Source organism: Triticum urartu, chromosome 5 (assembly GCF_003073215.2).
Source record: "Triticum urartu cultivar G1812 chromosome 5, Tu2.1, whole genome shotgun sequence".
Taxonomy (NCBI): Eukaryota; Viridiplantae; Streptophyta; class Magnoliopsida; order Poales; family Poaceae; genus Triticum; species Triticum urartu.
In genome coordinates, this window is record NC_053026.1 from 349412374 (window position 1) to 349484462 (window position 72089).

At 46.1% G+C, this 72089-nt stretch overlaps 1 protein-coding gene and 1 long non-coding RNA gene across 2 annotated transcripts; one reads left to right on the forward strand and one right to left on the reverse strand.

Annotated features, from left to right (window-relative positions):
* The first annotated feature begins 32174 nt into the window (after nucleotides 1–32174).
* LOC125508960 lies at nucleotides 32175–39652 on the forward strand. Its single transcript, XR_007283875.1, has 2 exons — nucleotides 32175–32408; nucleotides 39100–39652. It is a non-coding gene; the product is annotated as an uncharacterized LOC125508960 (long non-coding RNA).
* Nucleotides 35109–39086, reverse strand: LOC125508959 (HSP-interacting protein-like). The gene has a single exon (XM_048673782.1). It carries the CDS (start codon nucleotides 38962–38964, stop codon nucleotides 36304–36306), a length of 2661 nt encoding a protein of 886 aa, XP_048529739.1. The 5' UTR covers nucleotides 38965–39086; the 3' UTR covers nucleotides 35109–36303.
* Nucleotides 39653–72089: the final 32437 nt, after the last annotated feature.

The following is a 72089-nucleotide window of genomic DNA, read 5'->3' on the forward strand; positions in this document are numbered from 1 at the left end:
TGGGGATGGAGGGCTTTGTCAACTTAGTCAATATGAACGATTGTAGCTCCAGTGACCGTATGATGTCCATCTAACGGCCGTAGTGCTTCTTCAACCTCTGGTCTTCTTGCTCCAGCCGCCCAAACCAGCGTCGGTCGTGCCACGAGCTCCTACCTCCCATGGCCGGCTGTGATGCCGCGGAGGCCTCACTACCCCATACTACTCCCACCACTGGCCAGGCCATCCTTCTACTCACCCACACCCCCTGTAAGTTGAACCAGTGAACCCTCGTACTCCTCTCCGCGTGGGCATCCACTACCGTGTCTTCCCCGTCTCCGCGTCGTCCCCTTCCTAGGCCTCGCTGTCGTCCACCACCTTGGTGCTCTCGGCGCGGCGTGGTCAATGTGGTCAACAAACGACTTCCATCGGAAGAGTACTGTACGTGGAGAGGCTGACAACTGGGTCCACGGCCGCAGCAAGGAAGTGCCTCCTTATTACGCGGAAAATAATGATTCCTCCACCTGACAGCAGGGACCCACTGGATGGGCCACCGTATTTCGCGAAAAAATGTTTCCCCTGACTACCGGGACCCACCAGCTACATCTTCGCACGCAAGGAAGTTCCTAAAAGTCAGGACCCACCTGGTCGAAGCATACGTAGCGTTGTTATTCTGGTCGCGAACGTGAACATACATACGATCGGTCTGTCTGCAGGATGCAGTGATGAGCCGTGACCGTGTAAGGAAGGACACGTGTCGTAGTATAGGCACAGACGTGTCGTAGTAGAGGCGCGCACGTAGAATGTACACGTACGTACAGCCAGGGTGCAAGAAAGTAAATACGGCCACGTACGTACATACGGGTGGGGTCTCGAACACCTACTCACGCATACATACGGCCAGGGCTCGTGTACATGGCTAGGTCGGAATGGAGAAACTGTGTCGTCGTGTTCATAGGGAGCCAACCGGCTCGGACGGAACAGCCGATCAAAACAAGGCCTGGCGTATCGCAGAACGGAGGAAACGGCCTTGTGTTCGACCGGCCACGGTCGAAACGAGATCCTGTTCATCGAGAGAGGTCTGGCGTACCGCAAAACGGAGGAAACGGACTTCTCTTGGACCTCCTACGGTCGAAACGGGGTCATGTTGATCGGGAGGGGTGTGGCGTACTGCAAAATGGAGGAAACAGACTTGTGTTGGAGTCCTATGGTCGAAACGGGGGTCCTATTCATCGGGAGGGGTGTGGCGTACCGCAAAATGGGACTCCACGGGATAATGTTCATCTCCACCGTCAACATCCTCCAGCCTCCACGGGCTACTGTTCATCCACCAACGACCTCCTCTAGCCTCCACCTGCGACTGTTCATCCACAGGCTTCCTGTTCATCTAGCCTCCACCGCTCCTCCACCGGCTACTATTAAACCAGCCCTCTCCACGGGATCTTGTTCAACCAGCCCTCCACCGGCTACTGTTCAACCAGCCCTCCATGGGGTCCTGTTCATCCAGCCCTCCACGGGGTCCTATTCATCCACCCCCAACCGGCTTGATGGGGGTCCTATTCATCAGCGGCAACGGCCTCTACTACCACGAGGTCCTGTTCATCCAACCCCCCCCCCCAACAATGCTCACTGTTCATCAAGAGGCAACATCGATCGGCTTCAGTTAGCAACAGTAGTGAAGGAATCACTCGGGTTCAGTTAATAGCAAGGGATCGATCGGGGTTCAGTAATGTAGCTAGTGCAATCGCTCGGGTTCAGTTAGAGCCCAACGCCTCTCTTGGGTTCAGTTAGAGCGCAACACCTTACACACACGCGTGCGTGTATGAGAGAAACACGCAAACCTCCATGCATCGCTCGGCCCCGACCACCCACCGTAACCGGGAACTCCTCGATATTTTCCTTGCCCTCGCTTCTACCATGGTTTTTTCCATCATGCACGGCCCAAAGAATGTCATGCAGCTGCATCTCCGGCCTTCCCAGGACGAAAATCACATTTTCTGTCATGATTTTTTGTCATAGAAGTAGGAGCCCACCACATCTATGATGATACTGGGTTTTGTCACAATTATCGTCATAGAAGTGTCATAAGCATGACAGGAAAAAAATTGTTCGGCCCAAAATGTCAAGGATGTTTCTTTTTTTTGTAGTGTTATGACGATCGGTTTTTGGCTTTCTCCACTGAGCTACTTAACCATGCAAGCTAGAAGTACAATCGCAGTGGTTCTCCCTTTACCATCCTAGCCGAACAATGCAGAATGTAAGACTGCAAGCATAGGAGCCGGGCAACCCAACTATTGACCCAAGACATAATTCGTAATTGATTCATATAATTCGGAATGATTCTTGGGGTAAGACTTATAGTCTAGCCCCCAGTCTATTAGCTGATCACATCTAAAAAAGAACGTAGCAAACTAGTTCACTTTGGCGTAAAAAGCGGAAAGGAATATGAGACACAAACGACTACAGTATGACCGTAAAATGGTCTTTATTTCCTTTGAATTCGTGACGTCCAACCGTACAATCCAAACTGTTGAAGCAACTATTATAGATACTCTGAGAATAAATTTATCAGAGGAAATGTTTACACATGGCCTCCATAAGTAGTTTGACGTCCATATTGCACCCTTCTGCACATCTACGCCTTTGCTCTTTCTGAAGTTCCCATAGGCGGAGGAGGTAGTCATTGGCGGGCAGGCCCTTAGAACAGGGTCTTGAGAAGTCACCGTAGGATATCAGCTTGACGCTGGCCAGGCCGTGAATGGGGCTTGTTAGTGATGTTTCATCCGAGGACATATTTGGCCTTGGCTTGGTCGAACCGAGCATTTTACCCGTGTAGCTTTTGCCAACACATCTGCCAATGGAATTTTGAGCGTGAAATTGTGAACCCGAGGTACATATTTTGCGACTGGGGGTCGTGTTGTGGGGCGCGTATCCCTATTTGGGATGGGCTCAAGAAGAATCCAAGACTATGGATGTGGCTTGGATGCGTTTATGTGCGTACAGCCGCTTGATAGTAGTCCGACCCTCTGGCACCTCTTTGGAGGCCTGGATTTTGGTTGCTAGAGCCGTTGTGTGTTCCTCAGTTCAGAGTGAGCGTTCTGTGCTACCGTTACAGGTAATGACACCCTTCGGCCCTGGCATCTAAAGCATCAGGTATGCGTAGTGAGGGATAGTGTTAAAGCGAGCGAACGATGTTTGGCCAAGGAGTGTGTGATAACCGTTGCGGAAAGGGGCAATGTCGAAGATCAAATCTTCGCTTCAGAAGTTGTCAGGCGAGTCGAAGACTACTTTCAAGGTGAAAGTTCCCGAGCAGCGTGCCTCACGCCTGGGATTACTCCTTTAAAGGTGGTCTTGCTGGTTTTGATCCTTGACGGGTCGATTCCCATCTTCCTCACTACATCGGAGTAAATCAGATTGAGGCTGCTTCCTTCGTCCATAGGAATTATAGGGCTCTATTCCTGTCCCCGATAAAGCTAAGGGGCATGTAAGAAGCGCATTTAATGCATTTGTCCTAAGACTCCGATGATAAACATAGACATTATAGCTAATTTACACCTCATGTATGCCACTGTGGCCACCCCTTGGACATATAAAAGGAAGCCCATGGCGTACTGGAGGAGGATCCAGACTTTTGAACCTCTCGGCCCAGCTTGCATGCATAGCAGGGAGCCAAAGCTCAAGAACACAGAATATACACTCAAGCAGGACTAGGGTTTTACGCTGCTCAGCGAACCGAACCTGGGTAAAAATCCGTCATGTTGATCATTATATCTGCTCTTTGTCCACCCCTCTTCCCTGCCAAACCGTAGAAGGGATCCACGTGATCCCGTAGGTGTCATTTCCACCGACATCTTTGGCACGCCAGGCAGGGGCGAAGAGTTCGGCAAACCTGATCTAGCAGTTAGCACGTCGTTTCCTTGATGACCACAGCTCCCAAGAAGAAGGGGATCACGGCGATCATTTCGTCTGGAGTCGTTCCGCCCGTGCCAGCACGGACGGGCGACGGGATAGTCGCGGATGGTGGCAGAGGTGCGAATCGCGGGCATCCACAACATTCTGGCAACTAAATCCATGAGAGCGGCGTCGTTCGTGCCTGAGACGACGAGCCGCGCACCGTCGCATCCAAGAATGGTGCCGAGCCTACTACAGGCAACGTGGGGACCTCCAAGAGCGGAGCCGTGCTGCCTACGGGCGGCGCGGTGACCTCCAAGACACCCCCGCCGGTGCCCATGCAACGGTCCTCCCAAGTCGTGCGTAATGAGCAGCTCCACGACACTGGTGACCACGGGCGCCGTCGCGGGAAGAGCCCTCTACGTCATTCTCGGGATGCGCAGGGTCGGCATGCATGCCAAGATGCTGGCCAAGATGGCGCACGGCCGCGGAACCGTGATGGCGCTCCTTCTAACATAATTAGAAGTCCGAGCACCTCCCATTCCTCGCGTTTGTTGTTGCCACCTACGCTAGCAGAAGCATTAGCGCGAGTGCAGCTACTCCTCGACGTCCCTCCTGCTGCGGAGAAGCAAGAAGAATGGAGGGCTGTCATGCAAAGCCTTATTGGCCACACCAATAAAGATCGATACCAGGAGGCATGCCCTTCGCTGCATCAGTCCACCGAGCCGGTGCGCGCTGGCGGCGGACAGGCCGGGGGCGCCGCGACTACGGTGCACCCCCCTCCACCATGACAGCAATAGTCGCCAGCTCCGTGGGTCGATGCACGTGATGATGGATCCACAATGTCGTCCGATCCACGAGCTCGTTGCGACCAACGTCAAGTCCTTCGGGAGCGGGTTAAAGAGCGGAGACGAGAAACGCGCCATCAATCTGATAGGCGTGCAGGGCCCACTGCATACAGACCTACACCAGGGGATTCTGATGACTTGCCTTATGAGGTAGGTTGTCCAGCTTTCACCCGTGAGCTGCGGCAGTTCCAGTGGCCCACTACCCGCACATTCAAACCAGAGGTACCGGAGAAGTACGACGGTAAGACTCATCCGTCTGAGTTCCTGAGCGTGTACACCATCGCGATGTAAGCATCCAGGGCTCGCCAACTACTTCCCGTTGGTGCTCAAGCCCAACGTCGGGTCGTGGTTGATGCACCTGCCAGAAGATTCCATCTTCTCCTGGTCGGATCTGTGCCACGAGTTTGTTGGCGCCTTTACCGGAGGTCACCAAGCTCCTGGCCAGGCAAGTGATTTGCACCTCATCCCCCAGAAGGACGGCGAATCCTTGCGCAAGTATATACAGAGATTCAGCCGTGTGCAGTACAACATACCAGACGTTCATCCTGCCGCTGTCATCAGCGCGTTTCATCAGAACATGCACAACTGCAAGATGTGTGAAGTGCTGGCAATGAACAAGGTTAGGGATGTTTTTGAACTTTATGTTTTGGACGATAGATGTGCTTGGGATGAAGAAGGAAAGAAGTGCCCCGGCGAATATGCCGACACGGAAAGTGACTCTGGGGATGAAGACGTCGTCGCCCCGGCAAAGAAAGGCCGATGGTGAAATAAGAAGTGCAAGGGCAAGACCGTGCTTGCCGTCGAGGAATCCGGCAACCCCGGCACCACCAAGAAGGCCAAGGCTGACGACCCCGGCAAGGAGGTTGCCGGGTGCGCCTCCTGCCAGGCCTTGGCGGCCGCCGACAAGCCGGAGGGCTCCGACAAGCAATACTGCAAGATCCATCGTACCAAGGGCCATGACCTCCAGAACTGCTGGCAAGTTGAGCAGCTTGTGGAGAGGCAGAAAGCTGAGTACAAGAGAAGGGATAAGGAGAAATGCCAGGATGGTGCCGAGGGGTCCGACAAGAAGCGCGGGGGCCGAGGGGGCCGCAGCGGCGAGGACAAGCAACAAGAGAGGCCCGCTCGTGGCCGTGATAAGAAAGAGGGAGATGATGATCATGAAGAGGACAGCAAGTCCAGCAAGCACGAGTTCCAGAAAGCCACAGAAGCCATCTGCTTCGATGGTGGCGCCTCGTTGCATTCTTCTCACCGTCAACTCAAACAGTGGGTGCGCGAGATTATGCGACAGAGCCATCAATCGATGCCCAGAGTCCACTGAAATGGTCCAAAACGCCTATCATTTTCGATGTTGAGGATCACCCTGATCGCACAACCGCGGTCGGGTGCTTGCCATTGTTGGTTTCGCCAACAATTCGCAACCTCAAGGTGACGAAAATGCTAGTGAACGATAGGGCCAGTCTGAGCTTGATCTTGCCCCAGGTGATTAAGAGATTGCAAATCCCCAAGGGAGATCTCGAGGAGACGGGCATGTTTGAAGGGATCAATCCAGGGAGAAGCTAGCCCAAGGGTAAGATCACACTACCAGTCACATTTGGTGGTGAGCTGAACTACAGGACAGAGACGATCATTTATGTAGCCAAGATCCCGTTGCCGTATAACGGGATCCTTGGCCACCCAGCACTGGCCAAGTTTATGGCAACATCACACTACGCCTATGACATGCTGAAGATGCCCGGCCCCATGAGCATCATCATTGTCGACTCCGACAAGAAGGATGCACTCATCTATGCCGACCAACTCTACCAGGAGGCGGTGGTAGCACCTGCCGCCAAGATACTTGCTCCTGCTACTGGAACCCCCGAGGGGAAGAAGACTGGCAAGACCTCAGTCGCCGACAAGGCTTCTGGCCCCAGCCAAGCCTCTTGCGCCCACTCCAGCAAACGCGCCTCCTTGGAGTGCTGCGTTTCCATTGAGGACATGCTAGAGAGCTCCACCAACAAGAGCAAGAAATCCAAAGCTGCACCACCAGAGACCAAGAAGGTGCCCATCAAGGAGGAAGGCATGGGCGGAGGTTTCACTATAAGCTCCACCCTCGACTACAAATAGGAAAGCGCGCTCGTCGCCTTCCTGCGGGTGAATGTCGACATGTTTGCATGGCAAGCATCCGACATCCCCGGCGTTCCCAGGGAGGTGATTGAGCACCACCTTGTTGTTTGTCCTCATGCGCGGCTCGTCAAGCAGAAGGTCAGGAAGCAAGCTTTGGAGCTGCAAGAGTTCATCATTGAGGAGATTAGGAAGTTGGAAGTGGCAGGCTTGGTCAGAGGAGTGCTCCACCCAACATGGTTGGCCAATCCGGTGGTGGTGCGCAAGGCAAATGCGAAATGGAGGTTGTGCATTGACTATACATATATCAATAAAGCTTGCCCAAAGGATCCTTTCCCTTTGTCGTGCATTGACCATATCGTGGACTCCACTACCGCATGCGACCTGCTCTCATTCCTTGACGCCTATTCAGGATACCACCAAATTTTTATGACGAAGGAAGATGAAGAGAAGACCGCTTTCATCACCCCGTGTGGTACATATTGTTTTATACGAATGCCTTTCGGGTTGAAAAGTGTTGGTTCGACATTTGCAAGGGCGGTTCAGATTGGTTTTGAGCCCCAGCTCCATAAAAATATGGAAGCCTACATGGATGACATAGTGGTCAAAACCAAGCACAGGGCAACACTCGTGCAAGATTTGGAAGAAACATTTGCAAATTTGCGCAAGATCAACCTCAGGCACAACCCTGAGAAGTGTGTGTTCGGTGTCCCATACGGCAAACTTCTTGGGTTCTTTGTGTCTCAACGAGGGATCGAGGCGAACCCCGACAAGATCAAGGCCATTCGGAAGAGGGCTGGTGATGATGATGCTAGGGAAGGAGCCGAAAGATGACGCAACAGACCGGCAATACGAGAGAAAGGCATCGATGCCATCGTAATCCGACTTGATGTCCCGCCACCCGCCTTCTTCGTCTTCTCCCGCCTTCCAACTCAAGCCACTAGAAGCAGCAACCTCGAGAAGTTCAAGGAGCTGGCTTGAGAAGCCACCGCCAAGAACAGCCCCCCTGCAAATCGCTCTGCTGGGGAGAAGACCAGGTGAAGATGATGGTGCTGCCGGCGTTTCTTGGTGATGATGCACCCGACGTCTAGTCGGACCCGTCCCTTTCGTCCTCCCCATCAGTCTCCTCCTCATCACTATTGCTCGAGGAGGAGCTTTCGTCGTCGGTCGAGCTCTCTGCGCAGCATGCTAACCGGATTTCCGAGCACACAAAAACCTTGACGGAGAGCAGGTCAGCCTCCACTAATTTGAAGTGGAGGATGTGCCCTTTCATCAGGCTGTGGGCGCGTGCGAAGGTTTTCCAACCATCATGAAGAAGCATTACATGAGGGGTGGGGAACTCTAGGTTCACCCACATGTCACCATTGCAACAACCCCTCATATGAAGCCTCAAACTCGGCGGCTGGTCAACCTCCAGCACCCTTGCGAACAGCTCGGGAAGGCGAAGATGGCTACACGGCGGTTCGTGTAGCTGCAAGATAAACTCCAGCGCCGTGTCTCCGACATGACCACTTGATGGAGCGGGAGGAGACGGCAGCAACACAGGTGCTCCACTTCCACGTCCACTTCTGCCTCGACCACCTCACCGACCGCGACCCCATCCAGCACCTCCACCTTTGGCGCTTGGCTCTTCCTTAACCACCACGGTTCTCTGGCGAGAGGAAGATCTAGTCGCCTCCGTAGGGGGGCGGCCGCGACCACGCTCTCTCGGCATGATGGTGGATGAAGAACGAAGAGGAAGAGAAGACACGAAGGGATGCCCCTCCTTCTCCTCCCGGCCCCCCTTTTATAGCCAAACAGGAAGGGCTGGGGGCTGGCTATATACCTTCTCCGAAGGGCCCCCTTCGATTCCAACTCATTAAGGTCATTAGCAACGAGCGGAGTCGTCGACCGCCCTCCCCGCGCCAATCGAAGGCGGGTGGGTATCTGCCATGGCATGCCTTTCCATATCCCAAACGTCCTCTACCTACCCCATGCCATGCATGCGGCATATGTGGTGAAAAAGGCGGGCGTAATGGGAAGCGTGAAACGGCAATTACCATCTCGTGAATAAAGGCCCCTCACGGGCCGCTGCGAGGACGACAAACAAGAAGATTACCGCAATTATCCCCTGACATGCGTGCCCATGCACTGTTTGGGCCTGGCCCAACGACGCTCTATGCTCGTGTGTGGCCCAGGCCCGGGGGCTCCTGTCGGTGTACTAAATTTTGGGCCCTTTGGTACCCCTTACTTGTGCACGGGTAGTTGCAGGCGCACCTGTGGCACGGCTTGATGGGGGAAGCTGGAGGCAGGAAACAAGATCAATAGAGAAGCGGCCAAGCCAGAGACCAGAGAGCAGAAGACGAGCTGGACCCCGGCAAGATCCTTGCCGGGACGGCTTGTGAGACCCCAACAAGGTCCTTGCCGGGACGCCTTGCGAAGCACTGACAAAACCACCACCCTTGAGGTTGGGAGCTCTGACACCATTGACAATGTCGAGACCAAGACCCAGGGGTGCATGCATAGTGGCATACAGATCTTTATGAAGACTAAAATATGAAGTTCCCAGCAAGGTCCGTGCTGGGGATGATGGCGAGGCCCCGTAAAGACCCTCGCCGGGGACGGTCGCAAAGCCACGACAAGACTCAGCCGCCCAGACACCACTCTGGCGCGATGGCTGGCCTGTCAGCCTAGCAAGCACCTGCGTGGTGGCATGCAGATCTTCTTGAAGACCCTGCCAACCAACTTGGCGTTGCATCCCTCATCGGCCTGGATGCGTGTCGAGACGGAGCGGGGCGGCGACGGATGGGGCGGGCTCTATTCCCGTCCCCGATAAAGCTAAGGGGAACGTAAGCAGTGCATTTAATGCATTTGTCCTAAGACTCCGATGATAAACATAGACACTATAGCTACTTTACACCTCATGTATGCCACTGTGGCCACCCCTTGGACATATAAAAGGAGGCCCACGGCGTACTGGAGGAGGATTCAGACTTTTGAACCTCACGGCCCATCTTGCATGCACAGCAGGGAGCCGAAGCTCAAGAACACAGAATATACACTCAAGCAGGACTAGTGTTTTATGCTGCTCAGTGGCCCAAACCTGGGTAAAAATCCATCGTGTTGATCATTATATGTGCTCTTTGTCCACCCCTCTTCCCTGCCAAACCGTAGAAGGGATCCACATGATCCCGTAGGTGTCGTTTCCACCGACACATGGAGCGTCATTTTTGTTTAATAGGATTTTCTTGATGTTATTTAGAATAAAGTTTTGTATCTTTTCTTTCAATAAAAATGTCAAGGATAGCCTTCGCCATGCTTAGTTTGCAAGTATATGAGTTGATGTTTCAAAACAAAAAGTTGCATGCTATTGCGTAAATTCTCCAGAAAATTCAGAATGTGATAAAATGTTGAAATTTTGAAAAAATGAGCTACGATCAATTTTATACAGTGTGGTAAATTTTCATACTTTGTTGAGTTAAATTAGTATGGATTTTCCTTAATCCTTTATAGGCTGTAAAGTTTTGACGGATTGTTGTTACGATTGGATTGTTTGCATATGTTTGCTTGTTTAATGATTCTATTTGAGGATAGGAGTATTAAATATCCAGAGGCATTTAGTATGCAATGTCAAATTATAATTTTAGTGATTTTATACAGTAGAGAATGATAAGGTTTTCATTGATTTATACTAACTTATCTCATGAGTTCTTATTGAGTTTTGTGTGGATGAAGTTTTTAAGAATTAGGGAAACCCTGATATGAGAGGAATTAAGGAGACACAAGAGCTCAAGATTGGGGATGCCCAAGGCATCCCTAGTTAATATTTCAATAAGTCTCAAGCACCTAAGCTTTGGGATGCCTCGGTTGGCATCCCACCTTTCTTCTTCAACAATGATCGGTCAATTTTGGTTGAGCCTAAGTTTTTGCTTCTTCACATGATATGTGCTATCCTTGTAATGTAATTTTATTTTGTTTTGTTTTGCTTGCTTCTTCACATGATATGTGCTATCCTTGGAATCTAACTTTTTTGAGAGAGACTTTACGTAGCTACTTAATTATTTGACTACTCATTGATCTTCAATTATATGAGTAATGGTTGAATGAACTAAATATCATAAATATGAAATTATATATGTTTCATATGCTTATCCCATGGAGTATAGGTGGTAAAATTTATTGAAAGTTAGCAAACACAACATTGGTCACTTGAACAATTCATGAAAGCATATTGAAGGAAGAGAGATTTCACATATAAATATACTATCTTGGACATCTTCTATGATTGTGAGCCCCATTAATTATTTTCAAACTTGAGCAAATTAGTTGAAGTTGGACAAGGAAGACAATGTAATGAGTTACGTTTGGGTATATTTGTATAGAAGTTATATTGTTATGGATCCTCCAACATGTGGTGCTTGCTTAGGATCTTTTGCTAGCCAAAAATTTGCACTAAGTAGAGATACTACTTGTGCATCCAAAAACCCTTAAACCTAGTTTCTTGCCATAAGTGTCCTCCATATCTACCTATGGATTGAATAAGATCCTTCAAGTAAGTTGTCATCGGTGCAAAAAGCAATAAAAATTGCTCTAAATATGTATGATCTTTTATCGTAAGGGAAAATAAGTGTTGTACGAACTTGTGATAGTAAAGAAATAAAAGCGACGGGCCGCATAATAAAGGTTGTTATCACAAAGGGCAATATAACGTGATGTTCCTTTGCATCAAGTGCTTGCACATCCAAAAATAAAAGCGCATGACAACATATGCTTCCGTCTGCGAAGGGCCTAAATTTTACTTTTATGTATTTACTTTTATGCAAGAGTCAATAGTATTCCTTCTCCTTTCAACCACAATTATTCTCTAGTTGGCAAGTATCATGTGGTGGGGAAAGATCCAAGCATATATGGCCATTCAAATATATTTGATCATGAATTATTATTGTTGACAATTATCTATATGATAAATAAGTTGGGAGGAAAAACATTAAGCCCCTATCTTTCTTTGTGTTCGATGGATGCTATTTGTTCTAAAAATATGCTTTGAGTGTCAGCAATCATGGAAGACTATATGATAGTTCATTATGTGGAATTTGCTAAATAAAAGCTCTTACATAGACCCTTCCTGAAAATAAGATGAATTACAATTGTTTGATGACTGAGAACATAGTTTGTTAGTTTTCAAGAAAGTTTATGGTCTATACTTTACCATGTGAATAGCTTGCTACTTGATCATGAGAAGTTTTATGAGATGAGCCATTGTTTATGATATATAATGATGCTAGAAAAAGTGTTTAGTACTATCATTGATCAAACTTATGTACTATTCTAGCATTCACACTTCATAAATTTTTTTTACAATTTACCTACTCGAGGACGAGCGGGAATTAAGCTTGGGGATGTGGATACGTCTCCAATGTATCTATAATATGTGAAGTATTTATTCCATGTTTACAACAATTTTATATGGATTTGGTATGATTTGAATAGAACTAACCCGGACTAACACTGTTTTCCGCAGAACTACCGTGGTGTCATTTTTTGTGCAGACATAAAACTTATCGGAATGGGCAGAAAATTTATGGTGATTTTTTGTGGACGGAAAGAGACCCCCGAAGCTTCGTGGGAGGACCAGAAGACCCACGAGGGAACGACAAGATCGCTAGGCGCGCCCTACCCCCAGGGTGCTTGGAGCGAGCTTGTCGCTGCCTCGTGGACCCCCTTGACGTGAGACCGACGCCAAAAATTCCTATAAATACCCAAACCCCCAGAAAGAACTCTAGATGAGAAGTTCCACCACCGCAAGCCTATGTATCCACGAAAACTCAATCGGGACCCTATTCCGGCACCCTGCCAAAGGGGGAAATCATCACCGGAGGCCATCTTCATCATCCCGATGCCAACCATGATGAGGAGGGAGTAGTCCACCATCGGGGCTGAGGGTATGTACTAGTAGCTATGTGTTTGATCTCTCTCTCTCTCGTTTTCTTGATTTGGCACGATCTTGATGTACCGCGAGCTTTGTTAATATAGTTGGATCATATGGTGTTTCCCCCTCTCTATCTTGTTGTGATGAATTGAGTTTTACCTTTTAGGTTTCACTATTATCGGATTGAATACTTTTATGGATTTGAGAACACTTGGTGTATGTCTTCCCTATGAATACCCATGGTGATAATGGGGTATCATATTGATTCACTTTATGTATGTTTTGACACTCAAATCGTGGATTCCTGAGGTGACATTGGGGTAATCTATGCATAGGGGTTGATGCACATTTTTGTCCTTGTTTCTCTGGTAGAAATCTTGGGGCACTCTTTGAGGTTATTTGTATTGGATTGAATATTATGAATCTCAAGTTGTGTGATGCATATCATATACTTGACCCACAGATACTTGTGGTGACATTGGAGTATCTAGGTGACATTAGGGTTGATTGATGTGTTTTCATATGGTGTTATTTTAGTACGAACTCTAGGGTTGTTTGTGACACTTATAGGCATAACTCAAAAGATTGATCGGAAAGAATAACTTTGAGGTGGTTTCGTACCCTACAAACAATTTCTTCTTATGTTCTCCGCTAGATATAAACTTTGGAGTGACTCTTTGTCGCATGTTGAGGGATTTCCATATGATTTAATTATGTTTGCACTATTGAGAGATTGCACTAGTGAAAGTATGAACCATAGGCCTTGTTTCTAAGCATTACAATACCGTTTGTGCTCCGTTTTATCATTTGCTACCTTGTTGTTTTTTAATTTTCAGATTACAAAAACCTATATCTACTATCCATACTACACTTTTATCATCATCTCTTCGCCGAACTAGTGCGCACCTATACAATTTACCATTGTATTTGGTGTGTTGGGGACACAGGAGATTTCTTGTATTTGATTGCAGGGTTGTTTAAGAGAGACCATCTTCATCCTACACCTCCCATGGATTGATAAACCTTAGGTCATCCACTTGAGGGAAAAATTCTACTGTCCGACAAAATTCTAGGCTTGGAGGCCCAACACGAGTCTACAAGAATAAAGTTGCGTAGTAGACATCACCTGTGCATGCAGTTATGCATTCGTCCTTGAACCTATATTTGTGATAAACATGGTTTGATATGAAATAAGTGATTGCCTACATTCAAATTCAAAATCTGTGAATTTTAAATGCAGGGATTAAATTAGGGATAAACGTCAAAATCTTTGAATTTTAAATGCATGGATTGAATTAGCGATATGCTCTACAGACCAGTACACTGCACACCGTTTGTGAAAGCAAAACGTCTGTGATAAACGTCAAGATGACACATGTTCCTCAGATCCAGTACATGTGGGAAGAATTTCTACTGCACATATGATCAGCAAAGAAAAAATGTGTGAGATTAACGAAAATAACGCACACAGTTCCTTCTTATTAAATGTTTGCGGAAGTCACCTTATCACACATGCTTGGCAATTATGGAATGTTTATGATGTCATGCACATAGTAAATGTTTGCTCATAGAAGAACATGTGCTATAGGCCTTCATCCGCCGCGGGTACAACGAATGAATCATGTGGGATATATTCAAGCTTCGCATATAGTTTTACAGGGACGAGTGTATGCACTCTTACATCGAATCGCATATAGTCAAGGAAAAGTAAATGTGTGTGATTGTCTGCTTATCGTACATGTTTTACAATCATGAACTGTTTGTGATGGGGCGCGCATCATAAATGTAGCACCACAGAATACCGATGGCGATGGTAATATGAGCACAAACGAGTAGCAAGGATGGAGCATTTGGGATATTCGACATATCACAAACAGTTGTCTAAAGACTCGCGTGTGGGATAGATGTTGGCATCTGATAACCCACAAGTATAGGGGATCGCAACAGTTTTCGAGGGTAGAGTATTCAACCCAAATTTATTGATTCGACACAAGGGGAGGCAAAGAATATTCTCAAGTATTAGCAGTTGATTTGTCAATTCAACCACACCTGGAAACTTAATATCTGCAGCAAAGTGTTTAGTAGCAAAGTAATATGATAGTAGTGGTAACGGTGGCAAAAAGTAATGGTAGCAAAAGTAATTTTTTTGGGTTTTATAGTGATGGTAACAGTAGCAACGGAAAAGTAAATAAGCGAAGAACAATATATGAAAATCTCGTAGGCAATGGATCGGTGATGGAGAATTATGTCGGATGCGATCGATCATGCAACAATTATAACATAGGGTGACACAGAACTAGCTCCAGTTCATCAATGTAATGTAGGCATGTATTCCGAATATAATCATACGTGCTTATGGAAAAGAACTTGCATGACATCTTTTGTCCTACCCTCCCGTGGCAGCGGGGTCCTATTGGAAACTAAGGGATATTAAGGCCTCCTTTTAATAGAGTACCGGACCAAAGCATTAACACAGAGTGAATACATGAACTCCTCAAACTACGGTCATCACTGGTAATGATCTCGATTATTGTCACTTCGAGGTTAACGGATCATAACACATAATAGGTGTCTATAGACTTGCAAGATAGGATCAAGAACTCTCATATATTGATGACAACATAATAGGTTCAGATCTGAAATCATGTCACTCAGACCCTAGTGACAAGCATTAAGCATAGCAAAGTCATAGCAACATCAATCTCAGAACATAGTGGATACTAGGGATCAAACCCTAACAAAACTAACTCGATTACATGATAAATCTCATCCAACCCATCACCGTCCAGCAAGCCTACAATGGAATTACTCACACACAATGGTGAGCTTCATGAAATTGGTGATGGAGGAAGGTTGATGATGACGATGGATTCCCCTCTCCGGGGCCCCGAACGGACTCCAGATCAGCCCTCCCGAGAGAGTTTAGGGCTTGGCGGCGGCTCCGTATCGTAAAATGCGATGAATCCTTCTCCCTAATTATTTTCTCCCCGAACACGAATATATGGAGTTGGAGTTGAGGTCGGTGGAGCGTCAGGGGGCCCACGAGGCAGGGGCGCGCCCCCCACCCTCGTGGACATGGTGTAGGCCCCCTGACGTGGATTCTTCTTCCAGTATTTTTATATATTCTAAAAATAATCTCCGTTGATTTTCAGGTCATTCCGAGAACTTTTATTTCTGCACAAAAATAACACCATGGCAATTGTGCTGAAAACAGCGTCAGTCCGGGTTAGTTCCATTCAAATCATGCAAGTTAGAGTCCAAAACAAGGGCAAAAGTTTTTGGAAAAGTAGATACGACGGAGACGTATCAACTCCCCCAAGCTTAAACCTTTGCTTGTCCTCAAGCAATTCAGTTGATAAACTGAAAGTGATAAAGAAAAACTTTTACAAACTCTGTTTGCCCTTGTTGTTGTAAATATGTAAAGCCAACATTCAGGTTTTCAGCATAGATTATGAACTAACCATATTCACAATAACATTTAGGTCTCATGTTTACTCATATTAATGGCATAATCAGCTAGCGAGCAATAATAACAAATCTCGGATGACAACACTTTCTCAAAACAACCATGATATGATATAACAAGATGGTATCTCGGTAGCCCTTTCTGAGACCGCAAAACATAAATGCAGACCACCTTTAAAGATCAAGGACTGACTAGACATTGTAATTCATGGTAAAAGAGATCCAGTCACAGTCATACTCAATGTAAACTAACAGTAATGGATGCAAATGACAGCGGTGCTCTCCAACTGGTGCTTTTTAATAAGAGGATGATGACTCAACATAAAAGTAAATATATAAGCCCTTCGCATAGGGAAGCAGGGATTTGTAGAGGTGCCAGAGATCGATTTTGAAATAGATATGAATAATATTTTGAGCGGTATACTTTCATTGTCAACATAACAACTGAGAGATCTCGATATCTTCCATGCTACACACATTATAGGCGGTTCCCAAGCAGAATGGTAAAGTTTATACTCCCCCAGCACCAACAAGCATCAATCTATGGCTTGCCAGAAACAACGGGTACCTCCAACTAACAACAAACCTGGGGGAGTTTTGTTTGCAATTATTTTGATTTGATTTGAGCATGGGACTGGGCATCCCGGTGACCAGCCATTTTCTCGTGAATGAGGAGCGGAGTCCACTCCTCTTGAGAATAACCCGCCTAGCAGTGAGGATACAGACAGCCCTAGTTGATACATGAGCTATTCGAGCATACAAAATAGAATGTTTATTTGAAGGTTTAGAGTTTGGCACATACAAATTTACTTGGAACGGCAGGTAGATACCGTATCTACGTAGGTATGGTGGACTCATATGGAATAACTTTGGGGTTTACGGAATTGGATGCACAAGCAGTATTCCTGCTTAGTACAAATGAAGGCTAGAAAAAGACTGGGAAGCGACCAGCTAGAGAGCGACAACAGTCATGAACATGCATTAAAATTAATCGACATCGAATGCAAGCATGAGTAGTATATAATGCACCATGAACATAAATATCATAGATGCTATGTTCATTTTGTTTCAACTACATGCGTGAGCATGTGCCAAGTCAAGCCACTCGAATCGTTCAAAGGAGGATACCACCCTATCATACCACATCACAACCATTTTAATAGCATGTTGGCACGCAAGTTAAACCATTATAAACTCCTAGCTAATTAAGCATGGCATAAGCAACTGCAATATCTAATTGTCATTGAAAATATGTTTCTTTCATAATAAGCTGAATCAGGAATGATGAACTAATCATATTTACAAAAACAAGAGAGGTCGAGTTCATACCAGCTTTTCTTATCTCAATAAATTCATCATATATCATCATTATTGCCTTTCACTTGCACGACCAAACGGTGTGGATAATAATAATAGTGCACGTGCATTGGACTAAGCTGGAATCTGCAAGCATTCAATTCAAGAGAGAAGCAAGATAATATGGGCTCTTTGTTAGATCAACAATAACGCGTATGAGAGCCACTCAACATTTTCATTATGGTATTATCCTCTCGACCCCCAAAGAAAAGAAACAAAACTATTTACACAGGAAATCTCCCAACAAGCAAAAGAAGAACGAGAAATCTTTTTGGGTTTTCTTTTTAATTACTACTACAGGCATGGAAAGTAAACTAACTAAAAGCTACAACTATTTTTTTTCTTAAGGTTTATTAAGGCATACAAGAAGAATGCTAAAAAGAAATAAACTATCATGGATGATACAATGAAAAAGTATGAGCATCGACAACTAGCATGAGTGTGTGAACATGAATGTAATGTTGGTGAGAGATACGTACTCCCCCAAGCTTAGGCTTTTGGCCTAAGTTGGTCTATGCCCATGGATCAAAACTATAGCTGGAGTCGTACTGAGAAGGGTCCTCAGATTGCCACTGGCTGGCGATCTCCTCCGGGTTCCACTGATAAACAGACTGACGGTGAGGGTCAGATTGTGGGTCTGGCTCTGCAGCTGACATCTGGTTCTGGTAGGCAAGAATGTCCTCCGGCGGAACAAGGTACTTTCCTGAAAATATGTCAAACAAAGAAGCCGCAGGCAAGGTAATAAACTCACAATGATTTTTATTAAATATCAATTTGTATTTGAGTGTCTTATTCCTATCCTTAACAATAAACTCATGTGCTACCATACTTTTATAACCTAGAGCAATAGGAGGCAGCAACTTTTCCTCTTTCTCATAATGCCTGATAGGTATGTTAAAGTGTGCAGCAAGGCGCGAGGCAAAGATGCCTCCGAGGATGGGGCCCTTAGTACGGTTTAGATTTAACCGTCTAGCAACAATAGCTCCTAAGATGAAAGTAGTATCATTAAACAAGGCATGGCGCAAAATAGCAATATCAGGAGCACTAAGGTTTCCACAGTTCCCACGACCAATTAGGCATCTACTAGCAAATATTGCAAAGTAACGTAGAACGGGAAAATGTATACTAGTAATTCTTGCATCAGAAACTTTCCTCGTTTCCCCTACGGCAATCATATCAATAAATCCCTCCACATCATCACGATGTGGTTTCTCTATGCTGCCCTCAAAGCGTATCAAACAAACTCGGCAAAAATCATAAAGTGACATCTCCTTATGCACATCATATAAATAAAATTCCATCGATGGTGGTGATCTCTTAGCATGGAAATGAAAATTTTGCACAAAGAATTGGTGAGTAAGAGATACTATTCACGCTAGTCGTGGAGGAAGGCGGTGAGGCCTGCATTCTCAGACAAATGATAAAAATCTTCATGAATCCCAGCCTCTTTCAAGAACTCATCACAAGGCCATTCACATGGCCGAACCTCCGCAGTATGAGGGAGATTATACTTGGGCCTCTTATCCTCCTCACTTTGCTTATCCTTCGAGCTTCGGCTCGATGAGCCCCTCAAAAATCTCTTCATCTTTTTCTAAAAATTTCTAAAACTTTTAGTAACTTAAAATAAAAGTGAACCAAACTCAACAAAATTGATAGCAACTACTCCTACAAGTGTCTAGAGGCTATATCATGCATTAAAACTACTTTTGACCATATAAATTTGACATGCAAGCTCAAGAACAGGGTCACCTAAGCAGCAAAAATTTGCAATGAATAAAGCACTAGAACAAAAACTAAATGGACCATTGGAGGAGTCACATCCCAAAGAACAATCCCCCAAAGCAGTTTTGTGAATGGAGCTTTGAGCAAGGAGATCAAAAATGGCAGCAAGATGAGCAAGAACTCGGGTTTGAGCTGGTTGGTGATTTTTTTGGGAGGAAGAAGGAGTGTGTGGTGGCTGGAATAAGTGGAGGGGATCCACGTGGGGTCCACGAGGCAGGGGTGCGCCCAGGGGGTGGGCTCGCCCTCCACCCTCGTGGGCACGTGGCTGCTCCCCCTGCTGTGTTTTCAGTGCCAGATATTCTCAAATATTCTAGAAAAAATCATATTTAAATTTCAGGGCATTTGGAGAACTTTTATTTTTGGGGTATTTTTTATTGCATGGATAATTCAGAAAACAGACAGAAAAATACTATTTTTGCTTTATTTAATATAAATAACAGAAAGTAAAAAGAGGGTACAGAGAGTTGTGTTTTCTAACTTCATCCATCTCATGCTCATCAAAAGGAATCCACTAACAAGGTTGATTAGGTCTTGTTAACAAACTCATTTCGAATAACATGAAACTGGAGAATTTTCGAATAACACTAGGTTACCTCAACGGGGATATGCATGTCCCCAACAATAAGAATATCATATTTCTTCTTGACAGTAGGAAGAGGAAATTCAAAACCTCGAATAGTGATTGTTGAAAATTTTCCAATAGAATTGATACTGTGGACTTGAGGTTGTTTCCTCGGAAAGTGCACCGTACGCTCATTACCATTAAAATGAAAAGTGACATTGCCTTTGGTGCAATCAATAACAGCCCCTGCAGTATTCAAAAAGGGTCTTCCAAGAATAATAGACATACTATCATCCTCAGGAATATCAAGAATAACAAAGTCCGTTAAAATAGTAATGTTTACAACCACAACAGGCACATCCTCACAAATACCGACATGTATAGCAGTTGATTTATCAGCCATTTGCAAAGATATTTTAGTAGGTGTCAACTTATTCAAATCAAGTCTATGATATAAAGAGAGAGGCATAACACTAGCACCGGCTCCAGGATCACATAAAGCAGTTTTAACATAGTTTCTTTTAATGGAGCAAGGTATAGTTGGTACTCCGAGGTCTCCAAGTTTCTTTGGTATTCCACCCTTAAAAGTATAATTAGCAAGCATGGTGGAAATTTCAGCTTCCGGAATCTTTCTTTTATTTGTAACAATATCCTTCATGTACTTAGCATAAGGATTCATTTTAAGCATATCAGTCAAACGCATACACAAAAGGATAGGTCTAATCATTTCAGCAAAGCGCTCAAAATCATCATCATCCTTTTTCTTGGATGGTTTAGGAGGAAAAGGCATGGGTTTCTGAACCCATGTTTCTCTTTCTTTATCGTGCTTCCTAGCAACAAAGTCTCTCTTATCATAACGTTGATTCTTTGATTGTGGGTTATCAAGATCAACAGCAGCTTCAATCTCTACATCATTATCATTGCTAGGTTGAGCATCAACATGAACATCATCATTAACATTATCATTAGGTTCATGTTCATTACCAGATTGTGTTTCAGCATCAGAAATAGAAATATCATTGGGATTCTCAGGTGTGTCAACAACAGGTTCACTAGAAGCATGCAAATTCCTATCATTTTTCTTTTTCTTCCTCTTAGAAGGACTAGGTGCATCTACATTAGTTCTGTGAGAATCTTGCTCAGTTCTCTTAGGATGGACCTCACGATACAAAGGTTCCTGAGTCATTTTACCACCTCTAGTCATAACTCTAACATCATTATCATTTTTCTTATTATTTAATTCATTTAGCAAATCATTTTGAGCTTTAAGTACTTGTTCTACTTGAGTGGTAACCATAGAAGGATGTTTACTAATAAGTTTAAGTTCACCTTTAACATTAGCAATATAATCACCCAAGTGTTCAAGGATATCAGCATTGTGTTTCAATTGTCTACCAACATAAGCATTGAAGTTTTCTTGTTTAACCATAAAGTCATCAAACTCATCCAAGCATTTGCTAGCAAACTTAGTAAATGGAATTTCACATTTATCAAATCTGTAGAGAGAATTTACCTTTACTACCCGTGTCAGGTTATCAAGACCATGTATTTCTTCAACAGGCGGGAAATTAAGACCATGTATTTCTTCAATAGGTGGTAAATTCTTAACATCTTCAGTTTTAATACCTTTTTCTTTCATAGATTTCTTTGCCTCTTGCATATCTTCAGGACTGAGAAATAGAATACCCCTTTTCTTCGGAGTTGGCTTAGGAGTTGGTTCAGGAAGTGTCCAATTATTTTCATTAGTCAACATATTATTCAATTACAATTCAGCTTGATCAACAGTTCTTTCTCTGAAAACACAACCAACACAACTATCCAGGTGGTCTCTGGAAGCATCGGTTAGTCCATTATAAAAGATATCAAGTATTTCATTTTTCTTGAGAGGATGATCAGGCAAAGCATTAAGTAATCGGAGAAGCCTCCCCAAAGCTTGTGGGATACTCTCTTCTTCAATTTGCACAAAATGATATATTTCCCTTAAAGCAGCTTGTTTCTTATGAGCGGGAAATATTTAGCAGAGAAGTAATAAATCATATCCTGGGAACTACACACACAACCAGGATCAAGAGAATTAAACCATGTCTTAGCATCACCCTTTAATGAGAACGGAAACAACTTAAGGATAAAGTAATAGCGAGTTTTCTCATCATGAGTAAACAGGGTGGCTATATCATTTAATTTAGTAAGATGTGCCACAACAGTTTCAAATTCATAGCCATAAAAAGGATCAGATTTAACCAAAGTAATTAACTCAGGATCAACAGAGAAATCATAATCCTTATTAGTAATAAAGATAGGTGAAGTAGCAAAAGCAGGGTCATATTTCATTCTAGCATTCAAAGACTTTTCTTTAAGCTTAGCTAATAATTTCTTAAGATCAGATCTATCATTGCAAGCTAAGAAGTTTGTAGCAGTTTCTTCATCCATAACATAACCCTCAGGCACAACAGGCAATTCATATCTAGGGGGAGAATCTTCATCATCACTTTCATCAATATTATCAGTTTCAATAATTTCATTCTCTCTAGCCCTAGCAAGTTGTTCATCAAGATATTCACCTAGTGGCACAGTATTATCAAGCATAGAAGTAGTTTCATCATAAATATCATGCAAAGCAGAAGTGGCATCATCAATAACATGTGACCTATCAGAATCAATAGCATGTGTAGGTGTTGCAAGTCTACTCATAACAGAAGGTGAATCAAGTGCAGAGCTAGATGGCAGTTCCTTACCTCCCCTCGTAGTTGAGGGATAGATCTTGGTTCTTTGATCTTTCAAGTTCTTCATAGTGATAAGCAGATATAAATCCCAAGTGACTTAAAGAATAGAGTTATGCTCCCCGGCAACGGCGCCAGAAAATAGTCTTGATAACCCACAAGTATAGGGGGTCGCAACAGTTTTCGAGGGTAGAGTATTCAACCCAAATCTATTGATTCGACACAAGGGGAGCCAAGGAATATTCTCAAGTATTAGCAGCTGAGTTGTCAATTCAACCACACTTGGAAACTTAATATCTGCAGCAAAGTGTTTAGTAGCAAAGTAATATGATAGTAGTGGTAACAGTGGCAAAAAGTAATGGTAGAAAAAGTAATATTTTGGGGTTTTATAGTGATGGTAACAGTAGCAACGGAAAAGTAAATAAGCGAAGAACAATATATGAAAAGCTCATAGGCAATGGATCGGTGATGGAGAATTATGTCGGATGCGATCGATCATGCAACAATTATAACATAGGGTGACACAGAACTAGCTCCAGTTAATCAATGTAATGTAGGCATGTATTCCGAATATAGTCATACGTGCTTATGAAAAAGAACTTGCATGACATCTTTTGTCCTACCCTCCCGTGGCAGCGGGGTCCTATTGGAAACTAAGGGACATTAAGGCCTCCTTTTAATAGAGTACCGGACCAAAGCATTAACACATAGTGAATACATGAACTCCTCAAACTACAGTCATCACCGGTAATGATCCCAATTATTGTCACTTTAGGGTTGACGGATCATAACACATAATAGGTGACTATAGACTTACAAGATAGGGTCAAGAACTCGCATATATTGACGAAAACATAATAGGTTCAGATCTGAAATCATGGCACTCGGGCCCTAGTGACAAGCATTAAGCATAGCAAAGTCATAGCAACATCAATCTCAGAACATAGTGGATACTAGGGATCAAACCCTAACAAAACTAACTCGATTACATGATAAATCTCATCCAACCCATCACCGTCCAGCAAGCCTATGATGGAATTACTCACGCACGGCGGTGAGCATCATGAAATTGGTGATGGAGGAAGGTTGATGATGACGATGTCAACGGATTTCCCTCTCCGGAGCCCCGAACGGATTCCAGATCAGCCCTCCCGAGAGAGTTTAGGGCTTGGCAGCGGCTCCATATCGTAAAATGCGATGAATCCTTCTCCTTGATTTTTTTCTCCCCGAACACGAATATATGGAATTGGAGTTGAGGTCGGTGGAGCGTCAGGGGGCCCACGAGGTAGGGGGCGCGCCCCCACCCTCGTGGACAGGGTGTGGGCCCCCTAACGTGGATTCTTCTTCCAATATCTTTTTATATATTCCAAAAATAATCTCCGTTGATTATCAGGTCATTCCGAGAACTTTTATTTCTGCACAAAAATAACACCATGGCAATTGTGCTGAAAACAGCGTCAGTCCGGGTTAGTTCCATTCAAATCATGCAAGTTAGAGTCCAAAATAAGGGCAAAAGTGTTTGGAAAAGTAGATACGACAGAGACATATCAGCATCGCATACGCTTATTTATGCACAATGCATCGCATAATCCCTATCCCTAATGGTTTCTTGGTCATGTGGGAAGGACCCCACTATCGCGCACACAGGCAAGGCTATGGTTTAAAATGTTGTCGCGGAAAGGGGTTAAAAACCATTTGTATAGAAGCTCGTTGTTCCAGTGCTAGTGCATCAGATCCCGTGACTATCTGTTGTGACAACACTGGCGCCATTGCCATTGCCAAGGAGCCCAGGTTTCACAAGAAGACCAAGCATATCAAACGTCGCTTCAACTCCATTCGTGATTACACCAAGGAAGGAGACATAGATCTTTACAAAGTTCATATAGATATGAATGTGGCAGACCCATTGACTAAACCTCTTCCACAAGCAAAACATAATCAGCACTAGAACTCTATGGGTGTTAGATTCATTACAGTGTAAGCTAGACTATTGACTCTAATGCTAGTGGCAGACTATTGGAAATATGCCCTAGAGGCAATAATAAATATGTTCTTATCATATTTCCTTGTTCATGATAAATGTTTATTATCCATGCTAGAGTTCTATTCACCGGAAACTTAAATACATGTGTGGATACATAAAAAACACCGAGTCCCTAGTGAGCCTCTACTAGACTAGCTCGTTGATCAAAGATGGTTAAGGTTTCCTAGCCATAGACATGACTTGTCATTTGATAACTCGCATCATTAGAAGAATGATGTGATGGACTGACCCAACCGTAAGATTAGCATTAGATCGTATCACTTAGTTTATTTGCTATAGCTTTCTTCCTCTCAAGTATTTGTTCCTTAGACCATGATATCATGCCACTCCTGAATACCGAAAGAATACTTTGTGAGTTATAAAATGTCACTTTGTAATTGGGTAATCATAAAGGTTCTCTACAGGTATCTCAGAAAGTGTTTGTTGGGTTTCATGGATCAAGACTGGGGTTTGTCGCTCCGTGTGACGGAGAGATATCTCTAGGCCCTCTCGGTAATACAACATCGTGAATAGCTTGCAAGCATGTGACTAATGAGTTTAGTCATGAGGATCTTCTATTACAGAACGAGTAAAGAGACTTGTCGGCAATGAGATTGAACTAGGTATGGCGATACCGAAGATCGAATCTCGGACAAGTAACATATCGCCGGACAAAGGGAATTGTATACGGGATTAACGGAATCCTCGACATCATGGTTCAAACTGAGAAAGATCTTCATTGAATATGTGGGAGTCAATATGGGCATCCAGGTCCCACCATTGATTATTGATCGGAGAGGAGTCTCGGACATGCCTGCATATTCTCAAACCCGTAGGGTCACACACTTAACGTTCAGTAACGCTAGGATAATATTGGGATATTCATATGATGAAGTCCAAAATTAGTTTGGAGTCTTAGATGGGATCCAAGACATCACGAGGAGCTCCAAAATAGTCTCGAGGTAAAGATTTATATATGGGAAGTTTTATTCGGGGTTCCGAAAATGTTCAAGGGTCCACCTGGAGTGTACCAGGGGCACCGAAGGGTTCCAGGGGTCCATCGAAGGGACCAACTAACCCAAAAGGGAAACATGGACAATAGGGGGTGCACCAGCCCCTTGGGCTGCGTGCGTCCCCTGTCCTGGGTGGCAAGCCACCCCCTTGGGCCACTGCCCCTGCCTTGGAGGAGGGGCTAGTACTAGCCGCCCCCTACATCACCCCTATATATAGTGGGGAGGTGCATGGGGGGTTGCACCTTTCCACACTTGGCCGCCGCCTCTCCCAACCTCTCCATCTCCTCGCGTAAACGCTTGGCAAAGCCCTACTACAGTTCTGCTACCATCACCGTACCACCACCACGCCATCGTGTTGGCTTCGATCCCATCTACCTCTCCATCCTCCACTACATCGAGCCATATGTGTGCACATCCCAAAGGTGTCGATCGTTCGGTGCTTGGATCACAAGGGAGTACGACTACGCCTACCATGATCTCTAGATTGTTAACGCTTTCAGTCTACAAGTGTATGTAGACACTCCCCCTCTCGTTGTTAGCATCTCCATAGAAATAGATGTTGGGTGTTCTGTAGAAAAAAATTGTTTTCCATGCAACGTTCCCCATCACCACCAACTCGCTCGTCGCCCTCACCGATCTTGCAGCGTGCCCCCATTGTCTTTCCTGGACTGGGGAACAAGCAACAAGGCAAATGGGGATGTCGAGACCGGGCAGCTATGCCGGGGGCTTCTGCCCCGTGCCTGCCCATACCCGGTTGACTGGGTGGTAACGGTTGGCCCAACATCTACAACAAGGTGGTTGCGCTTTACTTGTTTGTCGGTGTGGACAGTGAGATCACGCCCCACTGTGGCAGTTGCTAGGGGTGTGGTTGGGCGATGCTGATTTACGCCGCCTGCATATGCAAGCGGGGTGGATGAGGCGATGAAACCCGTGGTGGGAGGAGGGGCGTGAGGGTGGTTTGGGTTAGAGCATCTACAGCCAGACCTCTCAAGCCCATCTCATACGCCCGGGCGGGCCGCCCGGGCAATGTCCGGTCACGTTTTTCTGACCCAGACGGGCTCCTTAAACGAGCCTCAAATGCCCGGGCTAACCAGCACCCCCCATATCCAGCCCAAAATATGGGGCGGATATGGGGGCGCCCGGACACGCTCGCCACATCGGTCTAGCAGCAGGGTCCCACTCGAAAACGCTCGAAAACCCGGCGGTCCGACGAACCTCGCGTCCGTCGCCGCGGTGTGAACGCCGCGTGGCGCCACTCCAGCTCATCGCCCAAGACCAAATCCGTCTATTTAAGCCGACCGGCATCTAGCAACCCTAACCCATCCACCTCCCATCTCTCCGCGCTGCCAATCTGAGCCCATCCACCTCCTCCCTCTCCCGCTCCGGCGCTCTGCCCCCGGTCCGGCGCTCTGCCCATGCTCCAGCACTCCGCCATGGTTCGGACCAAGATCACCTACTACGCCATGCTGACGCCGGAGCTCCGCACCGAGATCCAACAGGAGATCCGGGCGAGGCAAGCCACACGTCGCCCGCATCTCTGTCGGGCTGCCTCCAAACTCACAGGAGCCGGAGGTGGAACAGCCGGGGGAAGAGGAGGAGGAGGAGGAGGAAGAGGAGATGGCTCCGATGAAGGTGAAGGAGGCGGAGCAGCTGAAGTAGCAGATGTCGGGTTTCAACATGGAGCAGGCAGAGGCGGAGTTCGTTGTCGCCCAGTTAGAGGAGATGATGGAGCAGTAGGCCATCCTGGAGTCCATCCAGGATGAGGCCTATGTGGAGGCCAACCGGGCATTCCTCCAGCAGGAGCAGGCGGAGTCCGACGCGCTCTTCGCCGAACTCGACGCTAAGATAGAGGCCGTAGCGGAGCAGCCGGAGGCGTCGAAGGAGCCGGAGCTGCAGTTGCCGACCATGCTGCCGGAGCCGGGCACGGAGATCGTCGACATCTCTGACAACGAGTAGATAGGTGATCAACATAGTATGTAGGTTTATTTTAGTTTGCATGTCATTGTATGGATTTGAGAATCTAGTTTGAGATGTCCGGCTGCAACTGTGGAAATTTGAGGGGTATCCGGTCAGTGCCCGCATGCGCGTCGTTTGATGGGCCGGATTTGCTAAGTCTGGTTGTAGATGCTTTTAGGGAGAAAGGGTAGGGAGACGAATAGGCAGGTGAGAGGGAGAAGGTGGAGGGTGTGGTGGATGCGGGGTTCCAGGTTTCGCTGGGTTCGAAAGCCAGGTATTTGCTTTGATTTCTCTGCGGGAGTACGAGGGATGGATCTCACGCAAGGGATGAGGTCGAACGAAAACGACGTCCGACTCTGTTTTAATCGTAGAGATGTCTAATCGGTTGTAACTATAGCTGATAAGAGGACAGAGGACGAGGATGATGGCGCTGTGAGAGAGTCGAAGAAAAAGAAGCCAACACCACCCAGCTCAGAATCATCGGCGGCGGCTGCATGTCAGGCCTTCCCGTCCCAATGAATGTCATAAGCTGAAACTGCCGGGGGCTTGGGAACCCCGAGGCAGTTCACGAGCTTCGCAGTGTTGTGAAGTACGAAGGTCATGTTCTCCTCTCTGTCACTGAGACGAAGATTGGAGGGAAACGTGTTGAGAGTTTGAAACAAACCTTGGGTTTTGTTGGAAGCTTTGCGGTGGACAGTGCTGGCCTAAGCGGAGGGATAGGCTTGTTATGGTCTAAGGATGTTTTAGTTGAGCTAAAAAACAATAGTTCCGGCCACATTGATGTTGTGGTGCGGAAGGATTCTCCGAATTCGGTGGAGTGGAGATTCACTGGAGTTTATGGAGCACCAAGTGCACAGGATAGACGACACAGCTGGCAGTTTCTTCGAACACTATATGACATACCACATTCAGCCTGGCTTTGTATGGGTGACTTCAACGAAACCTTGTATGCAGCGAAACACTTCAGTTGGGCGGCACAACCGGAGTGGCAGATGAGGGCATTTAGAGAAGTCACGGATGATTGTGCTCTCCAGGACTTGGGTTGGACCGGCGTCCCTTACACCTGGGATAACCGACAGTCGGGAGATGCAAATGTTAAAGCTCGTCTTGATCGAGCATTTGCCAATGAAGAATTCAGACAATTCTATGAGTACACTAGAGTGCGGCATGTTTGTGCGACGGAGTCTGATCATTGCTTTGTAGTTGCTGAATTTCGCCATCATGCGATCGGAAACAACTCTCATGTACCTAAACCCTTTCGGTATGAAAATGTTTGGCAATCTCATAGCGCCTATGAGCAGCTGGTAACGGAGACTTGGAATAATCAAGCCCGGGCGCCAGGCCTGCATGGCATACTGGACTCCTTAGGTGCACTACAACGTCAACTTGCACCATGGGGGGCGCGTGAATTTGGTTGCCTCGCAAGGACAGTCACACAACTGAGAAAACGACTGTCTAGGTTAAGGGAGCAGTCCATTGGTCGCCGTCCGACTGAGGAGGAGAAACGAACTATGACAAAACTCAGAGAGGCACTCCGATTGGAAGAAATATGGATGAAGCAACGATCTCGCGTTCCCTGGTTGAGGGAAGGGGGTCGTAACATGGCCTATTTTCAAGCACAGGTGAAGCAACGGAAGCGCATAAATAGAATTTCTAATCTTTAGAGATCTGATGGCTCCACCTGCATGAATGGTGATGAGGACAAAGAGGAGGTACATGCATTTTACCAAGCTCTCTATACCTCTCAAGGACACAATAATATGGATGAGTTGTTATCGCATGTACCAGTTTGGGTTACTCCGGAGATGAATCAACTCCTGGAGATGCCGTTTGAGGCGGCGGAAATCCACAAGGCCTTATTTCAAATGGCGCCATCAAAAGCGTTTGGCGTCGATGGATTTACAACAGGGTTTTTTCAGCGCCATTGGGGGTTACTTCAACATGAAGTCATTCCGGCGGTGCTTGAGTTTCTGAATGGTGGCGAGCTACCTGTGGGATTGAACGACACTTTGATAACTCTAATCCCCAAGGTACGTAATCCACAAAATATCACTCAATATCGTCCTATTGCACTATGTCAGGTGCTTTTATAAACTTGCGGTCAAGGCCCTCACAAATCAATCGAGACCTTGCATGGATGATATAATCAGTGAAGAACAAAGTGCCTTTGTTCCGGGTCGTTTGATCACAGATAACATACTGGTTGCATTTGAAAGTGTTCACACGATGAAAAGAAGAAAGGAAAAAAATTCTCTTGTGCAATAAAGTTGGACGTGATGAAAGCGTATGATCGGGTAGAATGGCTTTTTCTAGGGGCTATGTTGCCGAGGCTAGGCTTCGGTGCTACCTTTGTCAGATTAATTATGAAGTGTGTAACTTCAGTTCGTTACTCTGTTCGTGTCAATGGAGAGTTACTACCATTTTTCACCCCTTCCAGAGGCTTTCGACAAGGTGATCCAGTGTCGCCATACCTATTCTTATTATGTGCTGAGGGTTTTTCTTCTCTCTTGAAGTTTGATGGCAATGTTGATAAAGAGAATCCGTGCTAACTTCAGAGCCCCGTGGGTGAATCATCTTCTTTTCGCCGATGATAGTCTCATTTTCATCAGTGCGAATACAGACAGTGCAAGTAGATTGAATGAAATTCAGGTGATGCCTCAGGTCAGTGTGTGAACAGAAGTGAAAGCTCCATTTATTTTTTCCCTAACACACCTGACACGCTTAGGCAACATTTGAAACAGCTTCTGCATGTGCATGTTGAAGCATTTTCAGAACGCTACCTTGGTCTTCCCACAGCGGTTGGTCGCATTACCAACGGTACTTTCGATCACATTGGGGAAAGAGCCAGAGGTCACATAAGCAGATGGTCTGAAAGACTATTTGCATGCGCAGGCAGAGAAACTCTTCTAAAGTCGATTGTTCAGGCTATTCCGTCCTTTAGTATGAGTTGCTTCCTCTTGACGAAGAAAGTGTGCAAAAACTTAACCTCAAGCATGGCCAAATTCTAGTGGGGGAGCTCACTGGATAGGAAACCTCTTCATTGGATCGCTTAGGAGAAGTTAGCTACATCAAAAATTAAGGGCGGGATGGGATTCCGTGACTTACGACAGTTCAACTTGGCACTTTTAGGGAAGCACGGGTGGAGATTAATGATAGATCCTAATTCCTTATGTGCTAGAGTTCTGAAAAGCATATACTTTCATGATACAGACTTTATGCACGCCACTATTCCGAAGTCCGCTTCAACCACATGGAGAGCGATCATTGCCGGTCGTGAAGCACTCAATGTGGGTTTGCTGAAAAGAGTTGGTGATGGAGCATCCATCTCGGCTTGGGAGGACAAATGGATACCTTCTACAGTAACAATGTCGCCAATATTCAAACCAGCTAATACACATGTTCAGATGGTTAGTGACTTGATTGATTCCGCAAACTGGACATGGAACCGGGAACTCGTGCGAGACACCTTCATTGCACCTGATGCCAAAGCTATATTGAACATCCCAATTCGGCGAGGTGGAGGTGAGGATTTTCTTGCTTGGGCGCATGAGACCTCGGGAATATGCTCTGTGAAATCGGCTTACCATGCTCTCGTGAATCAAAAAGAGCGTGTAGCTCTAGAGGAAGGGTAGGTAACGGGACCATCAACGACAGAAGAACAAATGTGGATTTCTCTCTAGAAACTCAAGGTTGTGCCCAAGGTGAGGGTTTTTTGGTGGCAGTCATTAGGGGCTTAATTCCTGATGAATGCACACTCAAACGGAGACATATAATGGAAGTGAGTATGTGCAAGATTTGCTTAGCAATGGAGGAAGATCTCACGCATGCACTCATCCATTGTTCTCATGCCCGCCGGTTCTGGGAGGAAGCTCGATTGTTGTTTGAAATCTCTCTTCCCCGACTCCATCCAGATACTTGGGCAAGAGATATCTTATGTGAACAGCGGTTCTCGGAGAAAGATCGCGCTATAATCATCACTGTTATGTGGTCCATCTGAATGTCACGCAATAGATGGATACATGATGAGGTGAAGATCGATCCTGCTAGTTTAGTGAGACGAACCAGAGAAGATCTGGCGCTGCTAGAACTTCCTAGGCAACATAACGTCTTATTACCAGGCTATAGCTGGCGGCCGCCCGATGAAAATATAATCAAGATCAATACAGATGCCTCGATCAACTCCGCTGACGGCATAGCGGGCATTGGAGGGGTTGCCAGCTCGTGTTCGGCCTTCTTGGGAGCTTGGTGCAAGCCGTACATGAAGGTCTCTGACCCACTAATTGCTGAGATCCAAGTCATGAAGGAAGGTGTGATCTTCGCTAGTCTGAGGGGCTTAATGAAGGTGACCCTGGAGACGGATTGTCTAGAGGCAGTTAACCTCTGGAATAATCGCTACGACGATCGCTCGAGTGTAGCACCTATCTTAGCAGAAATTAAAGAGTTCTCTCTTAATTTTTCATCCTTTATAATTCAACATGTAATAAGAGCGGCAAACGGTCCTGCACATCTTTGTGCTAAGCGTGCTAGCACGCTTAATGTGACTGAGAGCTGGCTCGAGATAATCCCTAACTTCCTGATCAGTAGCCTGTTGGCTGACTGTTGAATAAAGCTCTCTGAATTCCCGAAAAAAAATTCGGTTGTATTCATTTCTCCCCTTCCTCCCCCTCTCGAACCCCACCTCCCTCTCCAAGACTAACTCCCTTTCCCAATTCCTCCCAAAGACCTTGTATCCAGATCCATGGTGGAATAGATCGAGAAGAGGAGCGTAACACTCGGCCACTCTCTCTTCACTCCTCAGATCCCAGGTTACCGTCAAACCCTTGCGCTGTTGTGTATAGGATCAGGTTTGCTACGCGAGTGCTAGAAACTGGTGCGCATCCAGTTGAACATATAAGTAGGAAGGGGAGTAGCCTCGCTGATCTCAATTTGTTGTGCCCTCCAGTTGTTCTGTCGTTAGTAGGATTGATTTGGCCTCTCTTGAGGTTCTGAGTAACTCTTCTCTTGTTCCTCTTTGAGTAATTAGTTAATCATTCATGAGTCATCATTCGTCTGTATTGTATCCTTGTAGCTCTCCTGAAACCTACAGGGTCATTTCCCACAAAGTAAAATAAATAAATCTTATTGTCTCCACCTCACTCTATATGACCTCAAATTAGCACACTTCCTGGAGTTGAATTTTACAATGAGTAATGTGCAGCTTTGGGTTATCTTTTAGAAATGGAAGCTTTTATTACCCCTGGCCTCTGCATCCTAAGATGCATGTGCAGTTTTAGGTAACCGAGATATATGAATGAATATTTCATATAACTGAAAAAAAATGCAGAACTCTTCTAGTAGAGTAGGATCGGATGGTTGTTCATTAAGTTGAGTGCCTCTGGCTCCATGAATCCTTCAAAATTACGCAGTTCTCTTGTACAATAAATGTTAAAAAGATCATCAATAGGAGTGCATTTCTCCTTTCTGCATATGTGCAGTGCATGATAGTTTGTAGCTGGAGTAAAATTCCATTGAAGCAAGTTATTAGAAGTAAAATAATACCAGGCGAAGGAGGACCGAACGGATCTACGATATGTACCAAAGAAAGAGATCATAGCTGAAAATCGCAATTTGGGGATAATAATTAACCACTAAGAATCGATCTCTAAATCTAAGGAAGCATATTTCTAATAGAGATAAACTTATCAAATCATATCCCTAATCTATTGTCAGGTTCCATCTGTGCTGCTAACCCAGTACTGTTCATGCACACAAATAGTGGATGTGAACTGTTACTCTATTTTCAGCAGAGTACATATGCCAAATCCTTCTATAAAGTACATACCATTCGATCATTCCAAAACTATAGACTTTCACACTGAACTTTAACTCTTATATGTCTACGACAGTTGAGATTAACTATGTATCTAATAATGCGAAGTTAGGTCTCTTGCATCTGTAAAATAGAGCTGCAGCTTGTGAAATACTATCTTGTAAGCTTTGCAAAATGTATCCTGAACACCTCTTGTAGCTTGAATTGGAAATATCATCTGTTCCAGTTCATGAATATAGACAGTTCGGAACAGTCAACAGCCTGCAGAACATGTCAAAATAATTTCGTATTTGAGCATGCATATGGCTTGGTGTGCTCACAAAACACATAAAGAAATTGATATATACAAGATGAGTTGACAGAGCCTGTAACATATGGAAAAGACATGCTGAGAACTCAAGTTTCTCCAATAATCAAAATAATACTAACAGAATAACACATTGACATCACCCACCAGGCTGCTCTAGGTGTTGGACATGGTGTTATTCATCAATTCATACCTCCATAGCATTGGCAGGTGTAGTGGACAGTCCCTCACTGGAGATAGATAACCAGGAAGCGGGTACCACCAAGTGACACCCTTGGGTCTTAGAGTGGAGTATCTGCTCAGTGATGCTTCTGCCACCAAGTGACATCTTCTGGGAGTACCCAGACGGTGAAGGTCCTTAACTTCTAGACGATATGGAGAATGCTGAACAAATGTTCCCTAGGGTGAATGAGAAAGCAAGCGGCTGAGGGATGCTAGAGTGTGTAATGAAGAAGAGGAGATGCCACTACATCCATCGCATATGTTTCCACTTGCCGAGACAAGGGAGAGAGATGAGTAAGGGGAGATAATAAGGCACGGGAGGGATGCCAAGTAGGGCCAATAAAAAATCTTGTAATGATGTTTTTTTTATTTTGGATGTGGGGAGCTGATGTGGCTGCCACATCAGTTAGCCAAAGTCCACCTCAGCTCAAAGCTACCCTTCTATTGGGGCAAAGGGTACAATGTTACGGTACTGAGGGTTGGACTTGCAAATAAAACATCATTGAAACTGGGTTGCAATTTGAACCCGCGGCAATAATTGATGAATGAAACATGTAACTTTTTTATTCTAATACCCTTTGCTCAATTCTGGTTATCAACCTTGGGAGAAAGCTTTGTTTCTTTGGTCATCTATAGAGCATCCTCTTCAGCAACAGAGGAACTATAATCAGTGTAAGAACCGATTCCACTAACAGTAAAAGCAGAACATCTCTATAATACATTATTTTGCGACAATATAGAAAACACCATCTTCTTTTCAGCTCTTCTTGTAGAAGTCCGGTTTTTAGTCCTGAACATTTAACCTTCAACATTACAATCCAAACTATGAAAACTGTCCACTGATCTGCTCTGTTGACAGGCCTGAACAATGAAAAACTGAGGTAGCTAGTGGCCTTCTCAAAGCATCTCCGCCCTTGCCATGCTGTCACCATCAATGGGTCTAATGACTAAAGGAGATGTACATGTTGCGCCTTTTCGGCCACCCACTGTTGTCATTCGATCCCAGGGGCGATGCCCTGATCTAGATGCCACTACCTCCAGTGCTAGTGGACGCTAGAACTCTTCAGAGACGGTTCTCCAGGGTCCCTGGCATGACCATCGTGTTTCTTTCAGCATCATTGCTGCTTAGCGAGGAAGTCTAGAGGGGGAGATGCTTGATTGGAAAGGGTTGGAGTATTAGAGTGAAATGTGGCCCCAGTGCCCACAACACTTCATTTCGTTATATCATTATGGTATTATTGCTTTGGTCACTGCATAAGGGATATTGTGATTTATTGTATCACATTCTTAATTTTATATATATCCAGTCATTATTATGGTTTATATTTAATGATTCCGCATGGTGAAAAAGTTGCCGCGGTTACTTTTCTAGGACTAGTGTATTACATCAAATAGATATCTTGGAATAACCTCAATAATACATCTCATTAAAGAATGAAATTACCTTTTTCAATTAGTATCAACATTCGTATTCATGTCGACAGCATCAAGTCCTATGTTAAATACAAGCTCATGTGTACTTTATGTGCTCTAGTACATTATGCAACTTCGAAGGCTGTCTTCGAAATAAAGGTTCAAGACGGAAAGAAGAACTACCATTTTCCAACTTTTTAGCATCGTACATTTCGTTCCATGCTTGAACTATCTCATCAATCTTGAAGCTCAATCCTGAATAACAAAGAAAAAAATCTTAACAACTTATATGCCCTTGAATGTAGTTAAGAGGATCTAAAATTTCGAACTTCTAGCATAGCAGATTAGTTAAGTTAAAATGTAACAATGAGCACCAGGATTAAATGTAATTTTTGCTATTTGTAAGGCATAACATGACCAAGACAAATTAATGATATCTGATTTTTTTGTCCATAAACATTTTTGAAGTAATACTGAAGTTGCTTCCGGAATCTATTATTACAAATTGTAGCATGACAGTTGTTGTGGACATACCTTACTATCCGCTGATGAAACCAATTGTCTTTGGATAGTGGCAAGCTACACACTGACTATGGCAGATCCTAATGTTTGCGTTTCTTCGCGATAACATACAAGTCTGTATAAGTTGGATATTTGGAAATGTGTCGTAGTCTTTTTTTTATACTATTACAAATAGCCATCCACCAATTCTGGTTAACACTAGTGGTCCACTAAAAATATTTGAAGATGGCTCCCTATGTTAGGGTTTAGATTGTCTTTCTCAATGAATGAGGTAGTAAAACTTGAACTGCATGCAGAAGCTTACATTTCCCAGAATAATCATTATAAGAAGCATGAAATTATTAACATACATGGTGTACACATACAAGTTTTGGTATTGATGATTTAGCAACAGAGGAACAAAAAATTACAGAAAAAGGTCACACGATTACATCATACCTTCTTGAGTTTTCTCATTCGCACAATGGTTCTTTATCATTACACTGATATCTGCCAGCGAAGCTCCACCGGTCTTAAATTTCTCAATTGCTTCGGTGAGACTCTCCTCCCAGCTAGCAAGACCTAACTGGAATTCTACTACTGATCGCTCATAAAGAATGGTAGCCCATGAAATGTTTAGCTGTGATCGCATATTTGAAGCTTGCTCAAACGCTTCATCTGCTGTTAAATCTTTTTGGTGCCCATCCAATCCCAACTTATCCAGTAGGATTTTCTCCTTTTTTGATTTAGATAACCCTTTTAGTCGCAAGTATTCTATTCCCTCCCACATCTCCATTCCTTTTTCCATATTATCCTCAGCACGATTGAATAGCTCTAGTACTTCAGTTCGCATGTCTACCTTACAAGCATCTGCATAACGCCAAGAAAGTTTTGCTTGCTCAAACTGTTGATTTCCAAGCGCAATAAGGCCTTCATAAAAGTCTGGCTTTACATCCACGGTATCGTCAAACTTCTTTCCAGCTTTGACGTATTCAGCGCATGCCAGTTCGTATGCGGTTTTGACCTGGGAAAGTACAGAGTCCTTTGAAGCATCCTCTGATAAAGATAGTCGTTTCTTTGCACGAGACATGTGTATGTTGCCCCAGTTAAACAATGCTAAAGCTGCCATTTCCTGAAATTTTGCCTCTGCGGCATGAAATATCTCCTGGGCTTCTTCGCTTGTGATGGTGTCTTCCATTGCCTCAATGCACAGCCGCGTACCAAGGTCACGGAGATCCACTAATGCATCAGAATCAAAACCAACATGGTTCTTGAATAGACGAGCGAACTGCACCATCCAGTCATCAGCATATGATGAGCTCTTGTCTTCTGCTGGGTGTCTAGCGCTTCCGCACTCAGAGATGCTATGCTTTCTTTCCAGTGTTGCCGTAGAAATATTGGGCATGACGATGTCCTTGGTGATCTCGCGCTCAGGACTTACTTCTTTTATGTACAGCCGAGCGGGTCCTTGCTTCAGATCCTCAACCCACCTTAGTTCCTCAGTTGATGTAATTGTCACCAAGTCACCCTCTATGTCCTGAAACTTAAGAAGCATTGCCTTCAGGTGGGGACTGTACTTACACCGAGCTACGTTTATCGCTTGCCGTAGACTACAGTCTTCTGGAACAAGTGCAATCCTTATGTCATCTCCCATAACAAACTTTACAGTCTTTGTTTCTCCATCGCTAGCATATGCGCGCTTCTGTTTTTGGTGCTCATCTCCCCCAGGACTTGCTAGTTTAACTGAAGTTTGCTTTTCCTGCTTGTCCCCGCCACGACTAGTATGCCGCTTTAAGGAGCGTCTTGCTTGGTTGCCATTGATAAACCTTTCATACATCTCAGAGTGAATTTCTTGGTTGCTACGGCTAGTGGTTGGTACATCCTCAATTTGCTTTTGACGCACATCCATATGGGCGACTTGATTCTGCTTTGTATGCATTACCTGCTGATCCTGACCACTTCTCACCTTTATCTCTTTGAGGGGCTTTTCATGCTTATTTTGACTCTCTGTTTCTTTGTGGTGCATTTGTTCCGCATCCCTCGGAGCATGCTGCAGTCGTTGGCCTTCATCATCTGCTCCTAGTTTGTGCTGACCATGCTTCACCTGGTTCTGTTCCGTGTTCCTTTTATCCTCGTCATGATTATGTCTCGATGGCATCTCCCGGGTATCATTTCCTTCATTGCTTAAGTCATTCTCCATGTGGTTTTCTTCACTGCACTCTTCTTCGTTGCCATCTTCATCATTCTCTTGCTCATCGTCATCGTGAATCAACCACACCTCCTCAACTATGGAATTGTTTCTAAATCTGCGAGATACTTTCCTCTGGATCTTCTCTTTTGAAAAACCGGCCTTAGGCTCTACCGGTGACACAACCTGATTCTCCAATAAATTTTCTGTCTCCATCTCCTCCCTAAGGCTCTCGTAGAGCTCCAATGCAGTGACATTGTTTGGTTCCAAGCTCAGCACCTTCTGCACATCCTCACAAGCCAGATCCAGCCTATCCAATGCTTCAAAGCATCGTGCCCTTTTCAGCAATGCATTTGTATACTTCGGCGATGCTTCCAGTGCTGCGTTGCACTCGTCAACCGCTCGTTCATAACTCTCAGGTTTCATGTGCATGTAACATGCAGCAATATTGCAGTGGAGGAAGGCGATATCATCGTGCCCCTTTGGCAAAAGCTTTATTGCCTTATCAAACTCAAGAGCCGCCCCCTCATAATCCCGCCTCTGGAATAGCCTTGTCCCCTCTCCCTTAAGTTCGATAGCCTTCTCATAGTCTCTCTTCTGGGATAACATCATCTTTTCCTCCAATTCGGTTTTCGCCCCCTCTTCCTTGGAGTCAACAGCTGCCTCATCCTCCTTGGAAGCCCCTTCCTCCTTCAGTTGGGTGGTTGTACCCTCCTCCTTCAAGTCGATGGCCGTTGACGCCCTTACCTCCTTCTGTTCAATGGGCGTCCCCTCCTTCTTTAACTCTGTTACCACCCCAATAGCGAGGTCTTCATCTTTATTCACCAGTGAATTGGGAATGTCCTGGCTGCTGCTTGAACTAGGTGCGCAATTAATTGATCCAGATTCACTTTGTTTCTTCTCGCTTGGCATCTCCTCCATGCTTCAGAATTTGCAAGCCTTCCCCTTTCCCCAAATCAAGGAAGAGGCATTTGAATTACACAAGCAAGCTGTTCTTGCGCCACCTTTTTCTTTTCTTCCTGGATCAACAAAAGGATCTTTTGCTCCTCCTTTCAGATGAAGTAGCCGCAATGATAACGAAGAATGAAGTCGAGGAATACGGGAAAGAGAGATCGAGCAACAAGGATTCGCTCCTCCCTCTTCCCCGTGCAAATGGACACCTTACCCTACCCTGGCAACTCCATTGGGAACACACAGGATAGAATGATGCATCAGATGGAGGAGGAACTGGTGGGGACTGTCCTAAGTTTGGCAAGAAAGTAAATGCAAGGAGAAGGGGAAAATGCTTGAAGGAGGAAGAATGGGGCAAAGGGGAAAGCAAAGCATGAGGAAGCATGACACGAAATGGAGCAAAGGGTTGGATGGGCAGGGTGCGAGCAGAAGGGAAGCCACACACTTTTTGGGTAGCATCAGGGAACCATGGCATGCATGTTCCTTTTTTTGGGTCGTCTCTGAAAGGTTTGAAGTTCGTCAGCTATATTTGACTTGTGGCTTCTGTGGTTAGCATTGTGACTACGTGCGCATCAAAACCATTTTTACTAATTTTAGCGCTTTCTAAGACTAATTTATCTAAGATCAGAATGGCTATAAGCCCACTTGGCGCTTCCTATTTCTTCCTGATTTCTGCTGCAGATGTTTACTGGAGCAATGTAAACATCCAAGAAAGGTTTCAGATCAGAATGTAGGCAAATGTTAAGACTCTCCTACTTGCCTCACTAGCCGTAGATTGGTGGAGGGTAAAATCGACATGAAAGCGCAGTATGTGCATGGAAGCAACATCCTAGAAAATGATGTGTGATTTTTTTTTAGAATATGGCGTGTTGAAGATAGGCCAATCTTTGTGTTACCCGCAACACCGTATTTGTTTAGGTCTTAACAAAGCGTACATCTGCTTATTACTAGCACATATCATGTTTTTTTTTATTTGCAAGAAAGTAGTTTGTATTAGAAGGGGGCCTTGGCACAGCAGTAAAGCGGTTGCCTTGTGACCATGAGGTCACGGTTTTGAATCCTAAAAACAACCTCTTGCAAAACTGTAGAGAAGGCTGCGTATAATAGACCCAAAGTGATCGGATCTTTCCCCAAACCCTGCGCAAGCTGAAGTTACATGCATCGGACTGCCTTTCAAAGTAGTTTGTATTACTCAGCCTGGACCATTACAATGTTGTGAGATATGTTCACAAATTCATCCGGACCTGACCCTATCCACACAACCGTTTGGGCTTCGGTTCGGTCATTAGTACCCATGTAATCACTAGCAGTGTTTTGACTACGACAGCTACTGTAGCTCATGAATGGTCAAAGAAGACGCATTGAGAAGTGGCAATTTAGAATCCGGCACATTAGACGATTCCTTGCGGTTGGGCTAAGCGTATTAGCGATGAGTACAAGAAAGGAAAAGATCGTTTTCTCGCGATCGTTAAGCTTATTCAAAATATCTTTAATCTAGTCGATGCTTGAAGAATTTTGCAAATCCCTCTTAATGTTCAGGGCTTTGAGGACTTCGTCGTGGCGTCGCTTGGCACCATTTTCAGCACGTGCAACATATCATGTTCAGTGTTGCACTCTGTCATGTGTACGACGATCTATGGGACCAGCAAAGGCCCTTTTACGGTTTAACTGGGGAGATCGGCGAGCACAAAGAGCAGAGCTAGCAAAAACGCACGATGTTTACCCAGGTTCGGGCTGCTGTGAAGCGTGAAACCCTACTCCTGCTTTGTGTATTGGATGTGTATATGTCCAGTTACAAGGTGCACACGTCCTGGCAAGGTGCTCGAAAGGTGTAGCTACGTGTGCAAATGGACAGGGTTTTAATCTTTATCAAGGTAGCCATGGGTCTCCTTTTATAGATAAAAGGGTCACCATAGTGGCAAAATGATAAATACGCACTGTAAATAGTGGCTACAGTGTCAAATACCTAACTCTGATGGGTTAGGACAAACACATTAATTACGCTGTGAGGTGTCTTGCTGATGCGGAGCATCCTACAGACATCACCATGTCAAGAGTCCATTTGACGCAAGTGATACGTGCGACATCTACTTCACATACATAAAGGTGAATCATCTCTTTTACATGTGCTCGCTTGACCCCTTCGAGGATGGTATACTACTTGACCTTCCATCGCGCATGCATAAGTATTGTTGAAGCTTCACGAATGTCGAGGAGGAGTGTAAGCGCCAATGAACGACTACACCATCCGCGAGGGAAGCGTGGAAGAGAAGAGGGAAGAAAGGAGAAGAAGATGGAGCAGCTGTCGGAGACAGGTCGGACATCTGGACCTCCTCCCGGACATCCGGACCTCCTCCCGGACATCCGGAACCTCTCCCGGATCGTTCGGCTATGACGACGAGGAAGACAACATGGACCCATCCGAAGCCGAATCATTCGGACCCCCGACGCCCGAATCAGCCAGAATCTTGTTCAGATCATCTGGCCTTGCCTGCGTGCATGCCTCCGGGCCGAGACACATGTACCCATTCGCCCCTTAGACTATAAATAGACCTCCTCCCCATTTTTAGGGTCAGCAAATATGATGGCTCATTTCTAGTTGAGCTTTGCTCCTACCTCTACTCTTGGAGTTCTATTTATGACCACTCCATTGGAGTTCAAGACCTCCTTTGGAGAAGATCCTGAGGGATATCAAGACCCCCCCCCCCCATCAGAGAAGATCATCTAGATCATGAAGACCTCATCTCTTTTGGATTTGGGATGAACTCTATCTAGTACCGATTTCCCTTTGTTGTTCATGTACCTTGTGGGTTCATGTGTTTGTTAGTCTAGTGGATGTGTGATTGGACTTGTTTTTGAGTGTTTCCCCTTGTGATTTCTCTCCCGTTCTTCGTGTGTTCTTCATGTTCTTCGCCGGACCCCCCTCCAAATCGTGAAAGATCGGCCCTTAGGGTTCCACCCTACATCATCTTGGTATCATGAGCCACGTTGATCATGAATTTGGAGTCCCTATCCCTATTTTTCTAGCATAATTTTGTTGATTTCGTCCCAAATTTGAAAATCCCCACCAAAAATAGCCCCATTTTTTGTGATTTGTTGGTTTGATGATGTTTTGTTGGATTTGATCCATGGATTTGATGTGTTACTCGTAGATCTAGCTTCCCCATAAGTTTTCCCACCTTCCATCCATGAAATCTCCTCAATTTTAACCCCCAAATCATCCATTTCTACCTAAAAATCGTGTCCCTGAGAGGAAATCCCGAGTAGTGTGACCTGCCCGGATCATCCGGAAGTGCTCCTGGATCATCCGGATCCACCTGGATCAGCTGGGCCGTCTCCCGGACGTCTGGACACCCCACGCACCCGAAAACCAGTTGACCTACCCGGATCATCCGGGCCAACTCCCGGATGTTGGGATAACCCTGAAACTGACACGACTGAATTTTTGTTTTGGCCATAACTAATTCATTCGGAGTCCGATTTTGACATTTTTTAGCTCGTTTTGAAGCTATTGACATCCCCAATCCCATAAAAATACTACCAACACCATTAGACTCCATCAAATTTTTGGAACTTTGGCATCTTTGCCTATTCCCTCCACCATATAATTCGCATAACCACCATCGTTTTCCGCAACCTAACCCATTTTGTTCCCCATCGCATTTGTGGTTGCTTGAGTTATGATTTGAGTCTCCTAAGGTGTTTCGGCTACTTAGGGACAGTTGCTTCTTCATCAACCACCCCCATCACTTCCTCATTGTCACCATCAAAATCACCATCGCTTTTGCACTACCACCATTTGACATTTGAGATTTTGAGTTCACGATTTTTCTGTTTCCTAAGGTGTTTTGGCTAATTAGGAACTGTTCTACATCGAGCACACCGCCACTCATCTTCGCCACGAGGTCGTCATCGACATTGACCACTTAACCATCATCCGTCCTTGCTCACAAATGAGAAACCCTCGACGGTAACCTCGACGACATCCATTGTATATTCCCTTGCCATTGCATTGTTAACCCCGAGCCCATTTTGCGTCACTTGCCCATCGAGACTAGTCATTGAGTATTGCCAGCAACGTTACTTGTGCACATTAGTGATCCGTACCTTCCATTGCATGCATACCATATCATCTTGGTATCCTCATCTTGGTATCATCATATCATCTTGTGTCACAAGATTGTTCCCACATATACACAATTGCTATCTTGGTTTGTGCATTTCGCATAGTGGCCATAACAAAAAAAGGCCTTTAAGCAAAAGAGAAAAGCAAAGAGCTTGTAAGCAATGGCCATAGCATGGCCACATTACATATCATACTACCATATTGATCATACCATACTACCATATTGATCATCTTGGATCATCGTGTGTGAATCACCGGGAACCATACATACATAGCATAGTTGGGATAGAAAGTTGATACATTTTGCATCTTATAGGTTGTGCACAAGTGTTGTATCCGCCTAATGAGCAATCGTGCTAGCGTCTCTCTAGAGTTGTGCAACACGAGCGTTTTTCGTGGATTCCACATTTTGAGCTCATTCCTTGGTTGCACGACCCCATTTATCTATCCGTGTGTGTGTTTCCATGTTCCATTCATTGCTATCGGTCTACTTGTTTCATTTGCGAATTTGTGAATCTCTTTCAACATTATTGACCCTTACTAACAATTGCATCAATTTTTTGTGCCACTTGTCCTAACCAAGCCACTCGATAGCTTTACTTTGTAGATGTGAGTGAGCAAGTCCGGTACCAATTCCACTATTCTTTCATTTCACATTGAGTGAAACGGGATACATCCTCAACTTTGGGAAAAGGTAGCTTGGTATTGTTTATCTCATTTTCTATTCACCTCTACTCGAGTCTTGTGATGGATAGGCAAAGCATATCTACTTTGGTCTACACTAACAACGACGAGTTTGATGCCACGGAAAACTTCTTCGAAGCCAAGATGGATGCTCAAATGGAGGAGATCAAAGCCCTCATCAAGACCTACAAGCGGTCTTTCTCATCTTCGAGAAGACGCTCAAGTGCACATGCTTCCGAGCTACCATCTCCGGCAAGGTCACATCGGCATCGGCACCATCACTGATGTAGGGTGGAACCCTCTAGGCCAATCTTTCATGATTTGGAGGGGGATTCCCGAAGAACACGATGAACACACGAGGGGAAACGAGAGGACACTCGAATCAACAAGAATAGGTCACACATGTGCTAGATCCATGAACACAAAGAGAGACACATGATTCAAATCCAACAAAGAGGGATATAAGTAACTAGTTCATCTCCAAGAGGAGGTCTTGAACCCACTAGGGGATCTTCGCGTAGGTGAAGGGCTTGAATCCACTTGGGAGATCTTCGCCTAGGTGGAGGGCTTGAATCCACGTGGGAGATCTTCTCCTAGGTGGAGGGCTTTGAATCCACTTGGGAGATCTTCTCCTAGGTGGAGGGCTTGGCCTCCAATGGAATAGGTAACAAGTGGATGAGCAAAGCTCTATCTCTCATATGAGCTATACCAATGCTAGCCCTAATAAGAGGGAGGAGTATATATATAGTCTAGGGTGCGAAAGGGTACATGGGCTTCGGCCCAGCACTCTGTGCACAGACGAGCGTCGGGCGTCCGGACATCCAGTGGCTCGCGAGGGTGTCGGACGTCCGACATTTCAACTCGGATCAGGTGGCGTCGGATTTCTGAAGGCGGTTAGCCGTCCGGTCGTTGGTCGTCTGGAGGTCTCGAATTTCCAATAATTTCCCTTTTGTTGGGTGGCACCATATGTCCGGAGGGACCCGGTCGTCCGGTCGTTGGGGCGTGTCGGACGTCCGGTCCGTGCCGGTTGTCCGGCCGCTGTAGTGTTCGTTGGCTGGGACTTGGGCTGGCCGGAGCTTCAGGCGTCGGACGTTCGACGGGGTCCGGTCGTCCGGTGGCTGGGGTTTTTCTGGCAGCTCTTCTTCTTGGTTCTTGTACTTGGTGTCCTCGCCATCTTGGTCGTTGGGTGTAGTTGCTCCGTGGCTATCCTCAAGGTACTTGATCACACATAGGGTTTCCGCTTAAGGTAGTAGCCATGTCTCACATATAGAAAGTGCTAGTTCGGAGAGGAGCGAGTTCACCTTAGTTTCGATAGCCCTTGCTCAAGCTCTTTTCATAGGTCGATGTGGTGTCGTAGGAGACGAAGGTAGGTCCATGGGGATGACCATAGGATGCTCCGCATCATCCCCCCCTTGGGAAAGATCCGACCTCGGATCGAAAGCCTCATCACCATGGTAGGGAGAGAGATCTTTGACGTTGAAGATGTCACTCACGAAGTACTTGTCACGTGGGATGTCGATCTTGTAGGCGTTGTTGTTATAGCGTTCAAGCACCTTGAAGGGTCCATCAGCTCGTGGTAGAAGCTTGGACTTGCATTCATTGGGGAAGTGGTCCTTGCAAAGGTGTAGCCACACAAGATCTCCAATGTTGAATATCATGGGGTGCTTGTTGAAGTTGATCTTGGCCGCGAGGCGTTGTACTTGGTGCTCGATGGTGTGCCTTGTATCTTCATGCACCTTCTTGAGATAGCTCGCTCGAGTGTTCGCATCCATGTTGATGCTCTCTTGTAGTGGTAGTGGTAGAATGTCCAATGGGGACAACGGGTTGAAGCCGTAGACGACCTCAAATGGGGACTTGCCAGTATTCGAATGTCTTGCGCGGTTGCAGGCGTGCTCAGTGATGGGTAGACACTCCTCCCACTCCTTTATGTTCTTCTTGATCAACACGCGTAGGAGAGTGGATAGCGTCCGGTTTGTGACCTTCGTTTGGCCGTTGGTTTGTGGATGGTATGCCGAAGAGAATAAGAGCTTGCTTCCGAGCTTGGCGCATAGTGTCTTCCAAAAATAGCTTAGGAACTTGACGCCGCGGTCCAAGACAATCGTCTTTGGCACTCCATGTAGACGCAAGATTTCCCTACAAAAGAGATTGGCAACATGTGAAGCATCGTCTATCTTGTCGCATGGAATAAAATGTGCCATCTTAGAGAAACGGTCCACAACAAAAACACATAATCTTTGCCATTTCAAGTTCAAGGCAACCCAAGCACAAAGCCCATACTAATATCTTCCCATGGGTGATACGGAATAGGAAGTGGCACATAGAGACCATGGGATTGAGCTTTAGACTTAGCTTTGTGACATGTAGAGCTTCGGTTGGTGTAGCGGGAGACGTCGCGGAACATCTTGGGCCAAAAGTAGTTCTTTGAGAGCGTAGCAGAGGTCTTCTCGCGTCCAATGTGTCCCATAAGTCCTCCATGAGATTCTTGCAAAAGTAACAAACGAAGAGAAGACTCAGGGATAAATAGTTTGTTAGCTCTCATAAGATAATCATCTTTGATGTAATAGTGTTCCCAAGATGTATGGGTCAAACATTTGGCATAAGGAATAGCAAAAGTAGGATCATGCACATACAAGTCTTTTATGTGCTCAAAGTCAATGACATTCAATCCAAGTTGAGTAACAAGCATGAATTTGCGGGATAAAGCATCCGCCACAACATTCTCCTTGCCTTTGATATACTTGATGACATAAGGAAATGACTCAATGAATTCACTCCACTTAGCATGACGCTTGTTCAACTTAGTTTGACCCTTGAGGTACTTAAGTGTTTCATGATCCATGTGAAGAATGAACTCGTGAGGGCGGAGATAATGCTCCCAAACATGCAAGACTATCACTAAAGCATACAGCTCTTTGTCATAGATGGGGTAGTTAAGTTGCGCTCTAGAAAGTTTTTCACTAAAGTATGCTATGGGGTGCTTCTCTTGCATCAACACACCTCCTATGCCATAACCGCTAGCATCGCAATATATCTCAAAAGGTTTATCAAAGTTGGGTAATGCAAGCAAAGGGGCATGCATAAGCAAATTCTTAAGATCATTGAATGCGATATCTTACTCAAGATGCATTCTTCTTACTCAAGGCATGCAAAGGTAAAGCAATTGTGCTAAAATCCTTCACAAAGCGACGATAAAATCCGGCCAAGCCAAGAAAACTACACACTTGTTGCAAGTTTGTGGGTTGGGGCCAAGTTTTAATAGCTTCAATCTTGGTTTTGTCTACATGCACACCCTTAATTAGGAGAGACAACGAATCCTAGGAAAACAAGTTTGTCTACATAACTAGCCATTTGTATAAGACAAATTTGGTCTTAAATGTGGTTTTCCATTCATCACCCTCATGTATGCAGATTTGATAGTAGTCACTCTTAAGATCAATCTTAGAGAAAATTGTGGCAAGGCAAGACAATAACATAACATTAACAGGTTAAGTTATCAACAACTACTATGGTGTGGAAGCAATAACTAAGCAGGGTATGAAACTACTAGAATACTGATGAACCAACATCTCTGATCTCAAGAACCATCTCACTCTTGGTTGTCCAACCAAGCAATAAATCACCTTGATCACCTCATGATCAATACCTCCACGTGATCACCGCGTGACCACATCACAAACTGAATGATCATCCTCAAGACCATCTCAACATCATCACCGGCATCCTGCCAAACTGATACCGCTCACATAATCAACATATAAGTCATCTAAAAAGTCATTCCGTCATGTGAGTGTTGATCGAAAGGTACACCTAGTATGAACTGTGCCCATGACGAGGACACGGCTATCGATAGTCTATACACACTCTACAGAGTTTAGCACACTGTACCCACATCACAAAACCCATGGCCTCGTGCTCCCATTCGGGTGGACCAACGGTGTTCCAACAAAACCAATCTACTGCATGACACTCTCCCGGCCACTCCGACCAACTCCGACCAACTCCACTTTGGGCTAAGTCATGGGTGGCCCTGATGCCACTCTGGACATCCAACGGCCACCGTCGTGGCAAAAACAAAAACAGTCCCAAATAGGGACAACCCGGGTACAACACAACTTGAGCACACAAGGCCTATGGCCGCCTACCTAATCAGGGTAGCGCACGCACATAACCTTCCTTAGTTGGAGGAACCGACGAGAGGAACGGCAATAGACCGCATTAGGGCCCTGCCATAAAGGCAAATGTGGTTGCACTGAAAAAGCCCGGTTCGATGGCACCTGACCAATGAAATGACATAATTTGTCCCCAAGATAGATCTGTGCTAACTGCTGCTCTAATCTCATACCAACCTGCGATCCAAGTTAAAGCAATATCCAACAAATGATCCAGAGCATACTATCATCATAACCAAATACTCCGAGGATAGAATATCACTACTATGATGATGAATCCAAGCATAATGATACTACTAGGCCAATAGCAAGAGCAAGATAGCTAACCATAGAACAACGTGATATCATCAAATCCAAACCATACTCCAAAGCATAATATCTCAAATAATCATGATGAAAATAATAATAATAATAATAATAGCCACTAATAATCTAATGGGAACATGTCATCCTCATAATCTACAAAATATTATCCCTAGAAATCCAAACAACATCATGGCAGTAGCAAGATCAACATATCACTCCAAGAAATGCCATGAATAAATCTTGTAGCTAAATGCACATTTTAAGCAAGTTCAAATTAGTAAACCATGGCATTGCATTGCAATCATGCAAATGAGGGTGTGGCTTGCCTGGGAGAGGTGGAATAACCGGGAAGAAGTGTGAGAAGGTCGCGGAAAGAATTGCCGAAAATCTTTCTCTCTCGAAGGGGGCTGCATAAGGGCAGGGGAAATGGTCATTTTCAGAATGTTATCACATGGTGAAAATGATACCATCGGAATGGGCTCGACAAGACAAAGAAGTGGGCTTTGGAATCACCTCATTTGGAGTAGGGAGTAAAAAGATATGATTGCTTTTGTACCAAGGACCCATCTGTATTAAAATCCTTACAAACATGCCCTTAGTTGGAAAAACAGAATGCGCCTTTGCCGAAAATACGTCTTCTGAAAAGGAAAGCGCATTCTCAGCCGCAGTAAGAGGAAAGTACGTTTTTCAAAGAAGAAAGCATATTTTTGGGAATACACTTCCACTTACTCCACGTCAGCGGGCCGGCCGGGTCAGCGCCTAGAGGCCAACAGGTGGGGCCCATGAGCAGGGGGGTTGTCGTCTTCAACTTCTCGCCCGTGCTCGACCAAGGCAAAGGCGAGGCTCGGCCGGCATTTGCCGACGACTCCGGCCATCTCCCACAGAGTTCTACACATGGATGAGCTCAGCGCGGAGTGGCGCATCGAGTGGTGTAAGTTACGACCTCCGAGAAGGGCTGAGGCGATGGCAGCTTTGACGCCAGCAGTGCGAGGTCGTCGGACGATGTTGGAGTCAGGGCTTCGGTGCACCGGTGGTCGAGTGTAACACCCCGAATATGATTTACCCAATTTGTACTCCAACTCTTGCGGTTTCCGGCGTTAAATTATTTTATTTTCTCGGGTTCGGGTCTTTGTCTCCGTGTGTTGTTATCGTTGCCATGCATCTCATATCATGTCATCATGTGCATTGCATTTGCATACGTGTTCATCTCATGCATTTGAGCTTTTTCCCCGTTGTCCATTTTGCATTCCGATACTTCGTTCTCCTCCGGTGGTCATTTCTAGCCTTCTTTCGTGTGTGGGGATTAAATATTTCCGGATTGGACCGAGACTTGCCAAGCGGCCTTGGTTTACTACCAGTAGACCGCCTGCCAAGTTTCGTACCGTTTGGACTTCGTTTGATGCTCCAACGGTTAACCGAGGGACCAAAAAGGCCTCGTGTGTGTTGCAGCCCAACACCCCTCCAAGTTGGCCCAAAACCCACCAAAACCCTCTCCATCATCTAGAGCGTTCGATCACGATCGCGTGGCTGAAAACCGCACCTCATTTGGACTCTCCTAGCTCCCTCTATGCCTATATATAGACCCCCTCTTCCAAATTCGCGGTTCCCCTCGTCCCTAACCCTAAATCCCAGACCCGCCGCCCGCCGGACATTTTTCCGTCCGACCGGACATTGTCCGCTCCCCCGCCGGCCACTCCGGGAGCGCCACCTGTCCCCGGGGCGGGACCGCTTTGCCGCCGCCGCCCGAGGCCCGCTAGGCCCGCGGGAAGCCCCCGCGGCCCGGTCCGCCCGTCGCCGCCCGGGTCGGCCTCCTCCCTTGCCGTGCCGCTCGCGCCAGCTGCCGGCTCCGCCGCGACGCCCCTCGTCGCCGGCGCCGACCCCGCTCGCCGCCGTCCCGCATCCGGTGCCGCCCGACCTCGCCCGAGCCTCTCCGGCCATCTCCGCCGTCCGCCGCTCCGGCCCCAAGCTCCGGCGACCGGATCTGCGCCGCCCCTGACCGTCTCTTCAAGCTCCAGCCGCCACTTCTCCAACTCCGGCGAACTCACTCCGGCCAACCTCGGGAAACGCGCCAGATCCAGATCTGGATCTCGTCTGGGTTGACTTTCTCCCGAAACCCTAGTTTACATGCTCCTGTTCATCGCATCGTAACTCCTCATCCGTAGCTCCGTTTTGGGCATATAACATATCAAAATGTTCATCTCAGAGAGTACATCATTTCATTCCATTGCATCATTTTCATTTGAGTTCATCTTGATGCCCGAAATGCTGTTAGAACAGTGCTACTTGAGATAATTGTCAGATCTGCTGCTCCATTTAGATATTTGTCATTTTTGCCATGATTATTTATGTACTTGATTGACGTGGCGAGTGTAAGCCAACTATGTTATCTCCCCTTTTATCTATATATTACATGGGATGTTGTGAAGATTGCCTAACTTGCGACATATGCCTTCAATGCGATTACGTCTCTAAGTCGTGCCTCGACACGTGGGAGCTATAGTCGCATCGAGGGTGTTACAAGTTGGTAATCAGAGCCTTCCCTGAGCTTAGGAGCCCCATTGCTTGATCATTTTTAGCAGCCGAGTTGTGTCTAGAAAAATGTTTTGAGTCATTTAGGAAGTAGATATCGGAGGGTTTAGGAATTCTTTTTACTTCCCAGTCTCCTCATCGCTCTGGTAAGGCATCCCGACGTAGAGTTTTGACCCTTCTCTTCTCAAATTTCACTAAAAAAAATTTAGGATCACGCGGGTATCTTGGAATCGTTCCGATGGTTTTATGACGAGAACATTGTCTTGGTGCCTCCTGTCAGGGGTTTTGTGGAAGTGTCCCGGGGAGTTGAGCTCTGAGGTGTTGTCGTCATAATTTTATCGTTGCAGTTCTGGAATACCTGAGTTTAGTACGCCGACATCGAAAATCTCTTTTATGCAGTTCGTTGGTGAGATAACCTCGACGCCACCCAGTACTGGGGCGGGAGTTCAGGAGTATCGCCATAACTTGTATAACGGATGCTTTTCGAAGGTTGAGGTAGATGGTTTCCGAAGTTTTTCTCGGTTATGTGTTGAAGGATGGATACAGCTGGATGTAGGATTTGCTAGATTTGGGTGAGATATTATGCTTCCCCTGTATCCCCAACACCTGATTGCATAACCGGAAAGGTTCGGGAGTTTCATAGATGGGAATTCTAGTAGCTCTAGTGCTTCTTCCACGGATATTTGGTTTGAGATTGGGATTTCTTACCGATTATTTGTTCTTGATCCGTACCTTGTTGACTTATTTCTCTACCTAAATTCTAAGTGGTTTCTCAATTTATGGATATGTGACCATTTCAAGAGGAATGCATTCGTTCATTTTGTTCGGATGTGAAGACTATATGTTGCAATTTTTATTCCGTTGGATTCAGCTTCATTTTGTCTGTCAATGTGCTAACGGTGGTCAACCTCTTCAGGATGGCTCCTCCAACGCGCATGACTCCGAATCCTGATCCGCCACCACCTCCACCACCTCCGGAGGCATGGCAAGTTGTGATGGCCGCAACCAATGCAAACACACAGTTGATCATGCAAATTCTCCAAGAGCGCAATCAAGGCAACCAAGGGAACCAAGGCAACAATCAGAATCACTTTGCTACACTCAACCAGTTCCTTGCTAACGGGCCAAAGACTTTCAGCAATTGTGTTGAGGCAACCGATGCTGACGATTGGCTTGTGGATCTGTGCAAGCATTTCGAGTGCAGTAACGTCATGCATGATGACTTTGTCAAGTTCGCTTCCTTCCAACTCAAAGATCAAGCTGCAGAATGGTTCCAGCAGTACAAGGATTCCAGAGGTGGACGTGTAATTACCTGGGATGAATTCCGTCAAGATTTCAGAGCCCACCATATCCCTCAGAGCATGGTTGAAAGCAAGCGTGAGGAATTCCGCAACCTGAAGCAAGGCTCTTTGTCCGTCTATGACTACAACAAGTTGTTCCAGAAGCTCGCCCGCTTTGCCAAGCAGGACGTCCCTGATGAGAAGAGCATGATATACCAGTTCAGGGGTGGTCTCAGAGAAGAAATTCAGCTCGCTCTTGTTCTCTTTGAGCCCTTGAGGTACGATGAGTTCTACAACATGGCGTTGAAGCAAGAGGCTGCTCAATTGAGGTGTGATGCTTCCAAGAAGCGAGTCAGAGATGCTACTCCTTCTTCCTCTACTCAAGTGGCCAAGCAGTAGAAGTATTGGCTTCCTCCTCCTCCGTTCCGTCAGCCGTATCAGCAGAAGAGCAAAGGTGGCAGTGGATCTTCCCACCCACCCAACCCTGGCTTTCAGAACAAGACTTCGTCCCAACCTCCAAGATCGAGTGCTCCGTATCACCGTCCGCTTTCAGAGGTCACGTGCAACAAGTGCCAACAAAAGGGTCACTATGCCAACAAGTGTTTCAACCAGAGGCGTCTTCCTCCTCCTCCTCCTGTCAGATCGGCAAGTACAGATGTGGTCAAGCATAACCCCAAGTACGCCAAGGTCAATATGGTGAATGCAGCTCAGGCAGAGGATTCATCAGATGTCATCATGGGTAACCTTCCTGTTAACGATATTCCCACAAGAGTTCTTTTTGACGCGGGTGCATCGCATTGTTTCATCTCGAGACCTTTTGCATCTAAGCATGATTTTGTTACTCAAGTGTTGCCGAAACCGTTGGCTATTGTCTCTCCGGCCCGTCAAATGACATCTCGAGTATGCGTTCCGGATGTTACAATCACTTTGGGTGACTATAAGTTCTTGTCCTCTCCAAATGTTCTGGGTGACTCGGATATTGATCTTATTCTCAGAATGGATTGGCTTTCTAAGCACAAGGCTCAGCTTGATTGTGCAGCCAGGCAGATTCAATTGACTCATTCGTCTGAGGATGTAATTGTCTTTGCCGCTCGTAATGATACCGTCCGTCTATTTTCTCTCAATGAGAAGGGTGAACTCGATGCTATCTCGCAGATTCCAGTCGTTTGCGAATATCAAGACGTCTTTCCAGAAGAGCTTCCAGGAATGCCTCCGCACCGGCCAGTTGAATTCGTCATCGATCTTGAGCCTGGCACGGAACCAGTGTGCAAGCGTCCTTACAAGCTCGGACCTGAAGAGTTGAAGGAGCTGAAGAAGCAACTCGATATTCAAGAGAGAATGGGTCTCATCCGGCCTAGTTCTTCTCCGTGGGGTTGTGGTGTTCTTTTTGTGAAGAAGAAGGATGGAACGGACCGACTTTGTGTTGATTACCGTCCATTGAACAAGAAGACATCAAGAACAAATACCCACTTCCCAACATCAACGAGCTGTTCGAACAACTCAAAGGTGCCCAAGTATTCTCCAAGCTTGATCTCCATATGGGTTATCATCAGATTCGAATCCGTGAGCAAGATATTCCCAAGACGGCCTTTAGGACAAGCTATGGTTCATATGAATACACTGTCATGTCTTTTGGCCTCGTCAATGCTCCTCCGACTTTCTCTCGCATGATGAACTTCATCTTCAATGCCTACACCAATGACTTCATTTTAGTCTATCTCGACGACATTCTAGTTTTCTCGAAAAACAAGGAAGATCATGCCAAGCACTTGCGTTTGGTACTCGATAAGCTCAGAGAACACAAGTTCTACGCCAAGTTCTCCAAGTGCGAATTTTGGCTCGATGAGGTTCTTTATCTTGGTCATATCATCTCTGCCAAGGGCATTGCGGTGAATCCTGAGAAGGTGTCCGCAATTGTGAATTGGGAACCTCCTCAGAACGTGAAGCAACTCCGTAGCTTCCTCGGTCTCGCAAGCTACCGTTGAAGATTCGTTGAAAAATTTTCTAAGATCGCGAAGCCTCTCTCAAATCTTCTCCAGAAGCACGTCAAGTACGTTTGGTCTCCGGAGTGTGACATTGCTTTCAACACTTTGAAAGAGAAATTGATCACTGCTCTAGTTCTGACTCTGCCTGATGAATCCAAGCCGTACGAGGTCTTTTGTGATGCCTCTCTCCAAGGTCTTGGCGCAGTGTTGATGCAAGAGAAGAAAGTTGTTGCTTATACCTCTCGCCAGTTGAAGCCCAATGAGAAGAACTACCCCACTCATGATCTCGAGTTGGCGGCAGTTGTGCATGCTCTTTTGACTTGGAGACATCTCCTATTGGGAAGAAAAGTGGACATTTTCACTGACCACAAGAGTCTCAAGTACATCTTCACTCAGCCTAATCTCAACCTCAGGCAAACTCGATGGGTCGAAATGATTCAAGAGTATAATCCGAGTATCGAGTATACTTCAATCAAGGCCAATGTGATTGCTGACGCATTGAGCAGAAAGGCTTATTGCAACAGTCTGATTCTCAAGCCTTATCAACCCGAGCTTTGTGAAGCTTTCCGCAAACTTAATCTGCAAGTTGTTCCTCAAGGTTTCCTCGCCAACCTTCAAGTCTCTCCTACCTTGGAAGACCAGATTCGCCAAGCTCAGCTTCTTGATGCTATGGTGAAAAAGGTGAAGATTGGGATTGCCAAGAGTCAACCCAAGTACAAGTGTTACTGCCTTGATGACAAGGATACTCTCTTCTTCGAGGATCGTATTGTCGTGCCCAAAGGTGACCTCCATAAAGTGATCATGAACGAGGCTCACAATTCTCTCCTCTCCATCCACCCTGGGAGCACGAAGATGTATCAGGACCTCAAGCAGGCTTATTGGTGGACTCGAATGAAGCGCGAGATTGCTCAATTCGTGAACGAGTGTGATGTCTGCAGAAGAGTGAAGGCAGAACACCAAAGGCCAGCGGGTCTCCTCCAACCTCTTGCCATTTCAGAATGGAAGTTTGACCACATTGAAATGGACTTCGTGACTGGGTTTCCAAAGTCCAAGCATGGCAATGATGCTATATTCGTTGTCATCGACAAACTCACCAAAGTGGCTCACTTTCTACCTATCAAAGAGTCGATCACTGCAGCTCAGTTGGCGGAACTCTATACCTCTCGGATTGTCTCTCTGCACGGTATTCCACAAGTGATCTCTTCAGACCGTGGCAGCATCTTTACCTCCAAGTTTTGGGATTCTTTTCAGAAGGCCATGGGCACCAACATCCGCTTCAGCACAGCTTTCCATCCTCAAACTAGCGGTCAAGTCGAGCGTGTCAACCAGATTCTTGAAGATATGCTCAGGGCTTGTGTGATCTCCTTCGGCATGAAGTGGGAGGATTGTCTTCCTTATGCTGAATTCTCCTACAACAACAGTTTTCAAGCAAGTTCGGGCAAGGCCCCTTTTGAAATTCTGTATGGCAGGAAGTGTCGTACCCCTCTCAACTGGTCTGAAACCGGTGAACGTCAGCTTCTCGAAAATGACTTAATCACAGAGGCAGAGGAAATGTGCAAAGTCATTCGAGATAACCTCAAAGCAGCCCAATCCCGCCAGAAGAGCTACTATGACAGTAAGCACCGTGATTTGGCTTTCAAGATCGGAGATCATGTTTACCTCCGCATCTCTCCTATGAAAGGTACTCGCCGCTTCGGTATCAAAGGGAAGCTTGCCCCTAGATACGTGGGACCTTTCAAGATTGTCAGCAAGAGAGGCGACCTCGCCTATCAACTCGAGCTTCCTTCAAACTTTGCAAATGTTCATGATGTGTTCCATGTCTCTCAGCTCCGAAAGTGCTTCAAGACTCCTGACCGCACTGTCAACTTCGAGGACATTGAGCTCCAAGAAGATCTATCCTATCGTGAGCACCCCGTTGCTATTCTTAAAGAGATTGAACGCAAGACTCGCAACAAGTCAATCAAATTCCTCAAAGTCAAGTTGTCACACCATTCCGACCGTGAAGCTACCTGGGAACGCGAGGATCACCTCCCTTCTGAATACCGGGCGTTCTTTCAGTCCTAGATCTCGGGACGAGATCCTTTCGTAGTGGTGGAGTGTTGTAACACCCCGGATATGATTTACCCAATTTGTACTCCAACTCTTGTCGTTTCCGGCGTTAAGTTATTTTATTTTCTCGGGTTCGGGTCTTTGTCTCCGTGTGTTGTTATCGTTGCCATGCATCTCATATGATGTCATCATGTGCATTGCATTTGCATACGTGTTCATCTCATGCATTTGAGCTTTTTCCCTGTTGTCCGTTTCGCATTCCGACGCTTCGTTCTCCTCCGGTGGTCATTTCTAGCCTTCTTTCGTGTGTGGGGATTAAACATTTCCGGATTGGACCGAGACTTGCCAAGCGGCCTTGGTTTACTACCGGTAGACCGCCTGCCAAGTTTCGTACCATTTGGACTTCGTTTGATGCTCCAACGGTTAACCGAGGGACCGAAAAGGCCTCGTGTGTGTTGCAGCCCAACACCCCTCCAAGTTGGCCCAAAACCCTCTCCATCATCTAGAGTGTTCGATCACGATCGCGATGCCGAAAACCGCACCTCATTTGGACTCTCCTAGCTCCCTCTATGCCTATATATAGACCCCCTCCTCCAAATTCACGGTTCCCCTCGTCCCTAACCCTAAATCCCAGACCCGCCGCCTGCCGGACATTTTTCCGTCCGACCGGACATTGTCCGCTCCCCCGCCGGCCACTCCGGGAGCGCCACCTGTCCTCGGGGCGGGACCGCTTCGCCGCCGCCGCCCGAGGCCCGCCAGGCCCGCGGGAAGCCCCCGCGGCCCGGTCCGCCCGTCGCCGCCCGGGTCGGCCTCCTCCCTCGCCGTGCCGCTCGCGCCAGCTGCCGGCTCCGCCGCGACGCCCCTCGTCGCTGGCGCCGACCCCGCTCGCCGCCATCCCGCATCCGGTGCCGCCCGGCCTCGCCCGAGCCTCTCCGGCCATCTCCGCCGTCCGCCGCTCCGGCCCCGAGCTCCGGCGACCGGATCCGCGCCGCCCCTGACCGTCTCTTCAAGCTCCGGCCGCCACTTCTCCAACTCCGGCGAACTCATCCCGGCCAACCTCGGGAAACGCGCCAGATCCAGATCTGGATCTCGTCTGGGTTGACTTTCTCCCGAAACCCTAGTTCATATGCTCCTGTTCATCGCATCGTAACTCCTCATCCGTAGCTCCGTTTTGGGCATATAGCATATCAAAATGTTCATCTCAGAGAGTACATCATTTCATTCCATTGCATCATTTTTATTTGAGTTCATCTTGATGCCCGAGATGCTGTTAGAAGAGTGCTACTTGAGATAATTGTCAGATCTGTTGCTCCATTTAGATATTTGTCATTTTTGCCATGATTATTGTGTGCATGCTATGCCCATGAGCTCTACATATGTTTTGTTAAGGGTTTTGCCATCTTTCCAGAGGTGCAACCCATGTATTTTTGTGATGTGTGTGGTGACTAGCACAAGCTTGTCAAGTGAGGCACTTGGTAATGCTGATTCAGGGACTTAGCATTTCCACTAAGTCCTTGACCTGTTTATCTCATATGGCGATATGTTCATGTTGTTTCCTAGTGATCCGTGCCTCTTTGAGGATGATCAGTAAGTATGTTTTGTTAATCTTGTAGTGCTCTATCCATCGATGTCTTTGTTTGCAATTATGGAGCACCCTAGCTTGAGTCAATCGAGCTCTATTTTTGCTACTTCATGAATCTGGGCAGATTGTCTACTTGTTAGCGATTTCGCCGATGATGTTGTAGTTGATCCGTGCATGCTATGTTATTGTTCTTGTCATGTCTAGCTTGCATTTTGTGTATTCTTGATGGTTGTATGCTTAGATTATTATGACTTGCTCCGTAGTGAGTGCATCGAGCTCGTAAACATGCCTACTTGATATCTGTTTTCAGCATGCTCCAGTTTTCACTAAGTCTGAGAACTGATTATGTTTTTGCCATGTTCACATGCTTGCAATTGTATTTTTTGATCCCTTTTGGCTCAAGGTCACTAAGGGACTTTTGTTAAGATCTTTGAGCAGCTCCATGCCATTCTTTACTTTGCCATGTTCAGGTCCTGTAGCATATAGTTTTCATACTCCGAAGTGTGCTATCTGACCTGAAATTCCAGACAAGTGTTAATTTCACTAAGTCTGAAATCTGTTTGCCATATGCATTTTTGCCATGCTTGTTTGAACCTGTTAATGGATGAATTGGCCATAGCTCAGTGCTAGACTTTTGTTAAGCATCATGAATGAATCCCTGCCATGTATTTTGTTGTCATGTTTGGGTGCTTTAGCTTGTTCATCTCTTTGCATTTAGATGGCTACTTGCTGTAAATCGCAGACCGGGGTGTCATATTTGAATTGCTTGCCATTTCCAAACCGTAACTCCGATTCGGGCGTTCTTTATATCGTTTTCAAGCGATTTCATCTCATCTTTCCAGTGGCATACTTGGATTCCCAAGTTGAGGCCAGGTTCATGCATCCCTTGTCAAATCTTACATATGCATCCCGCATCGCATCCCGCATAGCATACCATCCTTGCACGTGGTTGATTGTGTCCTTGTTGCTTGTTTGTCTTGTTTGGGTAGAGCCGGGAGACGAGTTCGCTAACAAGGAGCCCGTTGAGTTTGATTTCGAGGATCCAGTCAACTTTGACAACTTTGCAGGCAAGATGATCATACCCTCGAAATCACTACTATCTTTGGTTTGCTAGATGCTCGCTCATTTGCTATGCCATGCTACGATGCCTACCACTTGCTTTCAAGCCTCCCAAATTGCCATGTCAAACCTCTAACCCACCATGTCCTAGCAAACCGTTGATTAGCTATGTTACCGCTTTGCTCAGCCCCTCTTATAGCGTTGCTAGTTGCAGGTGAAGATTGGAGACCGTTCCTTGTTGGAACATTATTTTCTTGTTGGGATATAATTATATTATCTTGTTATCTTAATGCATCTATACACTTGGTAAAGGGTGGAAGGCTCGGCCTCTCGCCTAGTGTTTTGTTCCACTCTTGCCGCCTTAGTTTCTGTCATATCGGTGTTATGTTCCCGGATTTTGCGTTCCTTACGTGGTTGGGTTATAATGGGAACCCCTTGATAGTTCGCCTTGATTAAAGCTTTTCCAGCAATGCCCAACCTTGGTTTTATCATTTGCCACCTAGCCTCTTCTTCCCTTGGGTTTTCGGAGCCCGAGGGTTATCTTATTTTAGCCCCCCCGGGCCAGTGCTCCTCTGAGTGTTGGTCCAACCGAGCGATGTTCGGGGATACCAGGGGCAACTCTGGGCTGGCCTACCCGACGTCTGGCTCATCTGAGTGTGCCCTGAGAACGAGATATGTGCAGCTCCTATAGGGATTTGTCGGCACATTCGAGCGGTGTTGCTGGTCTTGTTTTAACCTGTCGAAGTGTCTTGAAGAACCGAGATACCGAGTCTGATTAGAACGTCTCGGGAGGAGGTCTATTCCTTCGTGGACCGTGAGAGCTTGTCATGGGTTAAGTTGGGACTCCCCTGCAGGGATTTGAACTTTCGAAAGCCGTGCCCGCGGTTATGGGCAGATGGGAATTTGTTAATGTCTGGTTGTAGATAACTTGAACCTTAACTTAATTAAAATGAATCAACTGAGTGTGTTACCGTGATGGCCTCTTCTCGGCGGAGTCCGGGAAGTGGACACGGTGTTGGAGTAATGCTTGCGCAGGTTGCTCTCTAGTTTCTCGCTCGCGCCTTGCCTCCTCTTCTCGCTCTCTTTTGCGAACAGGATAGCCACCATATTTGCTAGTCGCTTGCTGCAGCTCCATATATTTACCTTGCCTTACCTATAAGCTTAAATAGTCTTGATCGCGAGGGTGCGAGATTGCTGAGTCCCTGTGGCTCATAGATTACTATTAAACCAGATGCAGGGCCTGACGATTCCGCTCCAGGTGATGCGCTTGAGCTCAAGTGGGAGTTCGACGAGGACTCTCAATGATACTATGTTTTCTTTCCTGATGATCAGTAGTGGTGCCCGGTTGGGGGTGATCGGGACCGTGTCGCATGTTGGGTTATCTTTTATTTTGGCGCCGTAGTCGGGCCATGAGTGTTTGGATGATGTAATGTTATTTATGTACTTGATTGACGTGGCGAGTGTAAGCCAACTATGTTATCTCCCCTTTTATCTATATATTACATGGGATGTTGTGAAGATTGCCTAACTTGCGACATATGCCTTCAATGCGATTACGTCTCTAAGTCGTGCCTCGACGCGTGGGAGCTATAGTCGCATCGAGGGTGTTACATCGAGGAAACTGCGTGGGAGGCTCCGCCGGAGATAGTGAGGTAGTCTGGTGGTGGTTGAATGGAGTGATGGACTTGTGGTCACTGGAATTTAAATGGGAAGACGCAGCGGCCGTGGTGGCTGATCGCGGGGAGGAAGAGCTTCGGGGATTGGGCAGGTAGCCAGGCAGGAGTAGGGGAGTGAGGTGGAGCTGCTGGTGAGCTCGGGAGGGGGTAGGAGTGCTCGGGATGGCTTAAATAGCCGAGGGGAGGGGTGTCACCCCGACTGCCTCCGCGGACGCGTGGGCACACAGGCGAGCTCAGACAGTTGAGGCGACGGGAGAAAGCAGCGGGCATACGCCCGTGAGACCATGTACGAGCGAGCACGGGCGGAGCAGGAAAGAAAAAGACGTGGCGACGAACAGAGGTTGTTGGCCACTGTGCTCCCGCGGGCGCGCAACGTGATTGGAGCCAAATTTGATGTCTCGGAGGTTTAGCATAGGAAGGACTATGATCCTGGGTGTTTTGGAAGGAAATGGATCAAAATTCAATATAGTTGCTTTGCAACTACCATTTTGGTCCATTTTGCTCCAGAAACTTGCTTAAGGGGACTCACATGGAGTGGCCACTTGAGCTGAAATTTGGCAGGGCCTAATGATATAGACATAAGAATATGCTGTAAAAATTTCATACCATTTGGACTTGCCAAAATTGTACTTCCATCATAGACATACTCTCTGTCCAGAATATTGGGATAATTTTGGAGAGAAAATGGCTTTCTGAAATGATCCCAAATTTGGTGGAGAGAAGTTATACTGGTAGGAGCATGATCTGGTAATTTTTCAGAATTAATGAAGCAATATAAATTATACTTGCTTCACACCCTGAAAATATTAACAGAATCAAAGATTTGAAGGTGTGCTCACATAGTTAATCGAATGGGGCTGAAAATTGGAGGAGTGTGATGATATGAGCACATGAAGAGTTATGCAAAATTTCAACTCATTTGGATAAACCTAGCTAGTACTTCCTTCACAAAACCTCTATCTGAACAGAAACTTTAAAAAATCACTAAGGAAGATTCATTAGGAAAATGGAGTTAAATTTTGGCATGATGCAATGATATGGATATAAAAGTATGACCAAAAGTTTTGGGAGCAATTAATAAAAGATAAATGACACTTCCTTCACAAAGTGCATTCAGGGCAGAATAGGAAAAGGTATATTAATGGCTTATTTTTGAACTAGGCAAGGAAGATTTTTGTCATTTTTGTGGAAGATATGACCCAAACAATTTATGAGAATTATTTGGGAATTTTGGGAGTGACAGAAATATAGGTTGCTTCACACCTAGGGCAAACATGACTATTCCTTTAATAGACAAAGGGATATTCCTGAGAAATAGAATTTTAGGGTTGGGCTGTAATAGAAATGATGTGATCTTTGGAAATATTTTGATAATTATGAGCCACTCCCAAGAAGAAATGATGATGATCTCCCATGTTTCAAGTCCACAGACCCACTCCGAAAGAAAATTAGGGCAAAACCATGGAAATCAAAGGAAAAAATAAAAAGGGCCAAAAACCAAGGTGTTACAAACCTTCCCCCCCTTAAAGGAATCTTGTCCTTGAGATTTGGTTGCTCAGGGAACAAGTATGAATATACCTTAAGGAAACCGTTTCCAACTCGGGTATCCTTTTTCCTTTGTTTATTGTTCCCTCAAGGGTTTCATATGATCTGCTTACCTTGCTCTGGGGTGGTTTGCTTCACCTTTCCCAAATTCTGATGGATCTTTGCTCATATACCAAATCCTTTTTGCTGACATTGATTCTTTCATAGCTGCGGTGATATCCAAGGGACCCGAGCATAAATTCCCTTTTGTCATGAATTTTTTTACTTCTGCCATGGGATTGCTCAAACAAATGCATGCCTTTCGGGTTCAATTAATGTTGAGTGTCATAACCATTCTGCTAACGGAATTTGACTGCTCATAGGTGGCACTAACCTATCTTGACTTGTTTCTTTGGCTCAAGAAGGAGATATGTACCAAAGATTTGACTGCCTTCTGTCGTGAGCAATATAAAGGGGTAGGGATTTATAGCTGTAGCATACCGCAAGCATTAACATCCTGAGACTAGTCTGGCAGGGATGCTGGCGGAAAGATACTTTTCATGACAGGCTGTCCGTGTACTTGGTTTCACCAGCGAGTATACCTGGTCTGAGATGATTGTTCGGCTTTTGGCTTACCCATGCTGTCGGTATACCCAGCTGTGGTAATAGGCTGTGAGCTGCTTCAACACTACCGCTGAAGTCAAACTGCTGAGGTTGCAAAGGGATCTTGGATTTGATAGAACAGGCTTGGATATTCCACACTAAACATTTTAAGCGGGTCCAGGGTCCGACATTAATCCTCTCATACCTACTAATTGGTGTACTTGAGATGCATTTCCTCTGGCTCCTGAAAAAGACATTAGATAGACTAGATTAGAAGGATCCGTTATCCGAAAATTTGAATTCATTTCTTGTTTCAAATATTCACTTGTCGCATACCATATCTCAACAGATTGGCGTAATTTTTCTACCGCACTGAATAGGGAACCGCCGAATACACCAGCTACACCTAACATGTGGAATGGATGCATAAGGATGTTGTGCTCTGCCTGGAATACAATCATAAAGTTGAAAGTACCAGAGATTCCTAAAGGCATACCATCAGAAAAGCTTCCTTGACCAATAGGGTAAATCAAGAAAATAGCAGTAGCAGCTGCAACAGGAGCTGAATATGCAACAGCAATCCAAGGACGCATACCCAGACGGATCTGAAGTCCTTGTAGAACAAAGTAGGCCTATGAGGGTATGCCTTTGTGGATCCATATGGAATCATGACCTCCAACTGACTTGGGTGTCTAGACCCTCATGGTTGCGCAAAACTCATCATACCTTTGCTGTCAGTCTCAGCCTTTTGACGATCATGATTTTATTTGTCAGGATACCTTAGTGAAATAGCTTGGCCACATATGTCCTTGATTCTTTGTATGACCATGGATGTGGTTAGTGCAATATTTTGGCATCATTCCTTGTGCTTATTTTCTGACCATCCGCACATATATGACATATACTCGGGGCATGTAGCTGTACAGAGCTCGATGTTGAGGCCAATCATACAAGAAGGTGACAAGAGTTCATGGGATGACCTTGTATAGTACGGGAATATTGGCCTTGGTAACCATTGTCAAGACTTGTTGGGGATATAACATCAGTTATGACCCGCCCAGAAGGGGCCGGGTCAGCCCCAATGGCGGGTTACACAAGAAGCCCAGTAAACATTCAAGATGATAGTTTTTTAGATCTTATAGAAGGCCCAAAGGCCTAGAGGCGGATTAAGGCCTGATATTATGAACCGCCGTATGTAAGACTTGTAAAGAAAGGCATGTAAAGGAAATCACTGAGCCGGACACGACTATGAGCCGGCCGGGACTCTGTAGGCCACCAGGCGTCAACCCGTGTATATAAGGGGACGACTCGGTGGCGGCTTAGGGCAAGAAACAAGAGATCGATAGCCAAGCCGGCGAGTTAAGCCTCTTGGTGATCGAAACCCCCAGCAATACCAACACAACTAGACGTAGGCTTTTACCTTCATCGTAAGGGGCCGAACTAGTATAAAACCTCTTGTGTCCTTTGTCCCAATTAACCCCTTTAAGCTTCCTAGTTGTGATGGCCCTACGACTAAGTCCTTCCTCTAGGACATCTGCCGTGACAATTCCACGACAGTTGGCGCCCACCGTGGGGCAGCGCACGGTGGATTTGAGTTCTTGAAGGGCAACTTCGAAGGGCTCAAGGGATACGATGTGAGTCGGATGACCAAGAGTCGTCGCGGTAAGCTCTACATCGACGACGAAGGCTTGGGCCCCGAGGCCGGCTCAATTGAGTACGGGTACCAGGTCCCCTTCGGCGGAATTCACGTCTTCATCAGCCGGATCGGCGGGTCAGGCCCTGAGCCGGACGTCCACACCAACCTCATAGAAACGGCTCAGCGCGCAAGGACCACCTGTGTTCAATCTATCGTGAAGCATGCCTTCGTAGGCTGTATCCACGGTGGTGAATACTCTGAAGGATCGGTGGAGGGCGGTGAGACGGCCGTCTGTTCTGACACTGCATCATCAACGGGCGAGACAGACTCTTTGTACCAGCTGCAGGACGGCATGCTCGGGGGCTGTTCCGATGGCAGCAGTATTCCGGACCCTCTTGAGCCGCTGAATTGGGCCGGAGTCTTCATGGCAGGGACACAGCCCAGGCAGAACTCTACAGCAGCGGCAGCAACAGCTACCGGGTCGGCTGCAGCTGGGTCAGGAGACCCCGCACGCCCCCCGGCTCAGATTCTAATGGACCTCATGGATAAACTGACGACTCTGTTGACCGCCGTGGTAGAGCCGGCAGATAAAGCCCAGCACGACGTAGAGGTGGCACGCGTACGTGAAGAGATGGTGCAAGCTAAGGAAAATCTAGCCGTAGAGGAAGTCAGGATGGCAGCAGAGCGGGCGGCTTTGGACGTTCGTGCTCAACAGCTACAAGCAGAGACCTTCCGGCTCTCAGTGGATCTTAACGCGTCAAATGAGGTCATGAGGAGGCATCAGAAAACTCAGTCACGTCTACCTCTGACGCTTGATCCTAGGAACCTATTCCATACAGCCGAGGCTGGGGGAAGCAACCCGCCAGAGGCAAACCGGATCACGACACCCAGCGCACCGGTTCAGCCGCGTGCCGTGGAACCACCTCGTATAATTACCGCTCCACCTCATTACGTACCAACACCGCCGGATCACTTCTCCATCCCCTTGGAAAACCTCATCGCAGCGTCGGCTCGTTTGGTAGCTCTCCCAATGGAAGGTGACTCACCGGCGACGGTTGAAACACGGAGGGTAAGAGAACTTCTTCAAACAGCTCTGGCACAGCAGGATGCGTACTCCTACAGTCGAGATAGCATCCATTCAACTCCTCGCCCAAGCCGGAGCCCGAGCTATAGTAGGCATATGGAATCCGCAGACATGTCAAGCAATGCTCAACGCCACAACCGGCCACAGAGGCATGAGCCGGTGCGGGCTGGAGCCCTTAACATGGCGGATCAGGAGAGGATTCGACAAGAGGCGGAACGAGCAGTTCAAATGGCGGCAGATCAGACGGCTCATCAAACTTTTCTGGCTTATCCAGCAACCTCGGTCGAAGCAGGAGTGGCCACAAGAACCGGAGGCGTCCCTTGCTTGGTGCCAGCCATATGTAATGAGCGTTTGCCAAAGGATTTTAAGGGGCCTCGTAAGGTGCCTAATTACATGGCTGACTTATAGCCCGGGGCTTGGATTGAGAGTTATGAGATGGCTATGGAGTTGTTGGAGGTCAGCGACGCAGCAATGGCCAAGTATTTCACCATGATGTTGGATGGGACAACTCGTACCTGGTTGAAGGGGTTACCACCCAATTCTATCGGTTCATGGGCGGAGTTAAAGGCCCGGTTCATCCAGAATTTCAAAGACACATGTAAGCAGCCTATGTTGATTGTGGACCTGACCAATTGCAAGCAAGAGGACGGTGAATCCACAACCCATTGGGTGTGCCGGGTCAAGGAGATAATACATTCATCCGATAAGATGGATGCCGGCTCAGCAGTTTTGATGTTGGAGAAAAATTGCCGTTTTGAACCTCTGAAGCAGAAGTTGGGGAGGCTCAAGCGTGACTGTAATGACATGGGCCAGTTGATGGCGGCTCTCGTCAAGTATGCTAATTCTGATAGTACCAAAGACCCGGTGTCTGACGAAGAAAAGACAACAAAGGGAAAGAAGAACGACAATGGCAAGGGTTATCAGGTGGCGGTCAAAGAACAGGAGAAGACGGCTTTTATCACTCCTTTTGGAGCTTTCTACTATGTGGCTATGCCTTTTGGGCTTAAGAGTGCCCGGGCGACTTACCAACGGTGTGTATAGAACTGTCTTCATGATCAGATTGGGCGTAATGTTCATACTTATGTGGATGAGATAGTGGTAAAATCCAGGGAGGAAACATTGGTCGCAGACCTGAAAGAGACCTTCGATAATCTCCGGGTCTACAAAATGATGCTTAACCTGGCCAAGTGTGTTTTTGGAGTCCCAGCCGGCAAGCTCTTGGGTTTTTTGGTGTCCAACCGAGGTATTGAAGCTAACCCGGAGAAAATCAAGGCAATTACATCCCTGGCCAAACCAACATGCATCAACGATGTTCAATGGCTGGCAGGTCGTGTTGCTGCTTTGAGCCGGTTCATAAGCCGATTAGGGGAGAAGGCAATGCCTTTGTATCAGATGATGAAGAAAACAGATGATTTTGTTTGGAGCGATGCTGCAAACTCTGCTTTTGAAGATCTGAAGACACGGCTTGCTGAGCCGCCAGCCATGGCTGCTCCAGTTGAGAAAGAGCCGCTGTTGTTATACGTGGCCGCCAACTCACGCGCTGTTAGTGTGGATCTTGTGGTGGAGCGCAAGGAGGCTGGAAAGGAACATCCGGTTCAACGGACGGTTTACTACGTCAGTGAGATGTTAATTGAATCCAAGCAACGATATCCACATTGGCAGAAGCTCGTGTATGGGGTGTTGATGGCGAGCCGGAAGCTTAAACATTATTTTCAAGGTCATCCAATCACTGTGGTTAGCTCTGCTCCTTTGGGAGACATCATTCAAAACAGAGAAGCCACTGGACGAGTCGCCAAGTGGGCCATTGAGCTTGGGTCTCATGGGTTGAAGTATGTACCACGTACTGCGATCAAGTCTCAAGCACTAGTTGACTTCATTAATGATTGGACAGAGATGCAGATGCCAGAAGAGAAACAAGACAACACGTATTGGACTATTCATTTTGATGGGTCCAGACAGTTGGAAGGCTCGAGGGCTGGAGTTGTTTTAACCTCTCCTCGAGGTGACAAATTTTGTTATGTGTTACGGCTGATGTTTCCTTGCACTAACAACGCAGCAGAGTATGAAGCCTTGCTCCATGGTCTTCGAGTGGCAAAAGAGATGAGTTTGAGCCGGGTCAGATGTCTTGGCGACTCAGATTTAGTGGCTCAACAGGTATCAGGCAAGTGGGATTCCAAGGATCCTCTCATGGCGGCTTATCGCCAGGAGGTTGATGCTGTTGCAGGGCATTTTAAGGGTTATCAGGTGGAGCACATTGACCGTAGGAAGAATGAAGCGGCTGATGCTTTTAAGCCGGTTGGGGTCTCAGCGTAAGACGGTACCACCTAACACCTTTTTGGATGTTTTGCATAACCCGTCTATCAAGTTGCCCACAGAAGAAGATTTAGTTGTTCCTGACCCGAAGGTGTAGTTGGTGGCGGCTCTTCATGTCATCCCAGATTGGATAGTGTCATTCTTGGCTTACATGACCCGGGGAGAGTTGCCAGCGGATGAGACCCTGGCTTGACAGATAACCCGGCGGTCTAAGTCAATGACGATTTCTGATGGAGAACTATACCATCGCAGCATCTCTGGAGCATTTCAACGGTGTGTCTCCCCTGAAGAAGGCCAAGAAATACTTCGTGAGATCCATGAAGGCGATTGTGGTCATCATGCCGGGTCAAAATCTCTGGTGGCCAAAGCTTTTCGTCACGGTTTTTACTGGTTGACGGCTCACGCTGATGCAGAGGATCTGGTCAGCAGATGTGATGGATGTCAAAAATTTGCACGACGAGCACATGTTCCGGCTCAAGAGCTCCGGATGATTCCAATCACTTGGCCGTTTGTGGTCTGGGGGCTTGACATGGTGGGGCCTTTCAAAAGGTCTAAGGATAAAAAGACACATCTTTTAGTGGCAGTTGATAAATTCACAAAGTGGGTTGTGGTCAGCAAGAACTTAAACAACGGGTCATATTACCTCATTGACGTTCGAGAGCACAAAGACTCACGTAAGTCGGAGGAGGAGACCCGCCGGCCGTGGAACATTGCTCAACTTCGGCCATACTACACCTGAGCCACAAGCTCTCATCATGTACATACTTTAACATTGTATATACCATGATAAGCAATAAAGTAAGACCATCGGTCTCTTTTCTTTTCAAAGATTATGCCTCTTTGTTATTTCTTATTTTCAAATGACTATTAAGGAGCTGATCATATTTGAATCAAGTCTAACCTTTTTTGGTCCGACTTATGATCGTATTCGAATCTAGCTGCAATTATCATGGTCACTTGGGGGCTTCCTGTTCAAACATAGGTCGTATTCGAACCAAAGAGAACATAGCTGTCGTAACCCTCTTGATCGGCTCAAGGCCAAACTCACTAGGGGGCTTCTTGATCGTATTCGAATCATAGCTTATCCCCTTTTGGGTCCGACTTGGATCATATTTGAATCAGGGTCGTTAAAAACCTCTCAAGGTCATTTGGGGGCTTCTTGTTCAAAGATAGGTCGTATTCGAACCAAAGAGAACATAGCTGTCGGTACCCTCTTGATCGGCGCAACGCCAAAGCCACTGGGGGCTATATGGTCGCATTCGAACCTTAGCTTAACCCCTTTGGTCCGGTTTACTGATCGTATTCAAATCAGAAGGCACCAACCTTTAAATATAAGGTTAAATCGTACTTGTTACTTGTTATTTGCCTTTTAGTTTTTTGTTGTCTCAATTCCACAAATAGTTAGCATGATCTTCTTCGCCGGCTTGTTTATTTGACAACAAGGCCACCAAGGTATAATGATCATTAAATATTCGGAGGTATTGACTTCTCAAAAAGATTGAATTATCAACTTCATTACCCGGGTTATTCAAGCCGGTGGTCTAAGGATCAAAGGTACAAGTATGGCTATTATTTATAGGCAATTGCCTGCTGCATTAACCAAAGGGTTAGTTTTTAGCCCTTGTCCTTTATTTATATCTGTTTCTGTTTTCTATTATGGTAAACATATTGGCTATAAGCCGGGTGTTTTAACCCGTTCGGTTCTAAGCCGCCAAGCCAATTTTTTCTCTTGTATCTACAGGAACAGAGTTAAAGTGTTGTAGAAACAATCATCAAATATGATGCATATGTTGCCATCAGGAAATACGGAGTCACCCATAGTGTTTTATGCACGATGGCATAGGTAAGGCATTCAGTGTTTTCGCAACTAAACTATTACAAGGCTTTTTATAAGCCAATGAAGATGGTTATTACTGCTCCCTCGCCGGTTCACCACCCTCTATTGGCTGGAAGTTGGGTTTTGACCAGTCAAAACCATTCACGGAGAAAAATTCGGCTTCTTCGTCGATGAGGCCGGTCGGGTCAACTTCCGAGGCAAATGTATCTTCTCTTACAGGCGGGATCAAATCTGTCACCTTGTATGAGGGAGTCGCCATCTTCTTATTTTCAACATCAAAACCCGGCTGGTATTTGTCGATGTTGGTGTCATCTCCAAGGGTAGTTGCCTGAGGTCGGACTCCGCGCACGCAAGCCATGAAGTCATCCTACTCAAAGGGAGATCCGTCTTCCTTCACGGTGGGATAGCCTCTGGCCACGTCCGCCGGGTCTAGGTCTGGCACCCAAGCCTTCGAGCGGCTCAGGGCAGTCAAAGCTCTGGCTCGTGCACAGGAGCGTTTCACTTCTTGAAATCTGGCAGGCAGGATTGACAGTTTCTTCAGAACGTCGCTGAGCCGGTTGGGTCCTTGATTGGCAGGAGAGATGGCGGCAAGTGCCCTTTGTGCGCCAATATACAGTTGTTCTACTAAGGTATACACTGCCTTCAGTTTAATAAAAGGATCTTGGCTCAGGTTCTTGCTTCGTGGGCCTGCACATATTTTATACACAAAGTCAGATGGCAGCTTATATTCCGGATCAGCAAAAGGTACACACGATTAAAAACAGATGGCTTACCAAAGATGGCGGCGACCATTTGAGACACCCGGCCCTTTAAACCGTTCAGCTCTGTTGACACTTCTTCAAGGGCTACTTCGGCCTTCTCGGTGCGTTATGTCAGAAGCGTTTTTTCATCTGCCCAGGTTTTCTTCTTGGCGATGAAGCTGGTCTTTAAATTTTCCATCTCAGAGAGACTTATTTGCAATTTGGAGTTAGCAGACTTGATTTCTGCTTCCTGACTCGCTAGCCGGGTCTTCGCATCAGTCAATTGTGAGTTCAGTTCAGATAAGGCATTCTGCAAAAAAGCATATTCAGGTGAGTCAAGATTTCGCTTAAAGTTCAAAAATCAAGATTCAAGTCTCAAGTACTTTACAAAAAAACCACTTGACACTTGGGGGCTAATGTATGCCAAAACAAATTTTTATGACTCTAAAGACATACTTTAAGTCCCAAGTACTTTACAAAGTAACAACACTTGGCACTTGGGGGCTAATGTATGCAATTTAGCAAGTTTCTCAAGGTGAAGCCAGAATATTAAGTTCTTTGAATATGGTACAAAACAATTTAAAGTACCGGCTCATTTATGGTCAAAAGGAACCGGCCCTTGGGGACTACAGGTGAAGCTTTGTTCTATTTTATTGAATTCAAGAAAAGTTTCAAAGGTAAAGGTCTTTGCCTATATTCTAAAGTCTACAGATCATTCCGGTTGTCTCATAATGTGAAGACTTGGGGGCTGGAAGAATATAGATAAGCCGGAAGAACATACCTCGTATTTCAGCTGCAACTATTTGACCATTTCGATCTCAGAGTCGCGATTGGAGTGCACATGGCTGAGATAGCCGGATAAAATATCATTGGCATTTAGATGATCATAATTGGCAATGTCAAAGCGCACTTTCTGCCTCTCCAATGCCTCTTGTTTCGCCGTGTGGCGAGCCAGCACGGTTGGATTCCTCGGCTCAATAAAACGGCTCCCGGTGATCTGAACGTCTTGTGCAGATGGTGATGGCGGGTTGGCTGAGCTTGATGGTCCAGTTGTGGAAGGGTTCACAGTGGTCTCATCAAACGACGGCTGAGGAGGATTTGTTTCTGCATCGACAGGTGGGTCTTTTGGAGCGTCAGTTAATGGAGGAGAAGATGGTCTAGCCAGGTCGGATGCAAGCATTGGCGGGTCTTCCGCCGGTTTAGCTGCCTTTGACTTCTTGGATTTAGCTTGGCCACTAAGAGAGATGTTGCAGGACTGTCAGTACAAAGATACAATTTGAAGAACCCGGAAAAGGAGGATTTTTCATTACCCAGGGGCAGTCTTGAAGGCTGGAAATTGAGTTTGCGATGAGTCGCCAGAAGAGCGAGACACCTCCTGAAAAGATAAAATAGAGTTAAAGTAATGCAAGGGAAATGATCCATTAAACAGAGTTAAAGACAAAAATAAGTAAACCTTATTCGGGCGCTTCTGAGGAGTTTGTTGAAGAACGACAGCCGGCTCATCTTCTGTCCGAGCTTGACGGCGGCTTTCATGTTGCTGCTTTTTCAAACGAAAGTTGGGATCCAAGTGAGCTAAAGGGTTAGAAAACCTTACTTTACGGATCACTCGTCGAATTTTTTGTCTTGGCAAGGGCTCTGAGTCGGAGGAAATGATAGTTACCTCTGCTTCCAAGGCCTGACTGGCCCCATTGTCATCCTGGTAATGATCAGTGTTAATAAGATTGTTAAAAAATTGGCCAAGGGAATCAAGGGCTACCTCCGAATCAGATGTATCATCAAGCTTCATCCAATCTTCAGCAGTGTTCTTTTTCTTCTTTTTCGACCTCCGGGTCATTTTCTTGGCGTTTGTGGCGGCGACTCTTGCTTTCTTGGCAGCCTCGTGGTCATATTTAACTTTCCAAAAGTCAGAGTTG

Excerpts from the sequence above, each read along its gene's own strand:
- LOC125508959 (XM_048673782.1), bottom strand. The coding sequence starts at position 38,964 with ATGGAGGAGATGCCAAGCGAGAAGAAACAAAGTGAATCTGGATCAATT.